Source organism: Styela clava, chromosome 13, assembly GCF_964204865.1.
Source record: "Styela clava chromosome 13, kaStyClav1.hap1.2, whole genome shotgun sequence".
Classification (NCBI taxonomy): Eukaryota; Metazoa; Chordata; class Ascidiacea; order Stolidobranchia; family Styelidae; genus Styela; species Styela clava.
The window spans coordinates 20,186,073-20,258,161 of NC_135262.1; the positions used below are offsets into that span (position 1 = coordinate 20,186,073).

General features: G+C 35.9%; 2 protein-coding genes and 5 long non-coding RNA genes across 9 annotated transcripts; 3 read left to right on the forward strand and 4 right to left on the reverse strand.

Moving 5' to 3' along the window:
* The first annotated feature begins 8,630 nt into the window (after positions 1-8,630).
* Positions 8,631-24,151, forward strand: LOC120336183 (uncharacterized). 3 transcript variants are annotated; one of them, XM_039403816.2, is made up of 14 exons: positions 8,631-8,855; positions 10,724-10,867; positions 11,283-11,384; positions 11,564-11,664; positions 11,917-12,701; positions 12,888-13,050; positions 13,328-13,425; positions 18,571-18,735; positions 19,264-19,449; positions 20,066-20,200; positions 20,996-21,089; positions 21,387-21,466; positions 22,914-22,991; positions 23,573-24,151. In XM_039403816.2, the coding sequence occupies exons 3-14, from the start codon at positions 11,289-11,291 to the stop codon at positions 23,719-23,721; spliced, it is 2,130 nt and encodes a 709-aa protein (XP_039259750.2). In that variant the 5' UTR covers positions 8,631-8,855; positions 10,724-10,867; positions 11,283-11,288; the 3' UTR covers positions 23,722-24,151. The 3 variants fall into 3 exon arrangements, with proteins under 3 accessions (XP_039259750.2, XP_039259733.2, XP_039259742.2); XM_039403799.2 differs by lacking the exon at positions 8,631-8,855 and adding an exon at positions 8,891-9,034; XM_039403808.2 differs by lacking the exon at positions 8,631-8,855 and adding an exon at positions 8,891-9,034 and having other exon boundaries at positions 18,574-18,735.
* Positions 24,152-28,478: 4,327 nt separating this feature from the next.
* On the forward strand, positions 28,479-36,134 carry LOC120336172 (tyrosine-protein kinase TXK-like). Its single transcript, XM_039403789.2, has one exon. It carries the CDS (start codon positions 32,478-32,480, stop codon positions 34,407-34,409), a length of 1,932 nt encoding a protein of 643 aa, XP_039259723.2. The 5' UTR covers positions 28,479-32,477; the 3' UTR covers positions 34,410-36,134.
* A 2,272-nt stretch (positions 36,135-38,406) lies between these two features.
* Positions 38,407-46,773, forward strand: LOC120336212 (uncharacterized). Its single transcript, XR_013479873.1, has 2 exons — positions 38,407-38,741; positions 46,616-46,773. It is a non-coding gene; the product is annotated as an uncharacterized LOC120336212 (long non-coding RNA).
* A 2,105-nt stretch (positions 46,774-48,878) lies between these two features.
* Positions 48,879-50,465, reverse strand: LOC120348669 (uncharacterized). The gene is made up of 3 exons (XR_013479846.1): positions 50,403-50,465; positions 50,023-50,098; positions 48,879-49,397 (listed from the first exon to the last, which is right to left on the reverse strand). It is a non-coding gene; the product is annotated as an uncharacterized LOC120348669 (long non-coding RNA).
* A 3,231-nt stretch (positions 50,466-53,696) lies between these two features.
* Positions 53,697-55,437, reverse strand: LOC144431443 (uncharacterized). Its single transcript, XR_013480010.1, has 3 exons — positions 55,160-55,437; positions 54,233-54,400; positions 53,697-53,836 (listed from the first exon to the last, which is right to left on the reverse strand). It is a non-coding gene; the product is annotated as an uncharacterized LOC144431443 (long non-coding RNA).
* Positions 55,438-61,315: 5,878 nt separating this feature from the next.
* On the reverse strand, positions 61,316-63,023 carry LOC144431442 (uncharacterized). The gene is made up of 3 exons (XR_013480009.1): positions 62,746-63,023; positions 61,819-61,986; positions 61,316-61,455 (listed from the first exon to the last, which is right to left on the reverse strand). It is a non-coding gene; the product is annotated as an uncharacterized LOC144431442 (long non-coding RNA).
* Positions 63,024-68,961: 5,938 nt separating this feature from the next.
* On the reverse strand, positions 68,962-70,669 carry LOC144431440 (uncharacterized). The gene is made up of 3 exons (XR_013480008.1): positions 70,392-70,669; positions 69,465-69,632; positions 68,962-69,101 (listed from the first exon to the last, which is right to left on the reverse strand). It is a non-coding gene; the product is annotated as an uncharacterized LOC144431440 (long non-coding RNA).
* Between the last annotated feature and the right edge of the window lie 1,420 nt (positions 70,670-72,089).

The window sequence follows — 72,089 nt, forward strand, 5'->3', positions numbered from 1 at the left end:
CTAATGCAGTCGGCAGTGGTTCAAGTGGATATACACCCGGTGGAGAACAGTCAATTATTTGTTATCAAGGCTTGTTATGCAGCGGGATGATCACGACGATGAAGTGAAAGATAATGCTATCACGAGAACAAGAATGAAATTTTTTTATAGTATATATATATATCCCTGGGAAAGAATGTAGTTCATTCTTATGTTCTATGCCAATGCTTTTCAAACTACCAAAGACTCTCAACACTTTTGCTTCTTCTATTCTATAAAAATACATTGTTATTATATATTCGCATTTCCATCTTTTTGTTCGTGCCCCCAGATAACTGATCAGTGGCCTCCAAGGAGGCCGGGGTCCCCCTTTAAGAAACCCTGCCATAAACTAAAAGAGGCGACCGTGCTTCTTTTGCCTGTTGTAATGCTGTCCCTCAAATTCAGCTACAACAAAAAATTCACGAAAACGGGTTTTAGATTTTATGATTTCATTAATATTCTCGACAATGAATGATATACGGGTGGTAAAATGCCAAGTTATTCCAACAACATGATCATGTTTTGCAACTTACAACCAATATTTTGTATGTAACTTTGTTTAACAGAGTCCCAAGAGATTTAACTACAAATATCAAAATGTGAGGCCAAAAATGTTACACTACAACATAGTCAAATGTGATGTATTTACGATAGATAACAGGTTTACCAAAAAGCATTACATGAAAAATGATAAAATAAAGATCAATTTAGCAATATCTACTTAGGACTTGGTGATATGCATCTGTTGTTGATTTTATGTGTTTGTTTCGGAAGTTTAATGACAGAATTAATTGTGGTTGTTGCGGATGTTTCAAAAAAGGTTGAATGGAAAAAACTTTTCGCAAAATGTCAAGGTTTGAGAGTAGTAGAGAAGTAGCAAAAACACTTCCACGTTTTCTTCATTTGATAACCACGCCACAGAACTTCTCAGATAAATATACGCAGCAATTGCGAGAGGCAGAAATGCCAAGATGGGATTTCATCGCATTGCAAACCAGTATTATCTTAGTTATATTCGCGCATTCCCATCTGAACAGTAAGTAAGGCGTAACTTTCAGTAATATGCAATCAAATAATTTTATTGTAGAATATATATATATATATTTAAAAACATTTCGTCACGCCAACCGCAGTCCGAAATTTTTTGTCTCTGGTTGAGCTTAGATACCAATTGGCACTCATGTAAACTGGTAAGAGGGACGCGATGGAGCAGATAATATGAGTATTCATCCCCCAGCTGTCATTGGAGTGGGTACGTACTGCTGTTTTTATTGCAGATGATACTGATCTTTCTTTATTAAAGATTTACTGGCATCAACGATTTAAGGATGTCAAGTGATGGATATAAATAAACCAGTTGAAAACCAATACGCAATATTACAAAACATACTTCCAACACGCGGTTTGGATGAATGAAAAAGCTGAAACTAGTATTCTTTAGAGTTTAAAACAGCATACCAATTCTATTCAATGAAATCATACACAAAAGCTCGTATAAAACTTATAGCTCAATGAACAAGTGGAATTGGATGCATGTGCGCAAAAAATGTGCGCGTTACTACGTACAACCGAAGCACGCAGGAGAATTTGTGTGATGTACTATTGATCAAAATGTTTGACTCAACTATGTTGGCATAACAGGTGTACATCTTGGTTTCGCATACCTTCTATCTCCACAAGGATATATTAATTTGGCCAAAGTCAATGCTGCACCTGAAAGGTTCCGGTTCTTCCAAAAGAAACACGTTACACATCGTTAGATACCAGTGGATGGTTTTTCATGGCCTTGTTCGGCGTGAAAGACGAGGTCGAATGTACCCATACATTTCAACTAATAAAATATTCTCCTAAGTAACTCCTTAAGTAACTCTCTAAGCTCAACACAAATGTAGTTTGAAGAGCGCAAAATGCTGTCGATGGATCTTGGCTTATATTAGCGAAATAAACTACCATTTATTCTACTAAATTTGAATTTCTGACATCGTAAGGAGATTCAATGTTACTAGGTATTCAAAACTAACCCATGTAGTTATGAAATAAATGTTTTTAACAAAAAATGTGCTCCCGAAGTATTCGTACCAAGATGGTGCACAACCTGAACATTGTATTTGTACCAGGTTAGGGTTCTGGATGTTCGTCATCTTGGTACGAATACTTAAAATCCACTTTGAAAAAAGTGCTCAACATTATATACTCCACACCCACCTGGGTATCATTATTTATGTCAACGACATTATATCTAAACAATAAAAAAAACTTTATGTCCCAAAACAATGTTAAGGCCCGATTCTGCGGACTATTGTGACAGAACAAGCGCGTTACTGAATATATAATATGAATCGTTAAAAATTCCATTGCTGAAGGCTTGGGTTTTCACGAACGTCGATTCGCCGATAAGGTTTTATAAAAACGGAGATTTGACAAAGTACATAAAAGACTCCATCGGAAGCTTTTTAAATATTGGAAGCAACTGACCACTTGGCTTAAGCATAGCCATCCTGAGTAGACAATAGTATATTATTTCAGTTAGGCACATCCAGAACGTCCGCGGTAAATGCATTTCGACGGAAAATATTGTTCATCGGATTGTAGTCCAATCTTAAACAACTATTATACTTACTGTATAAACGTTATTTCATAAAAACGTATTTGCTCTGAAAATATATAGACCATAGCTGATATATTCAACGCAAATGCAGCACTTAGCTCGACCCAGTTACCCCGAGTATGGTCTATTAAAAACGGGTGTTGGCTGGCGTCACACCGTGTGGGCTAGCGTCACAGGGGTGTCGGCTGGCGTTCTGGCAAAGTTAGACGGTAAGTTAAGGCGTCTCAAACGTCCACGAACTAATAAATTACATAAAAGTATTTAAGGAATAACGTATATACAGTGAGTATAATAGTTGTTTAACCCGTAGACCGCAGTGTGAGTGTGGGCTTAGCTAGTGTTGGCTAGGGTAGCTCTGGTCTAATTTACCAGTCAAATTAATGGGCATAGTAGTGAGAGCAGCCTGGGCGATGCTTTATTTATATGATTTATAAGTTTTTTCAATGATATTTTAAAAATTAGAAATATTCGTTAAATAGAAAGTGGAAACCCATGCATCACACCATTTCAATTTACCGTGGCCATTGTGTTTCCATTCACGCAGTTCGACTTATTAAGAGACGACGTCACTTAGACTTAGAGAATTCATAATATTATGTTATGTTCATCGCAATCCCCCAGGTCGCGTATTATTACAATAAACGTGGGAAAGAACAATTTCTTTGTTACATTTCAGCATATCGAGTTACTTATTGTTCTTCATGAGACCATAACAGTTTTTTCCTATCCGTGGCGACAATATACCGTAGGTTATTTATGTAATTTATAGTGGAAGTACGTGTTGTTAAAATCAAAATTGTTGCGAATTGGTATTGATTTGCTATGGTATTTTTATGTATATATATATAATATGTTTGTTCAAATCTAGGTCACGAGCCCTGGAAGAAGGTTAGCCAAGTAGAAGCTGGAGCTCTAAGAGGTATGCACGTTGCATAAGAAATGAAAAGAGATAATATGGTTGAAGCGAGATTTGGCAACAAGTAATAAAAGCATTTGCTGAGAAACAGTATAATGAAAAAGTACAATTCAAATTGACAGTGTGTTTTCATCTAAAAACGAGCGAATGACCATCGTAATAACGATCTTTTCGCATGATTGGATTTTCCAACACGGTTCTATCCGTTGACAAACTTGATCGAGCAACGCAATTGTAATACATTATCACTTGTAAACATTAATTTGATGTTGCGCTAACCCATAAAAATGAAATTCCATTTAAGGATTTATCAACAACTCCATCGCGGGGTGGGTAGATGTAGATGAAATATCATGGTGCACCGACCCTAATCTTATCATATACTTTCTTCTTGTCTTAGAATTAGATTCGACGTTGAAACGCTTTTAAAAAACAGTGCCAAGAAAACGGATTCTGTTCGTATGGATTGACGCAAGAATCCTTATACTTATACCTGAATATTTGAGAGGCAATGGCTTGCAACTATTTTACACGGCGATATCAACTTTCGTTTGCCCTGCCTAAAATACGATTACATTTTTCTTAACTCCAAAGTTTATGCGGCGTGAATACAGCACACGCGGAAAAGAATATTTTTTAATTGTACCACATCACATAGCAATTAGAAGAGACATTCAAAATATTTATTTATTCAAAGATTTATTTATTCAAAAGATTCATTTATTAATAAATCTTTTTTTAATCCCCTACAACCTATTTTACCTTAGCCCAGGGGTCGGCAACCTACAGCCCGCGGGCCGCATCCGGCCCGCGACGCTTCACTAATCTATAGTAACAAAACGTCCGTTTTGACGAATATATTCTTTAGACTAAATTATATTATAACCTAACAATCATATAATTCCCAATTACTCGTTTAATGAGCATGTAATTTAAGCAAATGACAGCAAAACGCAGAAAAGTTGATGCTAAGTGCAAAGGGTTCAATGGCGCTGAAAATATTCAAATGGAATTTTATGAGATGCAATGCGGAAATAAATCTATATTCTATTCGAGAGATGTATCACTGCTTGATTTTTATTATAAAAAGTACCATCCGTTCGTTTTTTTTAACTTTATTAAAATATGTGCGGCCCGCCAATGACTTGCAACCTTAATTTTGGCCCGCGAGCGACAAAAGGTTGCCGACCCCTGCGGCGTAGCCTATATACATTGCAATTTCTAGATATTATAAATTTTCTGGTTAACAACGCGGCGCAAAAAGTGCATCAACAGGAGCAGTAATGTATATAAGGCACACCTTGTCGCGGTTGACAGATTCAGCTCTTGCAAACCCCGGCCAGAAAATCAGAAATAGGCGTTTTGTTAACTGCAGAACGTTTTGTATGAGTTTGATCGGTAGTAGTATATATTTACGGGTTGATGGGCAGTGAATGCAAAAATGATATTATGCAATACCAACACACTGATGATGTGCTGAATAAATACATCATGATAGAAATTCTATTCCTAACATAGTAAACAACCGATAGATACTGTGCAATCATTGGTCACTCCAAGTTTCATTGTATACCGTAGTTGCTAATTATTTGTAAAATTTCTATTTTTCCACAAAAAAAGGTTTTATATACGGATATTTTAGAGAATACCTAATGACATATAGCCTGAGTGTTTTTCTGATTGTTTGTCTAATTCTTTAGAATTTTCGTTTTCCATATAAAATGATAATGATGGATAAATTGATTATTTTTATTGTATCTTATGACTACTGATAATGGAAAGATGTGTTTCAATAGTCACTGGGTTACATAGATCGCCATTTCACGAACGTGGGCGCAATTTAAGAAAAATATATGGGATAAAATGGGAAAACCTATCTGGATTATTTAATATTTGTCATTATTTATCTTTGTATTGTATACTTATACACTTTATAATATCACCTAGAATCCTAGATCACCTGGGCGTCATGCAACTAAATTGAAATAATTTATTTGAATAAACTAAAACTATCATATTCATGAATCCGAATTGGCAAGCAAAAAAATGTTTTGCGTCGAATAGTTCCGACATATGCTGAGTAGGCCTACTGGCAAACATGCTGACATGACTTCGTTTGGATTGAATTAATGATTAAATATATAGGCTACCCTATTTGTCGACTCACCTGCTTACGAGCTTATGTTGCCAGTCCAGATGTATTTTTGTTTTATGATAGTATTATGGAAGTATTTATGTATTAAATGTGATTAAACCGGTTTGTTGAATACAAAGTTAAAGCGGTCGGTACGGTATGTAATCGAGCTATTATTGTTAATCGGCTTATGTTGTTACGGTCGTAGTGTAATATCGTAATAGTATAGGGTTACCATATTTGAAAAAACAAAATTCCGGACAGTGCATGACTATGTCGCACAACCTTAGTCCTAACCGGTACACAGAAAGTATGTTCAGGTTGTGCGCCATCTTGGTGCGCATACTTGTTTCTGGAGGTCCCTATTTTCATGAGACCATATATATGCGCTACCGAAATGCTAAGGCTGCAAACGTTGTACGATACTCATGCTAAAGCGCCAGCTACCAAAATGAAAAGTATTGTCTTCAGTCACAAGCAGAATCTCACATCAGGCAGGTAAGCACACTCTAAATATAGCTACGGGCCGTCGACTGGAAAAATCTCAACTTCAGAGTGAAAAATAAGAATGAAAATTAGATTGTGCCGAAACGGAAGAACAGCAATTACATGCTTAAAACAAATTAAAGACAATCACTACAAATTTACTCTTCTGGCCATGCATATTTTTCTGGAGATCTAATTCTCTTCTTGTGTGATTTCAAAAATGAAAACAATTCACTACAGTGCATATCATACGGTATGGCAACCCTATAATAGTAGTCATAGTCAAGTTTTAACGGTAATGCATAAGGGTACGGTTTTCCAGATTGATTGGTATCAACCCTGGGCCCGTCGGAGTAAACGCTGTAACTCCTTAAATTAACGCAAAACAAAAATCTGATATAAAATGAGAGCCGAAACTGCTTGGATAACGAGAAACAAAAAATGTGATGTGAGTATAAAAAAAGTCTGCTTGACGCTGAATGAAAATCAGTTTTACCTACTCAATTTTCCATTGAAAGAGAGAGAGTGTGTTTTTGAGAAAGAGTAATCAGGTCTCGTTTTCCTGAGCCACGACTTCCTTAACATCGGCCAATCAGCAAGATGTAAAAAGTGACGTATCAATAGACCTTTATTTATCCGCTCAGACATTTTTTTGTCACTCAGACAGATTTTCATGCGCGATCGTAAACATTGCCTCGTTTTCGCGTTTTTTTATTTCATCAGTTAGTTTTCAGTTGTGTTTCGGAAATTTAAGTATAAATTAATTAAATTCAATGATTACTTTGTCTACTTAGAAGTTTCAGTTTAATTGCAATAATCAAAAATTAGTGTAGAAAAAACTGCGTTAGACAGATTGTTGAGTGCTTAGAATCAGAAGGATGATTTGAAACATATACCGGTACCGGTACCGGTACCGTATCCAGTTTTACAGGCGCCAACTCGCGAAACCACTGTTAAAATGAGCCCTAAAAATATTGCAATGGTAGAATATCGGAAGAATTATCCGAGAGTCAAAGGTCGGCAAGACGTACAGATATTCATTTTTGAAAAAAAATTGGGCATCGGCAACTGAGCATATTTTTCATAGAGGTACGGTATATAGCCTAACTTACATATGAAATATGGAAAATAAATATTGGAAACAAGTATAAAGAGTTATGTTGGAAGTTAATTCATAATGGGTTGCCCACTGGAGACAAAATAAAACACTGGTTCATTGATGAGCCAGGAATGTGTGTCTTATGCGAAAATAATGTTGAAGAAACTGTGTGTCATTTATTTTTAGAATGTGACTGGTCTAGTGATTTTTGGCAATGGTGTTGAATAGGATATAGGATAGGATATACATATTCATCCCGGGGGAAAGGAAAGCCGATAAGACGGCTTATCCATATGGCGAACCACGGCCTCTCGTCCGGTTACCATTCCAAGTCGGATACCGGTATGGGATTAGTTATATTGTTTGTTTTCGGAAGCATGGACTTGGTGGTGGAGGAAGCCGTAACCGACCAGCGGTTACGTGAACCACCCAACGACGGCGAGAAGTCCAGCAGTCCTCTCGCACATAACCATCCCTGCATGGGATGCGAACCCACGCAGAGTAATTAGAGGTGCGGTGGCGAGCGTATTCCTAACGCTCAGCCCGTTGAGCCACACCGCCGCGCCAGATATTAATCAAAATACTATTATAGCAAACGATTCGGAATGCAAATCAAAATTAATCACAATATTATGCGGAAAATCAACAATTTGGGAATATCGAAATTCAGTAAAATATGATGAAATAGATAAAATGAAAAGTAGTATGCATTCAATTTTCAAGTGTAAACTGGTCGGGATTTTAAATTTACTAAAAGCAAGCGAAAGAAAAGAAATGAATTAGGCTATTGTTATATGAGCACATGGATGATCTTTTACATAGGTCAATCATGATGTAAGTTTATATGCAACACCATACTCTGAAAATTATTGAAAGTATGTTATTCGTACATCATTTTCATAAGAGGAAGATGTATCGACTATGAAACATAGATGGCGAATGGGAAAAACCCAATATGAAAGCGTGGATTTTTCCATATTCTCTGTCTAATTTTTGTATTCTTGTATTTTTCATGCTAACTAAAAAATTAAAATAAAAACTGATTACCTGTAAATTAAAATTATATTCAACTATCTGCTGATTGGATTACATGTGGATTAACTCAACTTTTTTGGACATATATTGGATTATATTAAATTAACGACATCATGGTAATGGTATGAATTTTGTCTTTATTTTGATTTTTACTATTCATATGTATTGGGGGGAATGGGATTAAATTTAAAAAACGATAAACAAAAACATGGAAACAAAAAAAATATCTATTTATATATTTATAATAAAATGATTTGATACCAAAATATTAATACGAAAATTCCGTTTGGCATTAGAATTTATTTGGCACAAAAAAAAAAAGGTATATAACTTACACCTCAATGATACTTTCACGTTAATATTACTGCTATACTGAGTTGCCGGTGCGGTACCGGTACGGTACATTTTTTGTTTGGCGTTATTTAATGGGCACCGTACTTCGCTGGACCCGTCTGCCCGTTAACATATCTTATTCTGGCACTGGCAAATTGATTGAATTTCAGGACAATCTGGACAATCTAGTAATGATACGGTGTCGGTACCCGTAACGCCGACGGTAGTGTATTATCTTCATCCTAATTTATTTATCTTTACCTTCATCTCAATCTGGTAGATAATCTAAATTTATAGAAATAGACTAGGTAGACTACCGGTATGGAAAATTATGAGCTTGTAACGAATATTGGTAAAGGATCAAGTGGTTACGTTTTTCTTGCAAAAAGTTTGAAGACGAAGGTAGGTGTTACGTAGGTAAGCTTTCATATGCTGCAATTGCAGCGCACTTTACAGATCGACAGACATTGTCTCGTTTCAGAGAATACCGGTACCATTTTGTAGATGAACAAACCCTCTCCTTTGCTTTGGGGGACGTCTGGAGTGGACATTGTTGTCCCTCAATACAAAACATTTTTATGTTTGTTTGTTATGGAGTTTTCGAAATAAACCATCTATCTAATATCGGTAAAAATACAGTAAAATGAATTTGTGCAAAAAACTACAAAGAAACGCAATCTAAAAACTTAATCATGGAATTCCTTGGGAAATAATAATCCGTTCTGAGCCTACCGAAGGAAAATTTTTTCTACTGTAGCATTCAACTGTTTAGCAAAAAACGGCAATTTTGTTGACATGATGACTGCGATTAATTTTGGTTATTGTTGAAACATGTCGCGATATGACGCATCTGCCGCCATGCCAGATGCCCTTTGTTTGAGATACACATGGCTGCATGGAGTGTTTTATTGAACTAAAATGACGGGACAATCTTGGAATTTGGATAGTGTGCCATACGTACTGTGCTGACATGGGTCTCCCTAAAACCATGACCTGATGACAGTCGCCAAATTTTTTCTCCATATTTTCTATAGATTGGTTTTGTCAGAACTTGCTATACTTTGCATTTCGAATCAAATTGTTTTTACTGAGACAGTTTGAACGTTTTCAATAATCCAAGCATCATTCCTGTTTAACAGAATCTAAGGTCGATCATCTCGCCTTTGTGGTTTATTTAAATTGGAATATCAATTAAATCATGGCAACTCAGAGGACAAAATAAAAAATCAGGCACTTGAGAAATTTCAGGCACTTGATGGTTTGCTACTTTTAGAATGCTAATTGGTAGCACTAACACTGATGTATTTACCGTAATTCACTTTTAACCAAATATTTTTCCAACAACGAGACAAAACAAATAATGTCACGGAATGACAAAAAGTTGAATGCATAAAATGACTGCGAAATATCAACCAAATTTCGTAAAAAGTGTCATGACATATCATGTATAATAAATTGTTTTGGTATTCTAGAGCTATTAGTCTCTACATTTACCAGCAACATTTTTTGTACAACAAACATTTTTCTGGAAGCAGCTAAATATACAGCTTAACTAGTTGCATGTGACTTCGTGACAAACCAAAATATTTATTGTAAACAGAGGTATCATACTTTATTTTAAAATCTGAAGTTTTATAAAAACTTGGTTAAATTTGGTAGTTTAATCAATAGTTGAAGATGTATGGAAACACAGAAGTATGGATACACAACAACCATGATTTAATGGATTTTTCAACTGAATATTCGTTACTATTATTTTCATCGCACAGTAAAAAAAATTTAATATAGTGTAGTAATTCTATCCAATTGAAGAGTCCAGCTGTACACTAACACAAACTGCTTGTCTGAGGAAGTCTGACTCTGGTCAGACGAAACGTTACAGAAATACATTTGTGTTAGTGTGCAGCTGGACTCTTTAATTGGATAGAATGGTCATGTTTATTCCAGCTACAGTATCCTTGCAGTATACGCATACGGATCCACTAGCATAAAGGCATAGAGAAAAGATAGGAAGTTAGTCTCGCGCAACCCAACTCAAATTTAGTGTAGTAATTGTTGTGAATATTTATTTAATATTGCTTTATTTCTTAGAAATTAACTGCAATCAAAAAGATTGAAATTGATGAAAATCGCAGGTCAAGATGCAAAAAATCAGTAGTACTTGAAGCATCGATACTGCGACGCCTCGTCCATCCACATATTGTTGAATGTGAGGAATGGTTTTTGGATAATGAGGTGAAACTATTATCTTTTATTAGATATTTAGGTAAAATCTGTTGAGTTAATTCACCTTGCCATCAATTCATATGGCTTGAAAAAATATACATTTTCACCACAAGTTGTCACCACAAATAACAGAATATAAAGTCAGACTTGAGACGCATGTTGCCTCTGCCTAACCAAAGTACCGAATGACGTCTGGAGACCAGCATGGCAGTATTTATACCCAGGAAGCATGCTTCCGAATTGTCATCATGCCATACCATACCTGGACAAAATGTAAATAAGAACACAAGTTGACACTTGGGGGTTGGTCCGTCTCTGTTCCTGATTATTCTCGATATATAATGGAATTGTGTGTGTCTTAATCTAATGTTTTTTTTATTCATTTGGTTAAGACTTCTTTCCTAATAAATTATCTCAATTACAGAAAAAAATGATGAACATTGTACTTGAATACTGTGATGGAGGAACAATGCAGGATATGGTGAAACAAGCAAACATCAAAAATTCTTATTTTCCAGAAAACAAGGTCATTGTTGTTATCCTAATATGATTTTTTAAGTTTTTTTTTTTCTGTGTTAAAAGTACCATTTTCAAGTCTCATGTGACATATGCCTCTTATGCTGGTATAACCCTATTTTGTCATGTAGGCTATAATATTAGGAGCTTATGGGACAGAACTTGTGAAAATATTAAATATCAACCTAGGTACTAAAGTGGATGGCACAGATAGTATCTGCGGTTTCATACATGCATAGTAAGAAGATTTTGCATAGAGATTTGAAGACTGAGAATGTTTTCATTGTGAAGTAAGATTATTAATTCACATGTGATATATTTTTCACTATTTGGCAATTTTCAGCCTAGACATACTGCTGTTACAAAAAATCTTACATGAAAAATTCGGTAAAATATACTTTTATACATTCATTTATTTAAGCAATACTTATCCATTTGATCTTCAAATCAGAAAAAGATCAGTAGGCCAATATGTTTCGCTTTTTAGTTCAGTCATTGAATGACCAGCAGCAGCAGCAGCAAATATTCTGTATCTGTTTTAGGCCAGATATTGCGAAACTGGGAGATTTTGGAATATCTAAGGAGTTCGACCACACATTGGACTTGGCTCAAACATGTGTTGGAACACCTTGTTACTTGAGTCCAGAACTTTGCCAGGATATCCCATACAATTCAAAGTCTGATGTTTGGGCACTCGGTTGCTTGCTTTTTGAAATGGCTGCTCTCAAACCAGCGTTCGATGCAGCCAATCTTGTCAGCTTATTTTATAAAATTGTAAAAGGAGATTTTACATCACTGCCCAAACATAGCTCACAGGATATGCACGAATTGATTGCACTAATCTTGCAAAAGGACCCTGAAAATAGGCCAACCGCATCAAAACTTTTACAACATAAAGCATTATCATGCTATGCAGAAAAAATTTTGTATTCTACGAAAAAAATAAACAACCGAAGTGTAGAACAATATCCACAAGTAAGGAAGTCAGACATTGACATTGAATTCATTCAAAGCTCAACCTTATTAACAAATGCTGATGTGGAGAGAAGAATGAGCCCTGGGCCTTCTTATGCCTATAATATGTTTCTATCTGGTATAAATTCGAAACCAATGCTTGAGTCCAAAGATAATTCCACACAGTTTTCTGATCTAGTAAATAGGTCAAATTCTGTGTTGGGAACCAATTCAAAGAACAAACAAAACTCAACTGTTCCAAAGATATTTGATTATGAAGCAAACCAGTCCGGATCTCCGATACCTCAAGAAGTTGAAACAGCGCGACCCCAAACATGTCCACACTCAGCCTCAAAAGCAAGACATATCAAAGGTTTGCTATTATTACCATTTTGGGTTTCTGCCCCCAGTAAGCTATAAAAAAAGTGAGTAAAGGTAGTTGTTTATCACTAAATTTGTTGTCCTTTGCTGTTACATATCTTGCAGTAGCTGCCTCTTAATCATTGTTTTCGATTAAATATTTTTTATGTCTCGATTATTATACAAACTTCCATAACAGAAGAATTGGATTTCAATGATACAGTTGTGACGTGGTCCGGATACGGAGATCAAGGAAGTCATAGTGGAAGGAAAAGATGTGATTCTGTATCGTTATCTAGTGGAACAGATGAATCCTCTGATATTGATACACAAGTGAGAGAATCAGGAAAGATTGGTATAAGGTATTATACTATATAGTTGAATTTTATTGGCCAAATAAACTTTTAATATAATTTTATTTATTATTCTATACAACTTTGCTCTAACCAGGGGTCTCAAGCTCTCAACTTGAGTGAAAAAATACGAATAGATTATCTGATGCAGTATGAACACGAGGTTGTGTAAACAAACAGTTTGAAAAGCTATAGTATCTGGTATAGAAATCAGTAATCGATGTCCAAATCTGTTAATGTAATCCAGTTCCGAAGTTCCTTAATGAGATGAGAAGTTTTTTAACAGGTATTGTGATGATGAAGAAAAGTCAGATAGTAACATATCCTTTGATGAAAATTCAGATTATGATGATGATGATGATTTTATACAAGATGAGCAAGTTGGTAAGTAATAAGTTTAGAAATAATTGAAATTGATGATATCACCAAAATAAGATGACCACTTCAGACTTCTCATGCCAAGCTCATTGGACTGCAAAAGTAGGATTATGTGAACTTCTTAAAAAAATGATGTTATTATGTGCAGGGGCGCAGCCGGGATTTTTTCAACGGGGTTTGCGGTGAATTCAAAACAGTGAGCCAAAAGTGCAATTCCAAACCTTTTTTTCTTTTTTTTCAATTGTTAATTAATGTATTTTTCCCGATTACAAAAAGTAAAACATATTATACTGAAACGTTTGCAAATAAAGTTAAGCGATGTTTGCGCTTATTTGCAAGGATCACTCTTGAAGCATTTCCAGATTCTGTGTTACATCTGCACCAGAAATATAATAATACATTTTATTTATTGAGTATAATTCTATGCTCGGTTCAATGACAAATATACCAACTGGATATTCTCGCAGTATGTCAAGTTGCAGCAGTCAAAAATAGATAGTGTAGGCCATCTAGGTGCACCCTGTGGTAGTCTGTTTTACATTTTGGCAATCAAAGGATAGCTTCTATTCATGTTGCTTTTCGCAATGACTATAATCCAAGAATAATATCAGGAGACAGATGCTGAATAGCTTCATATAAAGCTGGTATTCCGGACAAGTCAGTAATTTTTTATAGGTTCAGTTGAGGGTGCTGCTGAAATATTTGCATGGGTTACCACACCAGGTTCATATGTTGATTTTTCAATTGCGGCAATGTGTTTTATATTTTTACATGTTTTGTTTGACTAGTAAATTCCATTAATTTATATCTTTCCTTTTTTTAAAGCATAGTGTCTTTGATTTTTTGGTAGGAATCTCTTCACTTTTTTCAGTTTTATCTGTATCAACTGCATCTTTGGTTAACGTCTTGCTTTTTGCAGGCTTTGTATGATAAAACACTGATCTAAGCTCTTAATCAAATAGCGAATATATTATTATATATCATTTTTCCGACTTGTGACAATTTTTTCGTGATATGAATCAAAAATAACTATATTCGGCACAATACCACGGCAGTCTGTGGACATGAATTGTGTACTACGTGATTATTATTAATTTTTGGTTCCTATTTTCGTATTTGAAAAATAATAAAAGTATTATTACTCTAAAATACAATGGTGATCTGTCGACTTAAAATGTGTGGTGAACTACCCGATTATGATTAATTTTTGATTCATATTTTCATACTCACGAGAAAATTGTCGCAAGTCGGGAAAATAATATATACTTTATCCCGCATTTTGGCAAATGATTTGGATAAGGGTTGATATTTAGGAGTATGGACTTTTTACTGGGATGATTTTGTGTTGCGCAAAATAATCAAACCCATGACCGATGCCACTATTTAAAATGACTTGTCGTATTAATTTAATACTGTTAACGTAACTCATGGTTGCGTCGACTTGGGAAATAATTAGAAGCAGTATTATTCTAAAATATATATCGCAGTAATCTGCAAACATGAAATGCTTGGTAATATAGCCAGGTTGTAGACAGGGATGGCCATTTCCGAATACTAAACTATTCCGAATACATTCTAAAATCGAAAATAACACATTGTTTTAGTTTATTAAAACCCAGTAAAATAGGAAATAAGCTTCAATAGAAATATCTGAATAAAGCCACAAACTAACAGTATATGTACACAAAGTAATTGATAGTTTATAGCTATCAATAAAAATAATAGCAACTTGTGACACAGTCAGTTTATTAAAATTGTACACTTAGTACAAATGATCATATGAAAAGATAGCCAAGGAGTTGTCTGCCGCTTTCTATCATTGGTACCATGATATTACGATAATAGTCAAGTCTATTGACAGAAATACTATTTGTATTCAGATAATTGTGTATATTTTCTGAGAGTAATAAAATTCATTGGCAATACAGGCAACTGAAGCAAGCAACAATGATCGAATATCCATTATGCCTAGAGTATTCTACTACCTACCAGTATATTTGTATATTAATTTTTTTTTTTTATATTAATTTATGCGAACCATATTGTTTATTATGTGTAGCATATTGTTATATCTGAAATTAGCAATCAGTTAGAGCAGCGTTTCCTAACCTTTTTTGGTCGCGGACTATATTCTCACTGGCAAAAACCTTTGCGGACTCGACGTGAGTTTATTGCAACCGTACTCTGTGTGAAGTAATAAAACCAAACACAACAGAATTTTACCGAATCTCAAAATCGGAAATGCTACGCAATTACGCCTTTGTTAAAAGGGCCGACTTCTTTAGTGTATAAATGGCCTTTTCTGTCGCACAATATTCAATCCTTGACAACGACAAGAATGTAAAATGTGTTCTTATTTCAATTTAATTTTGTTCATGGTCACTCGCGGTTGCGTTGACTTATGACAAGATGAAAGCATTACTTCTTTTAAATGCCACGGCAATCTGCGAACATAATAATGTGAGAATATACTGCCCGGTTATATTCAGTTTTTATATAAATTATTTGCGATCTTGCGAATTTGTTATCGCCGTTGTACAACTTGATTTAGTACTTATTAAAAATATAATTAGTATATTAGTAAATAAAAAAAAAAAATATTCATCGCCTTGCTTTAATATTAATTTAGTTGTGATCATTTGTTGATCTGCGGTTGTGTTGACGATATTTTCAGTATTTTGTATTGCCGCTTTTCAATTTAGAAAATTTAGGTTGCACCATTGACACCTACCAGAAAAATTATTCCTCGAACAACAACGACTAAATCCAATCGTTTGATTAATAAACGACGCGCAAGTGACTTGTCGCGTCACCTGTTACCAAATTTTCGAATAATAAATTGCTATTCTAATAGTTGAATATTCGAATATATGCCAAGCCCTACTCATTCAGTATCCAGAAATTATTGACTCGATTAATGTTATATAAATAAACTTGCTTTTTATGTTTTATGTAAATTCTAACGTAAATCGTGGCTGATGGTTAAGTTTTGCAAAAACGTTTGCGGCCCGCAGTGAATTTCTGACTCGTTGCGGACTCATTCAAACGCTCCACAGACTCATTTGAGACCGCGGGCTTGGGTTGGAAAACACTGAGTTAGAGGATAGATGACCACCACTGCCAGGCGCGCAGCCACGATTTTCAAAATCGGAAATTCCCGTTGCCGCCTGTAACGCCCGCCGCGATTTCGTTCCGTCTTTTCAGGGTATAATGATCATCTTGTCACGTAAAATATTCAATCCATGACAACTACAAGATTCTAAAATATCTTTATATATTAATTTTATGAGTCTAACGTAACTCACGGTTGCTTCTTCATACCTCAAAATAAAAACATTACCATTCGGTCCACGGCGATCTGTGGTCTAAAAGTACGAGATAAACTGCCTGATGTATTTAATTTTAATGCGTATTTTTGCAATCTTGCCAACTCGTTATCGCCGTTAGAAAAATCTCAATAACTGATAGAGTACAACTTCATTACATATAAAGTATAGCAGTAGATTAAAAATACTTATTGATCGACGCGATTACTCCAACTGTTAAAATAGCCGAACAACGAATATATATTTTTCTGTTGTGCAAAGTGATGAATTCGTGACCGATATGAGCATATTTAAAATGTCTTGCTTTATTAATTTAATTGTTTTAAATTTAACCTGCGGTTGCGTCGACACAATAAAATCCTCACCACTCTAATATACCATGGCATTCGCTGACATAAAAATAAAAATGTGTGGTAAACTGCCCGATTATATATTGTTTGGATTCGCATTTTGCGAATTCGGTAAATCTGAGATGTGTATCACTGACTCTGCTCAATCGAAATGCCGCCACTCCGATTATTTTTAAGATAAAAAACCGTTCGAAAAATCCATAAATCTGCCGTAAAATCTCAGAGTAAAATTTATTTCAGCACAATAAAAAATGATTGTATATACTTTAGATTAATTATATTATATACATTCTCACAACCCGGGAAAAAGTCGCGTTGTAAAAAACATTGTATAATGTTAACACACAAATTTTCGACGGCAGTTTAATTAAAGTAATGGATAATCACTAATCAGGCAAATCCCGCCCTCAATTAGTGACAATATGTTTCTAAAAGCGGGCGAAACATAATGTGTGCCAGACTCCAAAGGCACACGAAATTTTGCGATTTTCACTGCCGTATTTTAAACTGTCGCGGGCCTCATTAAAAACTATTTTGTTTACGGTTTTATTTTCAGTATTTTAAATTGCCGCTTTTTAATCAAAAAATTTGCGTTTTCTTTAGAAACTCGCCGCCGAAGAACGTATTCATCGGATTCACAATTCTGTGCGAATATAAAAATAAAATATTTGTCATCGTTATCGTGGAACAAATTTGTGGAAAATTTGCGTTTTAGAGAAAATAACACAAACGTAAAGACGTTTACGGCCTAAATAACATGTTCGCAGATGAAAGTAATCGCGCGCAAGTTTCTATCGAGAATGTTTTCATTCAACGGAAACGTCTTGAAAAAATGTGTGACGTCACACAAATATCCGATATTCTTATGAACGCTAATTCCGATATTCGAATACATTCGAATACTTTATTCGAATTGGCCATCCCTGGGTAGATAACAGGTATTCCATTGTTTATTGCATGCAATTCCATTGTTTATTGTATGCAATTCCTTCATACACTATAGATAAGCTTCTTTTACTTGATTTTATTTTTGAGTGTATTCTAAATAGTGAACTATTTGGTATTGGCCATCCCTGAACCCACCCTTAATATTTGGTAAAAAATTAAATAACAACCAGTGGCGCACTTGCGTAGTACCACAGGTATTTGATCTTTCACAAAGGAATATAAATCCTTCTTTGAAATGAACAGGAGTAAACTCTTTGCGAGGCTGTTTTCTAGAACTGACTGCTTTTAGTCAGTAATTACAACTTTGGGCATTTCAAAATTTGCTGACGTGATTCCAAAATTACCAAAATCTTGATGCTTGAAAATGTTATCTTCACAATATTTTCTGTAAATTCATTAGTACCACTAGTGGTCTGAAGTATTATAATATAGAAATTTTCTCCAAGGTTGATGATTAATCACAGATTTAGAATTTGGCTGGTAAGGACATCTCATTTACTTTTATTTATTTTCTATTTCACCATCAGAAGATGACATTCCAGAATGTATTGATGATCATGATGATGAGTTGAGTGGAGACTCAACACATATCTGTGATGAAAGGAAAGCAGCAGGTGACAGTCATGTATTGCCTGGTAGTGCATGGCTAAGAACAAAACGTATGAGGGTTCTGCAACAGAATAAACCTGGAGGTACTTGTTTCCTTACTTCTTCAAACCTCCTAGGAATAATTATGTATGAGAATACTTCAAAATGACATTGTTTGTCATATTGTCAAGCTTTCTTATCAATCTTTACTCTTTCTTGAGATGAATATAAGAAATCAACTTATCTGTACTCTATTTTAAGTTGTGTATCAAAATTATTAACAACATGTTTAATCTATATTGTGGTATTATTGTGCAATATTGCCCGGCCAGTATCATTCATAGGGCTATATGTCCACTCTTGCTGATTATTAAAATTGCTGTTTATGAAATATCCATCATTTTCTTGATGCCACCATTTAATGGTTGATTGGTTGTCATGGGTGTCCTTGTATAGAGAGAGTTATGACCTCATTTTGCTTCAAATTCCCCCAAACATCTCGATTTTTGAGTAAGTTACCTCTTTGTACAAATAAATGCGAGAAGTTGGTAACAACTACTGAGATTTGTCTCTGTCTTATTCTGAACAAGGTATAAAATAAAATATAAATGTATATATTCGATTTTGGTCAGATCTCACAAATATTTCTGAAAGAAATCAAAACAACAATAATATCAAGAATTTCAAGAAAATGAAGGCTCGACTCCCTGGTAGTTCATGGTTGTCTCAGAAACAACGTTCTGATCATCATATGGAAAGCAGCTCGGATGATGCAATTGTTCTTGGTGGAAATAATGAGAGCAAAGATGTTGTTAAACGTGGGTTTCTTTCAATTAACACAAGATCCACATTAAAATAAACTTCTTCCATTTATAGTAAACAGTTTCTGCTTTGGCCTGAGTTTTCGCCTTTTTCAGTATCTCACACTGTTTACCATACTTTCTTGTAAGTGGTTCTTTTGTTTTCCAACAAATCATTATTACTTGCTATGATAAACTTAAAATGAAAATATCTGATTCAATGCTTTCAATAAGTTGGGTCTAATTGTTTTTCTTGTAAAATATATTGGGTTGACATTTATTTTTAAAACAATGTCTTGTTTGGAGTCAACTTGGAATAATGCATTGTAGTTAGATATGACTAGTGTTATGATTATCACAGAATTGTGAATTGTCTTCTTTTCATGATGGAATCAGAATCAGCTAAAATCTGTTGAGCATGCGATAAATTGACTATTGAGAGTATTGTCTTCAATCCTTTCATTGTCTCACTGAGATTCACAACGACATCGACCTCAAACTTCGATCTGAATTCATGAATTTCATTCGTTATCTTGAGGTATATAGTTGCAGATAAGCTGCACTTGTCGATGTCTAAGCTGTCGATATTTTGAGGAGTTTTATTGTATCTAACATTGTACTCTGCTAAATGTAGGAAAAGAATCCAAGTGTCGTCATCAGAAGAGGAGTGGAAAATTTCGAAATCTGCCTGGCAGTGCGTGGTTGAAAAAAATTGATTCAGGAAATCGATCTGAAAATAGTGATAACACTGGCATTTCATTACCAATAGGTATCATCATACATATATATCTACATTCTATATTTTTAATTAATGACTCAAATAGATCATTTGTATTCAATTGAAATCTCATTATGGCGTCATTCAATTTCTGAAAAAAACACTGAAAAAAAAATCATTGTTCATCTTGACTTTGCAGCATTTCTAAAACCAAACTCATTGAATATGCATTGATTTCTAATTTCTATGTGTTCGATGTTGAACATGATTTAATTTAGAATAAATTTTGTAACCCATATTCTTAAATGGCAGTGGTATGAATCAATATATGTCTCATTGCCATTTTTATCACAGCTTTTCATATCAAGTTGTAAATTGTACTGGATAAGCTTTTAGTACTTGTGGACCACTCCCTGTTCACCATTCTAAAAATATGAACGTACTAGAGTCTATTGTGTATTTACCTTTTTATGGTAGATAAAAATAAATTAAATGCTAGCAAGGTCGAAGGTAATGTGATAGTGGGTTTGAAAAAGAAGCTATAACATCCCTATTCATGACTAGTCTACTTTTGTCACAAAAAGAAAATGTTTAATTATAGATCCAACAAAGTTTTGTTATAAGAAAACTCATTAAGCAGATGTTAACTGTTACAGAATGCCTTGCAGCACATTTGTTTGCATGTTTCGAAAAAAATGTACAGTTCAGCCACGCTTAACAAAAAAATCAATCGCTGCTGTATTACTGTATATATATTATATTACATTTTTATATTTATACTGGTGAGAGACAATACCTCAAATTAAAAAGACTGTTTGCATAGTGTTTACTTCCATAATTTGACAGAACCAACGTCATATTTTCGAAAACAAGATCATGCAATCGCATTGAAAAGCTGTTCAAGCTGCAGTGCAAATAATTTCAGTATTCCAGAAAAGAAGTGAGTATGCTCATCACATTGACATGACACTAATCAAAACTGGCCGCCTTTTGAATGTTTTCTTCATTCTTCAAAAATTGATACGATAGCCTGTCCATTAATCATGTGAAAATGATAGTGATTAAAAGGGTATCCTATTGCTGTTGATTGTCATATTATTGTTCACAACCAAGAAACTGTGTATTTGAAGCTTTTTAGATATGTTGTTTTTATTGAAGCATTAGTATTTGGATCCAAAAGCTATCAGTAGAATTCTTCTTGTCGACTGCTGAATTTCTTTATGTATTCCACATTTAGGCTTTCAAGTCATGATCCAGGAAACGATAGTGATGAATATACATACTCTGATGATTTTGAAGATGATTTTGAATTTTCAGGTACAATCTTGTTTACAGCCAAAGACATAACATACTTGTATTAAACTAGTGATTTCGCTGTTTGGAAACGCCATTTAGTTACCAGCCCGAGACAGCTATAGGTATAGTAGTTACGCTTTTGATTGTCCAGATGCATGGGCATGCATTTTCATGGAAAGGAGAAAGTAACACGTCCTAATCATGTGAAATACTCTTGTCAGGGAGGGCGAACATTTTTTAATAAATGGGTCAAAAATTATATTTTTATCACGAAACAGAAGAGTGCGGGTCACAGATATTCAATTAATGTCCACATCAATAAAAAACTTGCTGTTGTATTATAATCAATTGTTGTTATTGTATAGTTTTGAGTTTATACATGCTGCACTTTGAAGTAACAGGACTGAGGCTATTTCTGGTACCCGATTTTATAAAATTGTGAAACCTTGTTTTTCGCACACATATGAATGACCGAAAACATTCATGAATATCATTACTATGCTTATGTTATTTATGATTTATTTCTGTTCGTCTGTTTCACTGATAATAACAACTTACACTCGAATTTGATCTCACTTTGTGGCAATTAGTTTTCGCAACAATTCATTCTGTTTCGATTAGACAAGAAGGATTAGTTAAGGGCTAAGGGCATGCCTCCAATCTCACTATTAGTTGGGCTTACGAGAGACTAGCTACATTTCCTTGATCTGTCTTTGCGCCAATGCATTCTTTATTTTATCTTTATTGTAAAACTTTGTTGTAGGCAGGAAATAAAAATACTAACAATTAGTTCTCCTATACCCCTCAAAACAGTATGTGGTCCCCTTTAGTTCATGTACTCCCGAAAGGTAAACCTAGAAAGAGACGCTGCGAGAAATGACGAGATCAATTGTTTTATTATGTCATATGTATTGTGACAACCAGTATGTGCCTCATGAAATATGTGGGCCAGACACGTAGTCCAAGTTTAGGGGGATTTAAAATTGCCATGCCGGCTCAGAAATTTGAATTTGGGAGGTCCAGCCCTGGCTGTGCCACTGACGCCACATTATGATAGTTTCCGTAACTTATTGTTAGATGAAATTTTTATCACTGTTTCATAGTTTTTTTTGCATTAATTCAAGATATAACTGATCACGAAAAAAACGTGGTGGCTGGTAGGGCCTGGAGTTTCGAAACAGTGGTATGTCGAAATAGTGACCTATTTTTCTGATTGTTAACTAGATTTCTTTCACTTACATGTACAAGCATGTGAAATTTCACTTGTACAATCTGTTTTTGTATTAATCGCATGCTATTTGGTCACTGATTCAATTTCGTCTCCAGAAACTTAATCATGTGAAACCATTCAGGCTTTTTAATGTTGTGACTACAAGAGGGCGGGTTCCAAACGATTCGTGCCTCCAATGATACATTATTTTAAAATGACTTACAAGCGAAAAGTTTCAAGCAAGATTAATTCATTTAGATGATGACTTGCAGCAGACTATTACTGAAACAGAAGACTCCAAATCATCACTGAATATTGTACAACTAGGGTGTATTGGTGAGTCAGCCTGTCCAAAAAATGTTAGATTTGAAAATGTGGAGACCCACGGTCATGGATAAATGGGTACTCCTATAGTATGGGAACCAAGGTTGCGGACACCGGAACGTAGTATGTGTACGAGGTTAGAGTTGGGCCATAATTTTCGGTGTCCGTCATCTTGGTTCACGTACTGCGGGAGTACCGATATATGACACTGTTATGTCGCTGCTATCTGTGTTGGGATTCAATGTTTCAGTAAAATACTCCGATTACATATATATACGTAACAAATGAATATATCCATTTTATTACTTCGACTTGTTTGTTATCGCATCTTAGAGATGAAAATACTATTTGGAGGATGTGTAAACAAATATCAAGTACACACTTGAATTGAAATATACTTTTGAATTCCACTTGTTGTTGGAAAACAGTGGCTGATACAACAGAGCTATGATGTGAAATACATGGTGGACACTTTGTCATCTTGCATCTGGAGCATTCTTATGAATTGTACTCGATTTGACCAATTTTTGAATCAATAGACCTCGACTGCATGACATATTACATTTTTTTTTATTCTGGTCTTTTTTCTTCAGATATCCTCGGTGAAAAGGTTTTCAATGATCTTTCGTCACTTTTCAAAAAAGGATTGACATTTAGCGAAGCTCTAAACAACCTTGATACATACAAGGTAGACAAAGAAGCTCTACAAGCATGCTATATCCTGCTTGAAAAGCAATCATAATTTTTCTTGGATATGCCCACAAATTGGATTCTGAAACATAACAGTGACAGCGAACTGGGTAGTTCTAAATAAAAAGTACCGTTAATACTTATCCAATCTGAAATATTCAACTATACCCGGCCGGTTTTGCTATTTTAAAATGCCATGGCTGTTTTTTTCACAGCCTTCACCCAACCGACCGTATGTGTTTGTATATTCTTAAATGATAACTTTTATCATCAGACTGTGAAATCAAACATGTTTATTTTTATCTTTAATTAAATTAAATTCAAGATTTTTATTTTTAAGTATAATGTCTATCTAATATAATATTGATTTATTGAGTGATGAAATACTGTGAATTGGTTACTTTTTGTAAAAGCAGAATGTTTGAATACAACACTGTTTAAAATATTAATACTCAAGTGGGTTAACAACCAATTTTGTAAAATTTGTTTTCATTTACAGTCAGTGTACAGTGTTCGATGTTCACAGACATGGCAGATGGTGGTAGTTGTTACCAGTGTTGTTGAGGCTCTGGTAGAATGGGCAATGAATAATTATTTACTATTCTAGAATAGTTAAATCGGATCCTATTCTATTTTCATACTTATTCAAATAGTGGGAGTTTTCCACATTGCTAGATTTAAATGTTAAAAAATTGTAAATGTATTACTATAGTATAAATGTATTATTTATTTGGAAATAACTTTAACATTGGATTTTATTTGATACTCAACAGGCATTTCCCATGACAATAAAATCTAAGAATATTACAATATTTTTGCTTTCAATTGTCCCAAATATATGTAATCCCTAAATACTGATATGCTAAATTAAGATGCGCTTTACACCCTTTAATAGTAAGCGGTTAAATACAAAAATATATATGAAACGACATTAAATCATTAGGAAAGTTGCCGAGTGTACTAAAAAAAACACACGCGCTGAGAATTAATTAGATGCAGGACCAGCGTATGACCACTGCAACCTATGCGGCGGTTGTAAAATATTAAATTTAATCACTATCAATTAAAATCAACTTTTTATTCTATTTCATTTTCTATTAATATCGTTAAATATCATATCTAGCCAGACTTGGCCCTACCTAAACTTAATACGTAACTATCTACGCCAGATGCGGCATCATTTTTTTTAGTTTATCGGCGACTGAAATATACATACACTCGATCAAACGTGCGTCTATCTTGAACGATAGAAACGGAACGAAAAATATGTAATCTTTTGAAAGTGAAATTTGAATGTGACAGATTGTTGCGTTTTGCGATATAACTTTGTATTTCGGAAAGGGGGGTAATAAAATTATTCGTAAATAATATTTGATTCAAATTAATCGCAAGTAATGTCATAACATTTTTTTATATGGGTATTATGGATACACGTACATTGATATATACTGAAATAAGTGAAATTTAAAAATTTAATCGGACAGAGAAGAGAAATGAAGAACAGGTAAATAGAAAAGTGGAAAGAAGCTTTCAGATTTCAATTTAACATATTTCATCACACCTTAACCTTACAACTCGCAAGTAATGGCTTAGTTAACCTTGATATCGGATATCATCAGTAGCCTAATTAGTAGCACATTTTTAGGCCACTAATTATGGTTATTGTTTACCATTTGAGATTCCAGCCTACATATACGAATGCCGTCAATCATGTTTTGTCGACGTACGATTGAATCATCTCATTGGCATACGCAACCAGTATAACCCATAGAAGTTGGTCGCAAGATAGTAAAGTTCAGTGTGGCGATCGGGTCGTGAATAGAGCGCCGTTAGGTCAGGTACTGAATAGTATAGCACCGTCGGTCAAAGATAGGTAAGTTGTGGCAGATAGGGCGGTGGATCGAGGATACGTAGGTTGAGGGAGATAGGGCAGTTGGTCGAGAAGGAAAGGTTGAGGGAGATAGAACGGTGGTTCGGGGATGCGAAAGTTGGGGAGATAGGGCAGTGGGTCGAGGATAGGCAGATAGCGTAGTGGGTCAAGGATAGGAAGGTTGAGGGAGATAGGGCAGTGAGTCGAGGATAGGCAGATAGCGTAGTGGGTCAAGGATAGGAAGGTTGAGGGAGATAGGGCAGTGAGTCGAGGATAGGAAAGTCGAGAGAGGTCGGGCAGTGGGTCGAGGATAGGTAAGTAGATGGAGATAGGGCATTGGGCCGCGGACAGTTTTCAAGTAGACGAATTGCTCGCGGAGGCCCTAAGTATCTTTAACGGAGTTCTGAGGCTCCGTACGGAGCGCTTTGAGAACCTAAAGTCTACGTAGTAGGATATAACAATGCAAACAACTAAGTAACGAATGTTTCCCCGACTTTTGATCTCTTGAATTCTTCCTCTTTACACTCTACCATTGCAAAATTATTGTTACTTATTTTATGAACGGTTTTGCGAGTTCAGGACTTATATTTACCAAAACACAACTAAAATCTAACAAATAACACACAACCATGAAAATCTGTCTGAATGACTAAATCAGTGGTCGGCAACCACCGGCCGTCGCCGGTCCGCGGAAAGGTTATTACCGGTCCGCAGAAACGTGACGCAAAAGACGGACAACGTCCTAATAACAACCTCTTTAGTTGATTGAAATTTCAAACAATATTGAGTTGAAAAGAGTCTTTGCGATTTATAGGGTAGCTACTTTGAGGGTTTTATTTGTATAGTCAATTTCTTGTCTGTTGTCCTAGTATAACGCAGCAGCCCTAAACTGCTGTTATAATTGTTAGGGGTACATGTCGCACATATGTGTCTTAGGACAGTAAGTCCTGGAAAATGTATCCCGTCTCTGTTTTACTGTTTTTTTATTATGCAGATACTGTTACATTTTTGAGGCAAATAAACATACATACATACGTACGTACATACATACATACATACATACATACATACATACATACGTACGTACGTACGTACGTACGTACATACATACATACGTCATACATACATACATACATACATACATACATACATACATACATAAGGACCATGCCGTCGGTGGCCAGACATCGTAATTCATCATTTACTCATTTAGGCCTGCTTAACAAACATTGGCGCGGCGGTGTGGCTCAACGGGCTAAGCGTTAGGAATACGCTCGCCACCGCACCTCTAACTACTCTGCGTGGGTTCGCAGGTTCGAATCCCATGCGGGGATGGTTATGTGCGAGAGGATTGCTGGACTCCTCGCCGTCGTTGGGTGGTTCACGTAACCGCTGGTCGGTTACGGCTTCCTCCACCACCAAGTCCGTGCTTCCGAAAACAAACAATACAGTAAGTCGAAGGATCGTTTCAGCCTTAAAATTATGTTTGAATCCATGCAAACTTCTACCCACAGCCCGAAACAACAATACTTCACGCAGTTATTCAAATCAGTTTTTATTTATTTTTGACATTTTATTACAAGTTTTCATCATATGTAATTCATTCATGCCAATAAATGTGTTGTCACAAATCTCCATTAGTTGATCGATACGAGCTTGACTGTGTTGTTAATAGCAGAGTGCACTGGAAAACGAAGTATTCTGAAACAAATTAAATTGATAGAACTGACATGAAAAAAAAGATCAGGATATTATCACCAGACAGTTTAGTAGGGTTCAACATACAACAGTGTTTTGTTGCATAATAATGTGAAATAAATATAAAAAAAATGAGCCATTATTGGGATTCTACGTTTATCTGGTACCGGTAGTAGACTATCACCCTTTTGGTAAATGTACAAATTGGCGATTTGTATTTGGTTCATACAAAAGTGTGACTGGGTATCATCATGCTTTGACTAAATATTTTATCAAACAGTCGATAAACGAAATAAAGTGGTAAATACTTACTCTAGAATCAGTTCTTCAAAGCCTCCTGGCGTACCGGTACGATCATTCCATAAAACGCCGTGGCTTGATCCCCTCACATTCAGAACTTCTTATGCATTAGCATTTATGCTTAACAATACATTATTGTTTCAATCTTTATTAAACTAAGCGATGAGAAACTAAATTTAAACGCCAAAAACAGAGGTTGAACACCTTACTCGCCAATGGCGAGGGAGCTAATTTCTGGAATGAGTTCTCACTACTACGTCATCAAAGGCCGTTTCCGAACCTGGGTCGATTTTCGTTGAAGCGGTTTTTAAAAATTCATAAGTAGAAAACTAAGTCCATTTTATGCAAGCGGTAAACGGTAAAAATCTTAAAAAAATATATAGAATGAAATTTTCCACAAAATTGTTTGCGTGATAACCCACCTTTAACCAGGAAATGTATTTCCCACTAGAGGGGGTAAAATCTCTTATTTCTATTATTATATCATTTGAAGATTTTATGTGTGTATGTATGGTATGTACCCACCGTATGTGTATTTTCCCCTAATGTAACAGTATCTGCATAATAGTTGAACAGTGTAAAATAGACGGGATACGGTACATGTTCAAGAACTTACTGGCCTAAGACACAGATGTGCGACATGCACCCCTAACGAGTATAACAGCAGTTTAGACTGCTGCGTTAGGCTAGCTCATATTCAGATATACCGGTAACGTTACCGCTGTACCGGTACCGTACCGGTACTGTATTACAGTATTAGGACAATACAGCAATGTACCGGTACTGGTACATGAAATATGCTATACAAATAAAACTCAAGATGTCTACAAGACAGAAGGTACGGCACAACGACGATATGTCTGTATGTACAATACTGGGGTCTCGTGTAGTTCCATACCGGTACCTAACATACTTCTAGTGGTAGTAGCATAACAATTTTTCGATATGTCAATCCTAACTGCCATCTGACTACATCATCCAAAAATTACGCCACTACGACATCACAATCACGTCACAGAGCTTGCCAAACATATTTAATATCGCCCGAAATGGCATTGGCACCTATGCTAAAAAACTGACTGACATTATCGATCTCTCTCCTATTGGAATCGTTGCGACCAGAAAACTAGTGAAATACCTGTTCAATTTCGGGTCCTCGTTTGCGCGTCTTGGATGGCAGTTCGTATAATTTGAAGGGCTCTATTACGTCACTGTGACGTCGTGTTGACATAATTTTTGGATGGTGTAATCAGGTGGGGTTAGGATTGATACGTGAAAAAATTGTCATGCTACGCCCACTAGAAGGTACGAAACTACATGAGACCCCAATACCGGTGGTCAGTTTATGGCACGTACATGTCCCAGGTCAGCAGGTTCCGGTGTGAAAGGGTGGTGAGTGGGTAACATATACCTGTCTGCCTCAATACAGTACAGACTTAGTATAAGTCAGTATCGGTATCGGTAAGTCGCTAATTTTTACAATAAATCTGATAAACCAATATTTTAAACTAATTGATTTGCCAGTTCAGTTTTACGAGTACCGGTACCCATTGGCCATTAATTAGGAGAATTGTGAAAAATATAGCATCTTGCCATCATTTGGTCATTTATATTACACACTTAGGGTGGTGTAGCCAGTCTGCGGACGATTTCATTCAAACCGCTATAAAACAAAAACCAATATTTCTAACCCAATAATTTTTTCACTGTACAGCACACTATCCAAATTCCAAGAATTTTCCTCCATTTGGCTCAATAAAACAAACACTCTATGTGTCTCACAAACGAGGGGCGTCTGGGACCATGTCAGATGCTTCATATCGCGCCTTGCTTTTCTTAATAATAATCTAAAATAATCGCAGCTGTCGCGTGACCAAAATTGCCGTTTTTTGCTAAGAACTCTCGAATGCTGCGGTAAAAATTTTTTTCCTTCGGTAAATCGTATAATTTTTTCCCAAGGAATTCAATGATGTTATTAGATTGCGCCATTCTGTAGTATTTTGCGCAACTCCATAACACTGTATTATTACCGATATTGAGTGACAACAGTGTCCAGACGTCTCCCAAAGGAGGGGTGACTGATCATCTGTAAAATGGGTTTCTTTAAAACGGGACAATGTCAACCGTTCTGTGTAGTGTGCGGTACTGCCGTAGGTGCATTGGCAATTATTCTACACGCTAAACCTTGAATTAACTCTCTACAACCAGGGGTTAAAGCTATACAAACCACCAAAGTAAGACACTCGGAAGACGAGTTTGCGATCGAACGACCAGTTTGCGACCACGAATTTCAAGCCTTGAACATTGTTTCTGCTGCGTCGAGACTAGAGCATACGCAGCCATGCGTGAAAAAATTGGGCTTCTAATTGCATTTCTGACCGTCATATATTTTAAGAACACGGTTATATAGAACAAAACTCGTCAAATTATAAACAAAGCACCGCATCACAGCAATCAAACAGACAAAAACAGGGTGGTCGCAAATTGGTCGACAAAGATACTATCGACGTATTGGAAATGCGCACCCCCCTTTATATACTCCTTTATATGTAGAAACGCGAAATTTTAAAGATGGTTAAAAGAAACATATCTACCCTCCTGCCAAGATTCATCTTTTTATCTCTTAAATTTGTATAGATTTTCAAGCATTTTTAAAGAGACAATGGGTAGTGATAAGTGGACGTTAACACCTGAGAAATATTGTCGCGGTTGTTAATTTTTTCGGCATTAATTTAATCGATGGAGTTGATGGCCGCAAAGTGGCTGAGCCACCCTCATTGTGCAATAGTAACTAGTGCAGTCTATATCTTTACTTAAAATGTGATTTCACGCAAGTAATGAAGGATTTGTGAGGCTTTCTCTCGTCTCCAAAGTGAGCAATCAGTCCCTGACAGATAAGGGACCTGTAATTCTGAAATTGAAAAGAACATGAAGCAGAAATTAAACCTTACTGGCCCACACTTATCGAGTTACTTATTGGTGATGTATACATTCTGACATTAGCACCAGGTAAGTGGTTTCCAGTTGCTAGAAATTGTTTTTCCTAGGAGAGGAGATAAAAATCTTGATACAGAGATGGGCCATTCCAAGCAAAAGTTGAATTCCATGAATTTTTTTAAAAGTGTAGTGAAAGTAATTTTTTTGTATTTTTTATATTAAAAGACATTGGATTTTTTTGGACTGCTTCATTTCACCGAAAAAGTTAAAATTTCACCCAGGTTTTTGATGGTTTATAAAAAATGGCCTGAGATGTAGAAATTTTGGTATAATTGAGATATTTTGTGATGATTCGTGACACAAAGTGTTTGATTGTGTAATACAGTTATTTCATATGAAATAGACGCACTGGACTTAAGTTAATAAAGTTTAAATGCTGTAGAACATTTCTTCACCCATTTAACGATTTATTACCAGAAGTGGAAAAATTTCCTGTAGTGTCACATACAATATGCACACTATTGGCATGGATTTACAGTGTTACATTAAGTAACTTGAGCAACACATAGAGTGGTCCTTCAGCTACTGCACCAGAAAATATTATGCGCTCCTGCTGTATCATCACAAAAATTTACAGCACAACACAATGTACTGTTAATGCATGGTGGATTTGCCGTCCTGTAGTGTCACACTATATTTCACTTTATTTTTTATAACCACTAAGTAAGTCTTGGGTGTAACTTTTGTGCAATTTTTTCCATATGCAATAAAGCAATTGATTGGACAATGAAACAAAACATGTAGCTGAAAATGTAAAAATATATTTCATCTAACAAAATGCAAAATTTCTGGAATTGTCCTGTAGTGTCACTTGGAATATCCCTTACAAACACCATTGATCATATACAATACTATTGTTATACTATGGTTACTATATCCATAATATGTATTATATATTCGCAAAAGTCAGCAGTTGAGTCATTTTTGTTTATTTTCTTGAGTTATGCCAATGCTGTTTTTAAAGCCCTCTTGCTTACGACTTTGGTGTAATTTTGTCATGATTCAATCGAAATTTGTTATGCTAGTGTTATTATCTGTTCAAGAACATGCCGACTTCTCTTCATTTTGATTATCTTCGTCTATTGATTGTTGTAGCAGAAAATGTGTATGTAGTAGTCATTGTTCAACACCGAAAATTTATCGTATACATTCATATTTGTGCTAACTGTTAGAGTTGGGCCGAAATTTGGATCCGGACTCGGATTCGAATCCACGCATTTTTTGGACTCGGATTCGATTTCGAGTCCATGTCATTTTCACCGAGTCTATAATCAATTCTGTTTTCACTAATTTATGCCTATGTTTTGTACTTTTACCTCTATAAATCTCAGTACATACCCTAACTAACTAAAATTTAAGGTTAGATCTGTAACAATATCCCTCGTGTGTCGCTTTCAAACTATCTATCCTTTTTGGTACACATACGAACAATAAAATATGTGTTAGCGGCTTAGAGCAATATTTTTGAGTTTTCGATTCGCGTAAAAATGAAACATGCTCTGGATCAACCCAAGGGGGAATTCATATCCATATTGTATTGATGAGTGGCATCTACCATTTGTGAACGCGACATAGTAAGTTTACGGCTAGAAGTATCTGGAATTATGGGGAAGCATTGTAGTCAAAAGCTTTCATCCCTACTTACTGTTCAAAGATATTGCACAAGCTAAGTTCAAATGCAAACTTTTTCATGTATATCTTTGGCAACATTTTTCGTTTTTGAGGTGTCCTAAGTATTTTATATGAAAAGAGCATCCCAATTTGTTAAATTCATGATGTTGAAGTTGTCTGGTTTCTTGGTGTCAGCAATACGACCTTATCAATCAAATGATTCTTTTCTTTGACAATTCTCAATAGCATTTTAGAAAAAAGTTATTTTATTCAGATGTATCTGATTTCCTATTTAGTCATGTAAGCATTAGACTAATATAGACTAAATAAAAATGGGTGAAGAGGAACTCAAAGTTGGAATGATGACGAAAAGAGCTCAACAGAAGAAGAGCATTGGTCCAACAAATTATAAAGAACGAGTGTTTGTTCTAACTCGTTCCAAATTGTCCTATTATGACGGAACAATAAGCCAGCGTGGGAAAATGAAGGGGTCTATTCCAATCGATAATATCAAGTTTGTAGGTGTCATTGAAGATGAGGCATTAAACAGGACAAGTGCATTTCAAATTATGCACAAGGATCTTTATTTGTATTGTTGTGCTAAGAGTGCAGATGACAGGAACAGTTGGATAAATGCAATTAAGAATGTATGTCATGAACGAATGTGCAATATCTTGACATATTATCATCCAAGCATTTTTTCTAACAGTAAATGGCAATGCTGTGGAAAATCAGAAAAAGATGCTAAAGGATGCAAACAGGAGGTGCCCGTGTCTACCAATGATATGGCTCAAAGTAAGGGATCAGGCAGACCTACTGGAAGAAAGGAGGTAGCGAGGAATGACTCGCCTCCAAAACCACCTCCTAGGCCACAGCAAGTCCCCAGAGTTGAAATAGAAGTTGTCGCACTTTATGACTTTGCTCCTCAAGAAGCAGGTGATATTAAACTCATTCAAGGGGAATACTATACTATAGTAGAAAACTTTAGAATGTATTGGTGGAAAGCCAGAGACCGATATGGTCACGAAGGCTATGTTCCCGCGAACTATGTTCAAGACAAGCAAAAGGATGGTTTGGAAACGAAAGACTGGTTTCAAACAGATATATCTCGGCAGCGTGCTGAGATGCTCCTTCTAGAGGATGGTTGTGAAGGATCATTCGTTATTCGAAGTTCATCGCATAAAGATGTTCCTTATACATTGTCAGTGGTGTCAAAATGTGGTAAAGTGAATGGAAATGCTATTGTGAAGCATTATCACATTAAGCAAAATATAAATAATGAATTTTATTTCACAGAGAAACATGCACATCTCACTGTAATCGAACTTATCAATTACCATCAATTCAATGCAGGAGGTCTTGTAACCAGATTAAAGCAAGCTCCTGCTTGTTTTCGCACAGAGCCACCAATGACGCACATGTTTAGCAACTCACAATGGGAAATAGACATGAGGGAATTACAGATGGAACGAGAACTTGGAAATGGCCAGTTTGGTGTTGTGAAGCTTGCATTATATCGAAACAAACAATATGTTGCTGTAAAAATGATGCGAGAGGGTACCATGGAAGAAGATAGTTTTATAGAAGAAGCAGAAGTGATGACTAGACTGCATCACAAACACTTAGTGCAGTTGTACGGTGTTGTCACCCGGCAAAGGCCAATTTGCATAATTACAGAGTACATGGAAAATGGTTGCTTGCTTGACTACATTCGTAATCACAAGGGTTTACAAGATCAGCCAGCTCAACTTTTAGATATGTGCTATCAAGTTTGTGACGCCATGCACTATTTGGAAGAAAACAATCTTATACACCGTGACCTTGCTGCAAGAAATTGTCTGGTAGGCAAACAACTTATCATCAAAGTATCGGATTTTGGTTTGACAAGATTTGTTCTTGATGACGAATATACCAGCTCACTCGGAAGTAAATTTCCAATCAAGTGGGCAGCACCTGAAGTTTTAAACTATACTAAATTTAGCTCAAAATCTGATGTGTGGGCTTTTGGAATATTAATGTGGGAAATATTCAGCGGTGGTAAGATGCCATATCTTGGAATGGGAAATGGCGATGTTGTTGAACAGGTTGGTCAAGGGTATAGACTCGAAAGACCAGGACATTGCCCCCATGACATATATAGTATCATGAAAAAGTGCTGGGAATTGGAGCCGGAGAAACGTCCTTCATTTGATAATCTTATCAGTATTCTGATAGAACTATTAGAAAAAATACAAACAATAGATTATCGACGTGGTGGGTATTAAAATTGTTCCATTGTATTGTAGCTCGAGCTTTTATGCAAAATCACTTTGTTCATTTTCCAATCAAGTGCAAACAAACACTTTTGTTATTTGAGACCTTTCATACTCAGCGAGGACATTTGTTCAGTTTTACGAGTTAATCTCAACAATGTCCTATTCCATTCTTTACAATATGACTGTCAAAGAAGTACCCATGGATAACAACAATTATACTTTATAGTAGCCGTTCCCAAAGGAGGCAATTTGCTAAGTGCGGCCAGAAAATTAGCAGAATTGTGGTGAACATAACTATTATATTATTGAATATTTTATATATTGTATTTATTGTTCCTTATTTTAAATGCTTTGTAGATGAATCGATAAATTCATTTTACCGTCCGTTCTATGTCGTCTACCTTTCTGTTATGTAGTGTCTGCCTTTATTGTTACGCGACAATAGAGGTAGACACACTTGCTGCAATTTCGCAGTTTAATTAATTATCTGCTGAACAGAGTTTAGCAAACAAGAGTGATTTTTTAGTATTTTAAAGGAAAATCAGGCATTGTTGACATCACCTTTATTTTTTACTCCCACATGTTTTCAAGCTTTAAAGGCCATAAAATACACATCAACTATCACAAAATTGAGTTTTATTCAAAGGTGGACATTTTTTTTCCAACAAGTGTGCGCGCTGTTAGTGTTTTCCCGTGATAATTCGGCATCACATGAACAAACATTTTGGGAACCGCTAATGAAGCTAAATAACTGCGACCCGAAAATCAGCAGAATTGTGATATGATTGAATATTTTATATATTGTATATTTATTGTTGCTTATTTTAAATGCTTTGTGGATGAACGATAAATTCATTTTACCTTTCTATGTCGTCTACTTAATGTTACATAGTGTCTGCCTTCATTGTTACACGACGATAGAGGTAGACACTACTTGCTACAATTTCGCAGTTTAATTATCTGCTCAACCAAGTGATTTTTAAGTATTTTAAAGGAAAATCAGGCAGGGTTTAGTTTAAAATGTTTCTACTCCCAATTCAATTAATTATCTACTTTTCAAAACATTTTTTCATTATTGAAACCCACAAAAGGTTATTTCCTGTATTTGTGTATGATTGCTAATTTTGACAGCCGATGGCAGTTAACTCCATTGTGTAATTTTCCATTGAAAACTATGTCATGTCATGAGAGCAAATATTGGATTATGCATTGTAATTTTTGTAGCTGTGTATTGATTGAATCATGCTTGTATTAATGGGTTCAATGTGTTTATATTTTTTAACTTTTAGAAATTGAGCAGACGAGTTCCCCATATTAATTATGAATAAGAACTATTTTTTGGGCTGTGAATATTGTCTGAATTTATTTAATGATGTGTCCTGGGAAATGGGAATTCTTACAATTATGAGTATTTTGAAATGACTTGAATTTAACATAAATCAGTATTTTATTGTACATACATTCAAGCGCAATCCTCAATTTAAAGTTTTTCTTTTATCAAGAATCGATTTTTTACATATATTATTTAATTGTCCTTGCTATGCATCAGCCAGTGATTGGTTATAGGTAAACTGTCCAAGAAATACAATATGAGATACCTGCTCTTTCAAATTTGAATGCTAATATTTTTTGTGTAAGTCGCTCTTTCAAATTTGAATGCTAATATTTTTTGTGTAAGTCACAATTTTTTCTGAATTTCAGCAAATAAACCACCTGTGATGGTAAATAAGACAATGGTTTGTGTCTTATCCAATGCATGACTTGTGTTAAGTTTTCGAAGATTAAAAATGCGAAATTTATTGAAATCTCTAGTAATTTTTTTCATCTTCTAACATTAAAATTCAGTCTGTCTAATAAAGTGGTTCTCAAACCTTTTACCTGTTAAGTACCCACGAGTCATGAAATATTCGACACGAATCCCCAGTAATCAGACATCAAACAAAGTTGTAATATATTGACAAACAAGCAGTGGTTCCCAACAGCTGGTCCGCGGACCGGCACCGAACGCTTTTTTGTCGGTGTGCCAGAAGTTGTTTTTCTGCAGTCTCAATTGCTTTAACGAACCCGAAATAACGACTGTTACGCAATTTCTCTTCCGCCGACATATTGCTGTTTGCGGTATTAATGGCTCGACGACGTCTTGGCGCCGAGTAATCATACTTTTCGCTTCCGATTTATCGCCAAAGCGTCTGTCAAATCTCGCAAGATTCAGAAATTCAAAGATCGGCACAGTGTTTTTTCTTTTCTGCTTAATATGAACATCAAATTAAAAGGTTATGAATACTTTGTTCAAACCAGAAAACAGTCATGGGCAGTATAATATTCCAGGGCTTCACCTTGACATCCAGTAGAATATGAGCTGGTCACAAGACCCGCAGCAAAAGCATGGGCAGCTGAAATCTTTTCTAGGTGATGGACAGCAGGGCAGTGAACCTGGTGAAGTTACCGACGACGTTGTCATTTTAATGTAAATTCGTTTTGTTTGAGGCGTTGAATAACTGCAGAGGGGTTAATATGAGATCAGTTGACCAACAAAGCATTTTGATATTTTGTAACAAGAGCGATGACAATAGGTCTTCTTCTGGAAAAAGTTTGATCCACTCATTTCAATTTTTGGCCAGCACATTATTTGTTTTTTTTCATGTGAAATGTTTTCAAGTGTGCCTTTTATTACCTAGAAGCATAATGAGTGCCCGACATTGCATTACGTTTCGCAAATATATGTTATTATTTTCTATTACACTCATTTCAATTTTTTGCTGATCCGCGAGTACATTTTATTTAATTTTACCGGTCCGTCAGAAAGTTTGGGAACCACTGTTTTAAATGATATTGAACAAAGGTATTTATTTCATTTATACAGAACATTGGTGTGAAGGCTGTCCCTGTTTATTGCGAGTAAGTTTCTCAATTCGAGGAGCAAACAGCACATTTTCTTTTAATATTTCACAGTTTGGCTACAAAGCTGTGGATTTCACATTGTTGAGTAACAACAACACAAGATCAGGGAAAATCCACGCGAGTTTCAATCGGCACGCATTTTCCTTTGATTAGTAAAGGACATAAAAAAATAGCAACACATGAAAACTCAACTGCCATTCAAGTACCCCTCAACCCCAGGTTGAGAATCCTTGGTCTAATAGAACAAACTTGATGTAGTTAACAGCGCGAAATATAAAGCCTATAACATTTCTGTTATCTTACTATTCCAACTCTCATAATGATCTTTAATATTTTTATCTTAAATTGCTATGGTGTTTTATTTCTTTGTTTTTTTTTCACAAGTTTTAATGAATTGAGTTGATTTGATGCCACCAGTTGACTTTTCTTTGGGTATTTTCTATACATCATCAAATAAGTTTTCCATTATTGTTGTTAGGAGTTTGAATATCATACTGTTCTACCCCAATCTTCAATTTCTTTTTACCCTTGCTAAAATTTAAAAATTTCATCATGCAATCGTTGACGTGCCGTTTTGACCGCAAGTAAATGTTGGGTAATAATTAGAGGAGTGAAAACTTAAATTATCTGTCATGTACATGTATATAGTGGATTTTCTACCATATTATGCACATTGTTATTGCTGTCATTCCCATTCCACTTTAATCTCACATTTGAATACAATATATCAAATTATACATAGTGGGATTTCAAAGTGATTGTCATTAACATTTATGGTATAGTTACTATAGTAGACGGGGACTTATGTCCGGCAATATCTTCTCAGTAAATATAAGTCTCAGTGGCACAAGGAAAATTTCAGCTCATAAAGAAACTACACAAATATATAACAAAACTAACCCATTATTTCAAAATTTCTCAGAAAAATCTCAGTAACCAGTCGGCTCAGAATTTATGACTGAGATTAGGATGGATCGGTATGTTAGTCGTTGGGATGGATACATCACGCTGATTCAGATATTTAAGTTATATGTTAAGCATAACAAACATAAAATAAAAAATGATCTAGCAATTGAGGAGGGTCCGCGAAAGACCGCGAAAAAGAATGAAAATTAGTCATCCAGTCAGCGACACCTTATTAGGCCTGATTACATGTCCGCTGGAACCGGTCTTATAGGCCTGATTACATGTCCGCTGGAACCGGTCTTATAGGCCTGATTACATGTCCGCTGGAACCGGTCTAGCAGACCACATATTCACGCTTCAGTGGTTCGCCTGCGATTCAAATCCGTGCTATCGGTCCAGAACATCAGACCTCCTATTTAGGAGGTCTGAAAGTGAGCTAACCGGTCTTGCTCAGTTGCTTCGCCGTGCCACTCGAGAAATCGTGAATCACCGTGATCGAAGGAAGTATGGAAGTTGTTTTCTTTTTCATCTCTGGTAAGTGAGTTGCTTTTTTGAACTAATAAAAATTCAGCTAGATAGGGCAAGTTTAATTTAAACATCTTCCGCATCTATTGTGTCGCTGCTGTACACAAATTTGAAACACTGGTACTGGTGGGATCCCGGCATATTGGCATGATAGGTTGTTGTTTTGAAACAGAGAATTAAATCTTGATGTCTAAAGATTTATTTGTATAAACTGAGCGCAGTACGACTTCAGTTTGCATTGAGAATTCTTTTGGACTTGCATTATACAGCCATACCGCATCCTAGCTGATATAGGGAGAAAGAGATGAGATGCTGATGATCGGATAGAGACTATCACCCTATATGTTTAAGTTCGATTCCCGCGTTATTGTTTTGACACGCGTTATCGAATGTGACTCCAATCTGGACTCCTTCAGACGATAATAAGCACACAGTGTTGATGCTAATCGTTGTTGTATATTATAGGAAGATGCACAATCCAAATTCCGAAAACAGATAAAATTGAGACACACTTAACTCTTAACACAGTAAATCAGGAGTGAATCAAAACACATCACACTTAACGCAGTAAAAACAGAAGTGGATCTAAACACAATATTATGCAGCCCTCTCGGCAAGCCGGGACGATACGTCATCAAATTGGTCGATACGAGAAAGGCAGTACATGTAATCAGTAATCAGTGTTGCTACAATAAAATGACCTATTGTGGGAAATGGAACACACTATTAAAATGAAAGGGTTAAATACATTATAATTCATAGTTACACAATGCACATTCGCTACACAATTCCCCCTCGACAGTAAAAAAAATTAACTTGATAATTTTTTAAATTTTGGAGTCCGGCTGCCGAGAGATGAAGTGAAAGAAAACATAATAACACGAATTAATAAAAGATATTGGTACGATATGATGAGTAATCGTTAAGGTATACAAGAGAGTATACGCCGTTTACGAGAGAAAACAAAATACGAGAAAAAAATTCAAAGGGTCTCTCTCTATGTTGCTTAGAAATGCTTAACATTTTAAAATGGAATTGTAACGAAATAGTAAACAAAATGGCGACAATACTTGAAAGAAAGGACCTAAAAGAATGTAAAACACTTTGATGTTTAAAGGAAGGACCTGAGAAGAAAAAAATGGCGGATTTAGTACTTGAGAATTACACCGAAATTGGTTTGGTGTTTAAGATTGTAAAATTGGCGTTAGAGGTTATTTGAAATAAAATAATAAGTAAGAAAAAATCCTGTAAATTGAATAATGAGTAATTTGACAGATAATTGAACCATTGAATCCCTGAAATTGAACCTGAATCAAATTCTGTATGAAGTAAAAGAACTCGTGATATCTAAAAAACAAGACATTGATTAATAACAAGTAATTACAGAATAGAAAACTGACACTACACAGTTATTTTATTTGTATGTTTTTTTTTCTGTTATATTTAAATTCTTATACTAAGGTGTTTTGATGTTTTATAGTGGATAATAATAAGAGAAAAGTAATAAAATACAAAACGATTAAAGTGATAAAATACAAGATGATTAATAACGAGGCGACACATTGCGAGATACACTCCATATACAATTCGCAACGACCGCCGGAATCGAGTTGACTTAATAGGGTGGGGATAAATTAAAAGGTTGTTACAGTCAAACTTTTGACTCCATTTGAGCTTGGGGGCTCGCATCTGAGAAGTTGCTAGCATTTTCAATCAATTCATCGTCAATTTCGACATCGGATAACTGGTGTATTTCTTGTTGTTCGTTGAATTGTACTACGGTTTGTCGTGGTATGCTGAGAAGTCGTTGTATTGGTTGCAGCAATCCATTTGTTAATGTACGGCGAACGGACATTAAGCTTCGATAGATGAAATAACCTATGTAAAGCAGGGGTACAACGAATAAAGCGTAAATGAGGCCAAATAGCGGCCACGCCTTTATGACGTAATCTGACAATGTCTTGGCAGTTGTCATTTACGTTTAAACAAAGCCATTGTATGCACAATAGACTTCGTTTGATTCAATGTCAATGCAAGATTTCGTTAGTTCGTTAGTTGAGAACAAGTTTCGAAGGTTTGCAATGATCGGTATTTCCAATCGGTAAGATTGCCCGATGCATTGTAATATAACAAGAATTCGGTAGTGTTGAATTTCGGAAAGTTGCGAGCTCTACAAGCTTTCGTATCTTCAACATTCCAAACAAATGTAAACTCACCGTTCAGGCAAAAACCAGAATTGGGTGCGCATTGGCTGAGGTATTTGAACGTGTTTTTGGTTGCGCTCGACGAAGAACAGCCATGAAATGGTTCGCCAGTAGGTCGTACGTTTACAAATCTTGGTATAAACATTTGTAAGAAGGGTAGATAGATGTCTCGTAGATGTTTGCTGAACAATTCTTCATTGTATGAAGTTTTGTCGATTACAAATAGCTAGTTTGCGTATGTCGTAAGTCTTTCCATGTAACGATTTGTGACATAATTTCAGTGGTCCCTCAACGGCTTGCGTACTCATACAAAGCATGACAAAGCAAAGTATTGTGTAGTAAAATATGGTCATCAGATATCCATCTGAAATTCGCCTGATAGAATAAAGTCTTTGCTTAAATGGCGTGGGAGTTTTCTCAGCCTTCGCGGCCGATTTGATTGTTGCTGATTTGACATTTCCGGAGACGGCCCCAGTCGATGTGCTGAATCTGTAAAATGAATTTCTGCATCGCAATTTGATCGTTTTGTGCTTGTATCGGATATCGTATCATTATTATTTGAAATATTGAAATTGAAAGTCCGTGGGCGCGAAACAGTGACATCGCTCGCCGGTCGTTCATTTGATTTGGCGCCAAGATTCCTATCCTCAATATCTGCATGCCATAGGTCAGAAGTTGGTAGGTGTGCAACTTTTAAGTTGTCAATTGAACATTCATACGGCTTTGAGTTCCGGTCGACGATAAAATGCTTACTTCCACGTTTTAAGACCTGGAAGGGTCCTTCATAGAAGTTTTCCAGTCCTTTTCTTGATCGACTGATTTTGATAAAAACATGGCTACAATTTCTCAAGTCCTTTGGTATATAAGTTTTCCTTGAAGGCTGTTCGCGTGTTGGATTTGAACAGAGATTTCTGAAAAATCTCTTAAGTTTATTTACATATGTATGAGGGTCAGTATTTGTCGCGTCTGGTTGCGGTTCCACAAACTGTCCTGGAAGGCGTAATGTTGATCCGTAAACTAACTCGGCAGGACTGAAACCCAAATCTTCTTTAACAACTGATCGAATACCAAGTAATACAAAACCCAAATTCGGAAACCAGTCAGATGGATGTTCACAAGCTCTAAGAGAAGCTTTAACAGTTCGATTGAGACGCTCAACTAAAGAATTTTCTTGAGGACGATATGGCGCTGTCAATATATGTTTTGAACCAAGGAATGTCATGAAATCTTTCCAAGTTGTTGATGTAAATTGCGGTCCATTATCTGTAATAACGGTACTAGGAGCACCAAAATGGCTTATATAATTATTAGTGAAAGCGTGTACGATTGTATTAGTCAAACTGTCCTTCAATGGAACACAAATTGGATATCTTGTATATCTGTCAATTATCATAAGCAAATAAACATAACCATGAGATTGGGGGAGTGGTCCAAGTAAATCTACGTTAATCGTGCTAAAACGTTCATCTGGAACTTTGATGTTTTTCAATTCTGTGCGTATGTGTCGTTGAACTTTTGCTTTCTGGCATCGTATGCACTCACGAACAAACTTACGGATGTCTTTACTCATATTCGGCCAGACATAACTGTCTTTTATAAGTTGTTGAGTTCCTGATATTCCTGGATGACACAAATTATGAGTTAAGTTGATAATGCGATATCGTAATGAAGTTGGAATATATGTTCGAGGTTTGCCAGCAAGGCTGACGTCACAAATAATGTTTCCCGCCAATCCTGGGACTGGAAATTGTACTAACTGTAGAGAATGCTTGCTTGCGTTCGTTAAAAGTTGCTTCAGCTCGTGGTCGTTTTGCTGTGCGTTATAGATGTCAGTTAACGGGATAATTTCCTGTTGAGGTACAATGGCATTTATTCCACCATGCTCTGCGGGGTGAATTTCTATTCGGCTCAATGTGTCCGCTGCGATATTCAATGCACCGGCAATGTGTTTTACTGTGAAATCGAAAGTTGATATGTATTCAAGCTGACGGGCCTCCCGTTGGATTAATCGCTCTTTCGGACTTTGAATAGCCTGTACCAGGCTTTTCGAGTCTGAGATTAATTGAAATTTTCTTCCTGTCAATTCATGCCGAAAATATTTGATAGATTCAAAAATAGCCAAAAGTTCCTTGCCAAAAGTAGAATAAGTTTTCTGGGGGCCACGAAGAGCTCTCGAAAACATGCCCAGAGGTCTCCATTGATTATTTTCAAACATTTGCAAAACACCTGATATTCCAATGTCAGATGCATCAGTAATTAAAGAAATGGGTGCTTGATGATGTGGATGAACCAACAGCGTAGCATTGGCTAAAGCATGTTTAATGTCATCAAAAGCTTTCAAAGATTCATCATTCCATTTGATTCGAGAACGTTTACTAGGCTTCCCAACTGTCATCTCATTTAAAGGTCGTATAATGGTAGCTAAGTTCTTTACAAAACGATTATAATATGTACAAAGACCAATAAAAGATCTTAATTCTCTCAATGTGTTCGGTTGAGGATATTTTTGCAATACTTCCACCTTGTCGGCTAAGGGTTGTATTCCTTCGGGCGTAACATGATGGCCTAAGAATTTAATTTCTTATTTGTTGAAATGGCATTTATCTGGATTTATAGTAAGTCCATAAATGTGTAAGCGTTCTAGAACTTGATCTAGTGTTCTGAAATGTTCTTCCTCTCTTTTGGTTGCAATGAGAATATCGTCGAAGAATACAAATATATTGTCGATGTTCGCTAAAACTTCGGTCATGAAATAATTGAACGTCGCTGGGGCAGATGCTAGCCCGAAACAAAGAGTTTTAAACATGTACATTTTATTGTTGCAGGAAAAGGCTGTTTTTGGTTGATCCGATTCCAAGATAGGAATATGATTATAAGCTTTTGTGAGATCAAGTGTAGTGAAATGTCGACAGCCATGCAATTTATTGACAAAATCGTACAAGTGTGGCACGGGGTGTTTTTCCTTGATCGTGATTGAATTCAAAAGTCGAAAATCGAGACACAGCCTGATAGCATTAGAACCCCGCTTTGGAACGATGGTAACTGGAGAATTATAAACTGAATTACATGGAATTATATCTCCTAAGGCTAATAAAGTTTTAATTTCTTGTTCCACAGAAGCTTGTAAGTGAAAGGGTACTCTTCTTGGTTTGGCTGAAATAATTTGTCCATTTGTTTGTATTCGATGTACTGTATTGTGTTTAAAGCGAACAGATGTATGTTTAGGATTAGTAATATCTTCATATTTCCGTAGTAAGTTTGTAACTCGACTATCGTGGCTAGGTGAAATGAATGAAGCAGCAATTGTCGGCATAAAGGTTCTCCTGCCTTTAATGTAGTGTTGAGAGCGTGGATTTTTCAATGTAGCTGAACCCACATCGAGTAATAAGTTGTATTTGGTCAGGAAATCAATGCCAATGATAGGGGTTCGCACTTTCGCGATTTGAAATTCAAAGTTGTAGGTAAGACCATCTCCAAGATCAAGGGTTAACGAACGAGTCCCATACCATGGTATCTTCGTACCATTGATGGCATAAAGGGAATGACTAAGTGGTTTCTTTATAGGTATAAAATCAGCTGGAATAATTGAAAGAAATGACCCAGAATCGACAAGAAATCGACGTCGACTCGATTCATCAATTATGTACATAAGAGAAGTTGGTTGTTGCCATGCTGAGTTTGATGTTGCACAGATTCTTTCGGGTTTTCGACAACTTTGACCCGATCTTAGTGAAAATTTTGAGGAGCCATGGCACATCCTACACCTTTGCATTTGTAAGCTTTGTCGCCAAAAGTCGCGTGATAGTAACAGAGATTGGGGTCCGTGTTTTGTTGAGAAATGTTCATTGGCGGTCCATTATTGTGTCGAAAAGGCGGACCGTGAAGTTCCGGGGGTGGACCACGATATTGGCGATCGCGTCTAGGCGGTCTTCTCAAATTGTTGTATTTCTGAGGTGGTCTGTCCTGGTAATCATTGCCTCTCTGCTGACGGTTGTAATTTGAGCGGTAGGTTTGCTGTTTTTCCTGTGTAACCTTGTCTAACTGAGTTTTAAGCTGTTTCATCTCTGCCAACAACTCTGAATAAGCTCTTGTGTCAGATTGTGGTGTTGTTTTAGAATTAGTAGCAACGCCTGATGCGGAATTTGTATCCCAGAATGTTTCTGCCATGTCTACAATTTGACTCATGGAGCGTTTTGTTCCACTTTTTGCAAAAAGTCGCCTTACGAAAATCGCCACTGGCTCTGGTACAAGTTGAACAAAATAAAACCGTAATATTTGCTCCGGAATCGGGTTTTTTGAAGCGTGAAAATCTAGTGTACGACAAATTAAGCTGTATATTTGGGTAGGTGTCATATTCTTGCATTTAGGGCCCAACGCCTCGATTTGGTCGATGAAATTCAACTCGAAAATTTGTTTGATAGCGTCAATAAAGTTATCATAATCATCCTTCGTTATTTTAGTGTCTCGATCTGGCATAAACTCCTCTATTCTAGCATACTGGTCTGGCGTGAAACTCTGAATTACATATTTGAGTTTAAAATCAGGATCAATGATTCCGAAATATGTGAATGAAGCAGTAATATTATCAATCCATTGCCTGACAGCGTGCTCCCAAATAGGCTCGCGTTTGTTCGAGGTCAAAAATTTTATATAGTTATCAGGCAACATAACCGTCTCCGTATTCGAAGAGGTGGAAGAACTGGATGAGCGCGGTGTAGGGTTCTCAGAACTGACATTCTCTGTAGTTATTGAAGATGTAGAAGAGCTTGATGATCCTGGTGTAGTGTTCTCAGAAGAGATATGTTCTGTAGTTGTAGGCGAAGATGTCATTGTGCACTGTGTGGTTTTGCGTGGACGAATTTTAGTAGTTTGTATTGCTACACTTATCCTTTGTGGTTGAGTTTTAAGTGAGGTTGAATCAGAGCGTCTGCTTTCTGAATCTTGCTTTTGTTTAAGGCGTTGCGACTGTCTGGTACTTGACATGCGTAACACTAAAATCTAGCGGCGACGGAACGCAACGAACGCATAAAGTGTCTATCTGGCATTCCTATATAAAAATTACACATTACAGTAAAAAAACAATATATAATGTTCGTTTGAATCCTTTATCCGTGAAAACGTCTCGAGAATAAATATGAAAAGGTATTTACTTGGAAAGGCTGCTGTCTTCATTGTTGAATTCCTGAATTGCCATCATGAAGTTGATTTTCCAGTTGTTGAATTGATTTTTCCAACTTGTTGAATTGAATTTCCAAGCGGTTGCGTGTCTTTACACGTCGGAGGTCATCAAAATATAGGGAGAAAGAGATGAGATGCTGATGATCGGATAGAGACTATCGGTACCGATACCCTTACTGTACATACCAGTACCAGTATAAATACAAAGCTTCAGTGTCGGTAAAGTTGCAGTAGTAGGGCGATATTGAATAATGAAAGTGCTTCTGTTTACATATGATGAGCCCACTTCACACAAGTGTTTGGTTGATAAAATGTATTGTTTTAATTTGGTTGCCAGTCTATGAGTAGACTACTGGTAACTGTAGGCCTACTGTGATTTTTGAATGGATCGTGTGGCGTAAGGTGCCAGTAGTCTGCACCGTTGAACGCTGGATGGTCGGCCAAAATTATCTAAATCGTCTATCTTTTATGCCCCCAATAAATTTGTCGTTTTGTTCTTAGATTGTGGGCAAATTTCAACGGGAAAGCGACCCCTCCCTCATATTCTGCAAATAACTTCAAAGAATTTCAAGAACGTGCATTTAATTTTGATGCTTTAATTAACATTTGTATTGAATTTATGAATTTATTGAAAATAAAATATATGCAGTGTTTGCAAATCATGACTTATTTGATTTAATCCGGCAACTCCAAAACTGTTTTCAGCTTGTTGGTTTGGACGAGGCCACTAAGTAGTCTCCGAGACCACTTTGACCGAACCGGTTCGCTGGACTGGTTTTGATGAAACTTAGAATACACAATCATGAAGAACTAATTATGTTTTATTCATATAGAAAATTTATAGTAACGGTAGTCTGACCAGATCACTGAGATGCGATCACAGAACCCCGCAAGGCCCGCAAATTTTCATTTTGATGACGTCATCATGTCATCACAAGAAACCTCAAAGTGAAAAACGAATCCCATGGAGCGCAGGAAATTTTTTGAAATAAATAAAGGTAGTAGTCTACTCGCGACATTAACAATCTTTAATAGCTGTTAATGTGAATGCACTTGGTCCAGTAGTTGAAGAAAAAAGACAACAACATAATAATATCCAAACAACAACATAATAATAACCAAACGTAACTACATGGCCATTTCGTGCCCAAGAAGCATTACGACGCAGCGACGGACAAATATCCGCGGGCATGGTAAAGATATTCAACTTTTATTTACGCATTTCGTACTGTCGTTATATATTCATTTCAACTCAAAATCCTTGGAGATGGTTAGTACAACAAGACGGAATTTGGATGTATTTTCTTCGAAATTAAAATTGGAACTGAATAATATAACCATCAATCGACAAGATTCATTTGTTCAGAGAGACCTGTCACTGATCACACCAGTCGGGAACTCGTATCAAATTTGTTTCCAAAAAGTTTGACAAGTGCGTAAGCCCATTACGTATTCCTGTGCCGTAGGGTTTCCCAAACTGGAGTCCGCAGACCCCTGGGGTTCCAGGGGTGACTGCACAAGGGAGCCACAACTATATGAAAAGAGTGCAATCGATCTTTAATGATTGACATCAACTAAAAAAAACATTGTATCTTTTTGGTTGAGCGTCGCGAAAGAATATCCATTGTTGTCAGGAAAAGCAATTGAAATTTTATTGCCTTGGCAGCATTTTAGGGTGGAGTTTAAAAACCGCACTTAACTTAAACCTGGATTAGGACTAATCTCGGGTTAGTTAAACTCGGTTTAACTTCGATAGTTAACCGAAGATCAAAAACCTAGTTTAGCGGTTACTTAACTAATCCTGGTTTAAGTCCGACGCCACGAGGCATTTCATCAAAACGTCGTGGCATGTTGCTCTTTGACCCCGTATTTCCATGGCGATGACAACGCGAACACAATTTTGTTGTAATTTGCTGTCTTTGCAAAGTCGGTTTTTGATGTATTTCGTTGATTTTGCCGAAGCAAAACAAGCTGGGCGGTAGAACTACGAAGAGCTGACGCGCTTACACGAAATATCGAAATAATAACAACTTATCATAAATAGAATTCTTCCCACTACTGGTACAGTCTACAACTACAACAGGGTCGGCCAGCCTTTTTGGTTGAAGGGCCACATGTAATTCATTAATAATTGCGCGGGCCAATTGACATGGTAGTTATGATCTAGTTTTGCTACAATACTACAGGTTAATAATAAAAAAATACCCTCACATCAAACTTTCACAATTATCAAAACAATAAAACTGTTGTTTTCCAACCATTGACGGGTCGCCATCAGTGGTTATTCCCGAAAGTTTAGCCAAAGACAAGACGCTTAATCATTTTTATCACAGCTCTCGAAAAATCAATGCTTCTAGTCGTACCCTTAACAATGGCTGCGGTCTCCACGGTAATTTTATATCATCATTAACTACCCGCAAAAAGATAGCAAGTCACCAACTGAGCAGTAAACTTAATGTCAGCGCTTCCTCAAGCGCCAAGGAATACAATAAAAAATTTCCCTCTTTTGCAATTAAAATTCTCGCAATAGAATTCCCAAGCTCTTCAACAAGACGAGTTATGGTCTGTCTCGACAGGCTATTTTTGCAAAACACCTAGGAATGCTTCTACATATGGCCCGCGGGCCACGAGTTGGACGACCCTGGTCTACAACACCAATTGAATCTAATATTTTTCTTCCAAAACCTCAGCGTAACAACAAACAGACTTAAATTATAGAACCCACATCCTACTTAGAGTGAAAACAGACAAATGAACACACTTCAGCTGAAAACCTATCCCTGGCAAGTTCTGGGCCACAGGCTTTTACATATTTAACATTTTATTATTTTGAAAATTTGTATTGCAAAAATAACTAATATTCATTCGTTCAAATGAATGCTAAAATGTACTGGCATTCAAGAAATGGAAAAAGTATAGAATCAATTCGGAAGAGGTGCTAAATTTTATCCTGGCTCTACAGCTTTGAGACAGATGCACACAGACACAGGTGCAATCATAGTTGTTGCTTTCGTTGCTATTTAAAGTTTCATTTATTTATTCTGCGGAAGACTCGCCAAGTGACGAAAAATTGACATAACTACGTTTGCTTCAAATGTTTTAGCACGCAAGAATTATTTGTTTGTTAAGCTTAAGTTAACCGGGTTCCACATATTTGTTGGACACAAAGGCGGGTTCCACATATTTGTTGGACACGAAGTCGTAAAATAAAACACTGCTGCAACCTTGACTTGACAACACTTTTACTATAATCCTATCCATAACAGTTGTTTGTCTTCATGACCTGAACAATATAAATGAAAGTACAGGGTTAAGATAGTATATTGATGAAGTGCGCTAGATATTAAAGAAGCAAATTCGACCTAGACAATGACTAAAACCGAATAATTTGTATTCGAATTTGTACAGATTTTTTTGTATTCTGAAATGATATTTTTGAATTACGGTACATAAAATCCAATGTATATTTAATTATATGAATTTGGAAAAGTAAAACAGTAGAGTATTTTTAGTTTTCAGATATTAAATGAAGGCTCTTTTGTCTTCGATTGTGATTGCATGTCGAACAACTTTGCTCTACTCTAAAATCATGTGACACTAGTTTTGCCTGCATGTAACAAGAAATGACTAATGGGAATGATTTTGAAAAGTTTGTCACATCTCGGTTACTTGAACAGATCTGGGACAATACCAATAAGAAATTTACCTTAAGCATTTGGTTGATAAAAGTATCCTTACATAATGTGAGTCACATTATACGAATAATACAGATTATACACACAAACTAAAAATAATTCTCATTTAACAGCTGATACTAAAGAAGCTCCTATTTTTACTGAAAATTGCGAACATAAATTTAGGACAGTTTACATACAAATAATATGACATTTAAATAGTGACAAGCTCACAAATTTGCTCTTCCAATGGAGCTGATGGGAATGATCATCATCATGGCACTCAGACAGTTTACTTGATTTGAAACAGCTGTAGAAATAAATGAAAAATCAGAAAATAATGTTACATTAAAGAAATAGTTATGATAGCATGAACCATTGCATTCATGATCATTCGTGATAAGTTGATGGCAATATATAGTTATCAATATACTCATTCCTGCATTCTAGCATGTGGTGAAATTCATGGGCATGGTACTACAATATTCTAGTTTCATTTTATATAGCAAGAGTCAGAATTACTAATACCATAAATATCGTACATCTGTGCATACAGCATACGAATAACATGCAATATGATTTTACATTGGTGTATATCAAAATATCCAGCCAACCTTCTACTATCTATTCGCTTCTTGCCTATTTTTTTGATCCAACTTCGGGAACTTGCAGACTTGCAGACATTGTTTGCTGTCCAAGTTTGCAGATATAAGCTAAAGTAACTACTGAACTAATATATTAGTCTTTAATGGATTTTCTGTCACTGAAATGTTAAACTTCTGGAATAGAACTTGAGCCTGCAGCAATATTGAAACATAACATCTTTTTTGATCTGTGAAATCAGCGACGGACATGTCATCCTCAAGATCCTGTGACACTCCTCCTGAACCACCAAAGTGAAGAAGTCCCACAGATCGCGTTGCTGCCAATTCTTCCACAGTTACCAATATAACAGAATCTAATGTCTCTAACTTAGTCTCTGTACTTGAAAGCACTTTGCTTAAAACATTAAGGCTCGCAATACCTACAATCATACAGCAACACTTGGAAAAACTAGCTATGGATGTATCTTCCACCACTCCAACTAGCATCGGCATCCAGGAATCTTTATTGTCGCTTGATGAGTCGCTTAAGCAAGTTAAATCTCAGCTATCTTCCATAAGCATAATAAAAGATGAAGTTAGTGATATAAAAAGAAGCCAAGACTTCATCTTCATCAATGCCAACTATAAGGAACTAAACAACGTTACTGCTAAGAATAACAAAAAAATTCGGGAACTTGAAAATATTGTTGGAAATCTTGAAGAAGAAATTGATATTCTAACAGAACGCCAACAAGACCAAGACCGCAGATCCAGACTCAACAATCTTGAATTTCATAACATTCCATATGCAGCTGATGAAAATTGTGAAAATCTGGTCATTAAAGTGGCAGCCCGAATTACTGTTCCGCTGCGTTCATTCGACATCTCGAACTGCCACAGGATGTCCAAATATAACAACAAAAAACCATCGCCAATCATTGTTGGACGTTGCAAAGAATAAAAACATTTACTCCAATTTCTACGAATTCGAACCAAATCAACGCCCGAAACTAGTTTTCGTGTTTTTATGTTTGTTGTTTACTTTTTAGTTTTGTTTGTTTACAAAAAACAGCAGCTAATCAATTAATTGGTATTCGCATTTCGGCACAGGCACCGTCACATAACTTCTAAATGTTTTTGTATTCTTCACGACTTTCACTCATCAAAATTATTTACAACATTACAAGTAAGCTTTGCCCGGGAAATTTATTTTCTCGTGATCATGTACTCTGTTCATTAATTTATTCTAGTATGATTGTCTTGGTGTGTTTCACGTGTGTGAATGTAAGTGAATGGGCACAATCGCTGGTTACAGCGTTCGTTATAAACCTATATATAGGTTTTGCCCGTTTTCCCGATCTTTCAGTTGACCTTGTCTGTGTTTTTTTTATTTGTGTTGTAGACGAAAGATCGAAATAAAATTGTATTGTATTGTATTGTAAACTTCATAAACAGAAAAACAAGACACCAAATTTTGAAAAATCGTCGCCAGCTCAGATCATCGAACATTCAAGAAGATTTTCCACATCTTGCAAGATCTACCAAAATATTTGTAATTGAAAACCTCACTGATACCAATAAAAAATTATTCTTCAGAGCCAGAAACTTGAAGAATGAATGTGGTTATAAGTACTTATGGACTCACAATGGAAGAGTACTTATAAAAAAGAATCAAATGACTAACACCATCCCCATTATAACTGACGATGACCTTTCTTTAATCAAGTAAGGTTATTTGTTTATTTAATTTTGTTCATGTATTTTTATTTCTATACATGGCTTGGTCAAATAATATGTTTTCTATCTGTTTATTATTACTTTCATATAATCTTAGTCATCTAAATGGCTGGTCACTGTAGTTATTCTCAATCAGGTTTCTCCTGTGATAATCTTCTGTGCAACAATTTAGAGGTTGTAAATTTGGACTCTATTCAAACATCATCTGATTTGGTGATCTTTCATATGAACATTCGCTCCCTTCAAAAGAATTTAGATCATTTGACTACACTATTATCAAATTTGCCATCACCTCCTCATATAATTGCTATAAGCGAATCTAAATTACCCCAAAATCATGTCTTCAATACCATCGATGGCTATAATTTCCTTCATGCCCCATCTGCCACTAAAGCAGGTGGTGTTGCTGCTTTTATCAGGGATGACGTTACGTTTAATGAAATTACAGATTATAATATCGTCTATTCCAACTGCGAAAATTTGTGGATTGAGATCAGTTTGGCAAATACTGTCAGCAGATTGGTTATTGGCATTATTTATAAACATCCTCGTAATGACATAACTTATTTCACTGATATTTTTGAAATATCTTTAGCTAAATTGGCTAAGAAACACTTTTTGATAGTCGGTGACTTTAACATTAACTTGCTTTCAACATCCAGTAATGTCCAAATTACCAATTATGTTAATATGCTCATTTCTCATAATGCCTTCTCCTTGATAACCAAACCCACTAGAGTAGGTCAAACTTCTGCAACATTGATCGACCACATGTACACCAATTTGACAAATTTGAAAATTAATTCCTATGTTGTTCTATCAGATATAACAGACCATTTCCCAATAATGTGTTCTCTTAGTGGTGTAACACCTATTCATAAAAATGATTGCATAATTTCTAGGGACATGTCAAACTTCTCGATTGACTCTTTTCGCACAGATGCACAGAGCATTTTTGATAACTTGTTTGATACATTTCAATTGAATGCCCTGAACTACAATAGTGCTTTTGAAGAATTTATACTATCAATCAATACTCTAATTGATCGCCATGCTCCCCTTCGGCCACTTTCACGACGACAGAAAAGGTTAAAACTAAAGCCCTGGTTGAGTAAAGGGTTAAATAGCTGTATTCGACACAAAAATAAGATTTTCAAATCCCATTTTCTGAAAGGTAACAGCTCTCAACGCTCCTACTTTAAAAATTATAGAAATGTTTTGTCAAAAACATTGTATAAAGCAAAACAAATTTATTACCAAAATCTTATTGCCCAAAACCAGGTAATCCAAGGACAACATGGCAAATAGTTAACCAAATTACACATACAAATAATAAATCCAAATCAAATGTTGATGAAATCTTCCGAGAGAATGGCTGTATCAAGATGGTAATTCAATCGCTACCGAATTCAATAAGTACTTTTCAACAATTGGGTCCAGTCTCTCAGACAAGTTTTCTAATGATATGACTAGCTTCAAACATTTTCTTCGCAATCGTGTAAGCCAGTCCATTTTCATGAGTTTGACTGATTCAAACGAAGTGATAATAGAAATACAAAATCTGAAAGATAGGAAGGCAGTAGGTCCAGACAATATTCCAGCACGGTTCCTTAAACTTGTTGCTGACCTCATTTCGCCATGTTTAGCTGAACTTTTTAATTGTTCTCTCTCGTTAGGAATCTTTCCTTCGTGTCTCAAAATTGCTCGAGTAATCCCCCTCTTCAAATCTGGAAATAAGAAATGTGTTCCAAATTATAGACCGATAGCAATCCTTTCATCGATTGATAAGATATTTGAGCGCTTGATCCATAAGCGACTTATTAGTTTTTTTACTAAATATAATGTTATAAACAGATCTCAGTTTGGTTTTCAGAATAATCATTCGACATGCCACGCCATTTTAGATACAATATCTTATGTTTATGATAAATTAGAGAAAAAAGAGTTCGTTAGCGCAACATTTTTAGATTTAAAAAAGGCTTTTGATACTGTGGATCATGACATTTTAATTTACAAGCTGAATCATTATGGCATCAGGGGACAAGCAAATAAACTAATTACTAGGTATCTAAGCGATAGATCACAATATGTCAAAGTGGGAACTTATTGTTCCTCTCTCTTACCAGTGACTCACGGAGTTCCACAAGGTAGTATATTGGGGCCATTACTTTTTCTAGTAGATGTCAATGACATAGTTCACTGTTCTTCGCTTTTAACCAAATTGTTTGCTGACGACACTAGCCTCCTCGACAGCGACAAATCCCATGCAGCTCTTCAATCAAGAGCAAACGCTGAAATTGCAAAGGTGGCTAATTGAATGAGATCTAACAAACTAACAATAAATATAGAAAAGTCTAAAACATTGTTAATATCACCATATAGGCGTAAATCTCAAAATGGTCTGTCAATCCAAATTGATGGTACAAAACTTGAAAACGTTATTTCTTATAAATACCTTGGCATATATATTGATAACAAATTGAAATGGGATACACAAATTTCAAACCTGGCCGTTAAATTATCCAAGTCGGTTGGGATATTATATAAACTTAAAAGATTTACATCGCTACCTACATTACGCATGGTTTACTACTCCCTTTCCAGTCCCATATTCAATATGGCGTAGTTGCGTGGGCCTCTGCTGATAAATCTTTATTGCACCGATTAGAAATTATGCAGAATCGGGCCATTCGCGCTATTTCTGATGTTGCTTATTGCACACATCTACGGTAAGTCCTATTTATAATAAACTAAGAATTATTAAACTTGTATATATACATAGAATTGAAGTGTTGAAGTTAATGCATCAACACCATAACAATAAACTCCCTGCAGCTTTCACTAACTACTTTTCAAAGCAGAGCAGTATTCACTCCTATGGGACACGGTCATCTGCTAAAGGCTCTTACTTTGTGGATCACTTTTCCACCAAGCTTACTCAAAACTACATCAAATTCGTTGGTGTCAAGTTATGGAACACGCTCACTGACAGTATTTGATCAATGAACTAGGCCTACATCTCCTTCAAACATGCATTAAAAAATCATTACCTTGATGTTTATATTTGCCAGTAGTCTGAAAACATTGCCTTTTCATGTGTCTGATCTTCTTCTAGTCGTATATTCCCTGAACCGTTACCGGTACCATACCGGGATCCAATCGTGTTCTTCCACTGTATTCTAAATTCGCATCGTCATTTACTCTGTAGGCTATGTGCCAAGTTCTGTTTTTCACTTTCGCCAACTTTATCATATAACCTAAATGTGAAAGAAATGCATGCTTCAGCATGCATCAGTTCATTAAGCCAGTAAAGTTCTGTCAAATTGAAATTAACGTTGCTGGGCACGCCGATCCAGTTTTCAAAGTGCTTAGTCATGTTAAAAAAGCGTTATTCTCGTTTATTTGTGTACATTGAGGTATATCGCATTCGCTTGATGGCGCCCTTGCGCTCGTCAATTGCGATACATTGTGTGTTTTTGATTTATTTCAATTTATTATTATTTGTTGACAATGTTTCATGCACGACGAAATAAAATATCTGAATCTGAAAACTTGTGAATTAGCCGATGACAAGATACATACACCGGGGCACAGTGCAGAAGTGATACATGGATATCGTAGGTAAATCTCAGTTCTGCTCACACACAAAATATAACCAAAAGGAATCTTTTGGGCACTGGTAGATCTAAATATCTGAAATTATATCATTTTTGTTAAAACATTTTGAAGTTTATATTACTGTATTAGGACTAGGAGTATCTGTTCGACGGTACCGGTACCACTGCGCAACTGCTTACCATCGAAACTATACTAAAATACTGGGCCCTATGTCTGTTTATGACAACAACCCATATAGCAATAGACTACTGGTACAACTGTAGTCTACGATCTAAGCTAGAATAAATCGTCACAAAAACTGCTAAGAAATTTAAAAAAACGCAAATACAGAAATATATCAATACGCCAGGTATGTACTAGATTTATTATAGTATAGCCCAATTCCACGTTGTAAATAATTTTGTTTTGGGCGTAGTACGGTAGGTACCGGTACAGCACAGGTACGGTACCGTACCCCCGCAAATGCTACATATCGCAGCCTCGTGGTACAGGTATTTATTCGTCGTGACGCTTGTACAGAGCTCCCTGCTACTCCTTTTGTCGCCCCAGAATACAATATAGATCAGGGCTCTCAACAACCTTTCCTGCGGCTCTCGTTAATGCTTTAATTATTTTCAAAAAAAATTTAAAAAAATTTATTTAAAATTAATTATTTTCAAAAAAAAATGTTCATTGAAATAAAATGCTGAGGTCTATTAGTCGAATGGATTCTCCCGTGTTTATTTGCGTAGCGTTGACTAACCTACAAGATGCAATAGTGACGCAACAGTGAGCGTTTTCACGGCCACTCGGACCCTTTTCACTTGGAAAGATTTTAGACATGGCTGTAATCATTGGCTTGCTTCCGTGGATTTTCAGTTTTTGTCGCATTCCCGGATATTATGCATAAATCAAATAACTCAATGATTATTTTAATTCTAGAGCATTTTAATTTTGTTCCAGTAATCGAAATAGTCCCGGAATATCTGGCGATCATCTCAAGCAGCTACTGCACTTTGCATCCTCCACGATTACGACCCGCTTTGACAAACTTATTAGAAATCAAAGCTGAATTAGATGGCTGTTAGTCTAGGGCGGGCAAAATCGAATCTTTTTTCGAATCGAATAATTTGAATATTTTTTATACATAACAGGGATCCAGAACGTCGGAGGTCGATTCGATACACCATTTAGAAATTGATAGAAACATTGAAAAGTCGACAAAAAAGCGTTTTTTTTACTGGTTAATGGCGGCTGATTGTCACTACGATCGTTTTGGCGACGATATCCTAAAGTTGGTATTCTATATTCCCGCCCTTTCTCGTTTTTTGCAAGAATAAGCGGTCGGCGAATTTCGAAGTTTCATATTTCTAATATCCCCTTGCGTTCACATCAGCGACAGCTGTTGAATACATTAAGGGCTGATTTCAAAACCAAATTAATTTTATTCTGAGTTTTATCCTCTGCCTTGGATTTGGACGCTAATTATACCTAATTCCTTCAAGTTTTAACGTATTTTTTTTCAACAAAACAACACCATGTATGTGCCTGGTACAATGGAACTTAAGCTAAAACGGCTAAGGATAGCAACAGCAACCCCAAAGCTACAAGTCTACATACTAGAAAACGAAGAGACGATGAATAAGTATAGCATCAGTGTCAAGAACAATTCATCACGACAGACGAAAATTGGCAAATAATGAAAGAGAGCATACTAAAAGCAGCAAAAGAACACATTCCTGTTACAAAACGAAAGAAAGACAAAAAATAGATGACCCCAGAAATTTTAGACCTAATGAAGGAAAGAAGAAAAGCAAAAGCAGACAAACATAAGTACAGAAAACTAGACAAACAAGTGAAAAATAGGTGCAATGGAGCAAAAGAACATTGAATCAACACACAGTGCAAAGAAATTGAGGCCAACATCGGAATAAATAGCAAAACTATGCATTAAAATATAAAAGAGTTCGCAGGAGAAAAAGTGTCATCAAAAACAGGGTGCCTAAGATCAAAAGATGGAGATATTCTTATGGAAAAGGAAGACATCCTCAACAGGTGATCAGAATACATCACAGAGTTGTATTACAATGATAGAGGGCCACCACTCACCATCAGTAATGAAGATGAACGCCAACATATTCTTGAAGAGGAAGTCCACAAAGCCCTTAAAGATGAAAAAGGGCAAGGCCACAGGACCCAAGGGTGCATTCCGCACATTTGTGTTTTAGGCCAGTACGGTCTTGTGCATGCATCCAGTCTTAAATAATAATAATTGTTCATTTATTTATTTATCACTATTACGAGACGAATAAACATACATACATACATACATACATACACACATACATACATACATACATACATACATACATACATACATACATACATACATACATACATACATACATACATGCAAGACTGAAATCCAGAAGAGAACCGCTATGTTAGAAGACACATTTAACAAGATGAAACCCATCTTCACCAACAGAAATATAAAACTCAGTACCAAAATCAAGACTCTAAAAGCCTACATATGGTCCATCCTTCTGTACGGATGTGAATGCTGGACGCTGACAAAAGACCTCGAGAGAAGACTTGAAGCAGCAGAAATGTGGTATATCAGACGAATTATGAGAATATCATGGATGGAAAAAAAGTCAAACGAAGAAGTAATGAAAAAGCCATATTGATATAATCTGCGTCATTCGTTTCTCGATATTAAAACTGCATTGAAATGCGGGTAGAAGCGTTTATCCACCAGGGCGAATGTAGATTATTTTAAACAGATATGCGCAACAAAATATTCTTTGCCACAAATTTATCACTTTTTTATATTTATTTTTATATTGATGTAACCCTGCTAAACGCTTAAAAACAGTCAAAAACCGTCTAAAAACACCAAGAACCCTGGTAAAACGCTTAAAAACAGTGAAAAACCGTCTAAAAAAACGAAAACCCTGCTAAAACGCTTAAAAACAGTGGAAAAACGCCTAAAAACACCAATAACCCTGCTAAAACAGTGAAAAACCGTCTAAAAACACCAAGAACCCTGCTAAAACGCCTAAAAACAGTGAAAAACCGTATATAAACCCCAAGATCCCTCATAAACGCTTAAAGACAGTGAAAACCCGTCTAAAAACACCAAGAACCCTGCTAAAACGCTTAAAAACAGTGAAAACCCGTCTAAAAACACCAAGAACCCTGCTAAAACGCTTAAAAACAGTGAAAAACCGTCTAAAATCACCAATAAGCCTGCTAAAACAGTGGAAAACCGTCTAAAAACACCAAGAACCCTGCTAAAACGCCTAAAAACCGTCTAAAAACAACAAGAACCCTGCTAAAACGCTTAAAAACAGTGAAAAACTGTCTAAAAACACCAAGAACCTTAGTAAAACGCTTAAAAACAGTGAAAAACCGTCAAAAAACACCAATAACCCTGCTAAAACGCTTAAAAACAGTGAAAAACCGTCAAAAAACACCAATAACCCTGCTAAAACGCTTAAAAACAGTGAAAAACCGTCAAAAAACACCAATAACCCTGCTAAAACGCTTAAAAACAGTGAAAAACCGTCAAAAAACACCAATAACCCTGCCAAAACGCTTAAAAACAGTGAAAAACCGTCAAAAAACACCAATAACCCTGCTAAAACGCTTAAAAACAGTGAAAAACCGTCAAAAAACACCAATAACCCTGCTAAAACGCTTAAAATCAGTGAAAAACCGTCAAAAAACACCAATAACCCTGCTAAAACGCTTAAAAACAGTGAAAAACCGTCAAAAAACACCAATAACCCTGCTAAAACGCTTAAAAACAGTGAAAAACCGTCAAAAAACACCAATAACCCTGCTAAAACGCTTAAAAACAGTGAAAAACCGTCAAAAAACACCAATAACCCTGCTAAAACGCTTAAAAACAGTGAAAAACCGTCAAAAAACACCAATAACCCTTCTAAAACGCTTAAAAACAGTGAAAAACCGTCAAAAAACACCAATAACCCTGCTAAAACGCTTAAAAACAGTGAAAACCGTCAAAAAACACCAATAACCCTGCTAAAACGCTTAAAAAACAGTGAAAAACCGTCAAAAAACACCAATAACCCTGCTAAAACGCTTTAAAACAGTGAAAAGCCGTCAAAAAACACCAATAACCCTGCTAAAACGCTTAAAAACAGTGAAAAACCGTCAAAAAACACCAATAACCCTGCTAAAACGATTAAAAACAGTGAAAAACCGCCAAAAAACACCAATAACCCTGCTAAAACGCTTAAAAACAGTGAAAAACCGTCAAAAAACACCAATAACCCTGCTAAAACGCTTAAAAACAGTGGAAAACCGTCAAAAAACACCGATAACCCTGCTAAAGCGCTTAAAAACAGTGAAAAACCGTCAGAAAACACCAATAACCCTGCTAAAACGCTTAAAAACAGTGAAAAACCGTCAAAAAACACCAATAACCCTGCTAAAACGCTTAAAAACAGTGAAAAACCGTCAAAAAACACCAATAACCCTGCTAAAACGCTTAAAAACAGTGAAAAACCGTCAAAAAACACCAATAACCCTGCTAAAACGCTTAAAAACAGTGAAAAACAGTCACTGATATTTTTGAAATATCTTTAGCTAAATTGGCTAAGAAACACTTTTTGATAGTCGGTGACTTTAACATTAACTTGCTTTCAACATCCAGTAATGTCCAAATTACCAATTATGTTAATATGCTCATTTCTCATAATGCCTTCTCCTTGATAACCAAACCCACTAGAGTAGGTCAAACTTCTGCAACATTGATCGACCACATGTACACCAATTTGACAAATTTGAAAATTAATTCCTATGTTGTTCTATCAGATATAACAGACCATTTCCCAATAATGTGTTCTCTTAGTGGTGTAACACCGATTCATAAAAATGATTGCATAATTTCTAGGGACATGTCAAACTTCTCGATTGACTCTTTTCGCACAGATGCACAGAGCATTTTTGATAACTTGTTTGATACATTTCAATTGAATGCCCTGAACTACAATAGTGCTTTTGAAGAATTTATACTATCAATCAATACTCTAATTGATCGCCATGCTCCCCTTCGGCCACTTTCACGACGACAGAAAAGGTTAAAACTAAAGCCCTGGTTGAGTAAAGGGTTAAATAGCTGTATTCGACACAAAAATAAGATTTTCAAATCCCATTTTCTGAAAGGTAACAGCTCTCAACGCTCCTACTTTAAAAATTATAGAAATGTTTTGTCAAAAACATTGTATAAAGCAAAACAAATTTATTACCAAAATCTTATTGCCCAAAACCAGGTAATCCAAGGACAACATGGCAAATAGTTAACCAAATTACACATACAAATAATAAATCCAAATCAAATGTTGATGAAATCTTCCGAGAGAATGGCTGTATCAAGATGGTAATTCAATCGCTACCGAATTCAATAAGTACTTTTCAACAATTGGGTCCAGTCTCTCAGACAAGTTTTCTAATGATATGACTAGCTTCAAACATTTTCTTCGCAATCGTGTAAGCCAGTCCATTTTCATGAGTTTGACTGATTCAAACGAAGTGATAATAGAAATACAAAATCTGAAAGATAGGAAGGCAGTAGGTCCAGACAATATTCCAGCACGGTTCCTTAAACTTGTTGCTGACCTCATTTCGCCATGTTTAGCTGAACTTTTTAATTGTTCTCTCTCGTTAGGAATCTTTCCTTCGTGTCTCAAAATTGCTCGAGTAATCCCCCTCTTCAAATCTGGAAATAAGAAATGTGTTCCAAATTATAGACCGATAGCAATCCTTTCATCGATTGATAAGATATTTGAGCGCTTGATCCATAAGCGACTTATTAGTTTTTTTACTAAATATAATGTTATAAACAGATCTCAGTTTGGTTTTCAGAATAATCATTCGACATGCCACGCCATTTTAGATACAATATCTTATGTTTATGATAAATTAGAGAAAAAAGAGTTCGTTAGCGCAACATTTTTAGATTTAAAAAAGGCTTTTGATACTGTGGATCATGACATTTTAATTTACAAGCTGAATCATACTAGGTATCTAAGCGATAGATCACAATATGTCAAAGTGGGAACTTATTGTTCCTCTCTCTTACCAGTGACTCACGGAGTTCCACAAGGTAGTATATTGGGGCCATTACTTTTTCTAGTAGATGTCAATGACATAGTTCACTGTTCTTCGCTTTTAACCAAATTGTTTGCTGACGACACTAGCCTCCTCGACAGCGACAAATCCCATGCAGCTCTTCAATCAAGAGCAAACGCTGAAATTGCAAAGGTGGCTAATTGAATGAGATCTAACAAACTAACAATAAATATAGAAAAGTCTAAAACATTGTTAATATCACCATATAGGCGTAAATCTCAAAATGGTCTGTCAATCCAAATTGATGGTACAAAACTTGAAAACGTTATTTCTTATAAATACCTTGGCATATATATTGATAACAAATTGAAATGGGATACACAAATTTCAAACCTGGCCGTTAAATTATCCAAGTCGGTTGGGATATTATATAAACTTAAAAGATTTACATCGCTACCTACATTACGCATGGTTTACTACTCCCTTTCCAGTCCCATATTCAATATGGCGTAGTTGCGTGGGCCTCTGCTGATAAATCTTTATTGCACCGATTAGAAATTATGCAGAATCGGGCCATTCGCGCTATTTCTGATGTTGCTTATTGCACACATCTACGGTAAGTCCTATTTATAATAAACTAAGAATTATTAAACTTGTATATATACATAGAATTGAAGTGTTGAAGTTAATGCATCAACACCATAACAATAAACTCCCTGCAGCTTTCACTAACTACTTTTCAAAGCAGAGCAGTATTCACTCCTATGGGACACGGTCATCTGCTAAAGGCTCTTACTTTGTGGATCACTTTTCCACCAAGCTTACTCAAAACTACATCAAATTCGTTGGTGTCAAGTTATGGAACACGCTCACTGACAGTATTCGATCAATGAACTAGGCCTACATCTCCTTCAAACATGCATTAAAAAATCATTACCTTGATGTTTATATTTGCCAGTAGTCTGAAAACATTGCCTTTTCATGTGTCTGATCTTCTTCTAGTCGTATATTCCCTGAACCGTTACCGGTACCATACCGGGATCCAATCGTGTTCTTCCACTGTATTCTAAATTCGCATCGTCATTTACTCTGTAGGCTATGTGCCAAGTTCTGTTTTTCACTTTCGCCAACTTTATCATATAACCTAAATGTGAAAGAAATGCATGCTTCAGCATGCATCAGTTCATTAAGCCAGTAAAGTTCTGTCAAATTGAAATTAACGTTGCTGGGCACGCCGATCCAGTTTTCAAAGTGCTTAGTCATGTTAAAAAAGCGTTATTCTCGTTTATTTGTGTACATTGAGGTATATCGCATTCGCTTGATGGCGCCCTTGCGCTCGTCAATTGCGATACATTGTGTGTTTTTGATTTATTCCAATTTATTATTATTTGTTGACAATGTTTCATGCACGACGAAATAAAATATCTGAATCTGAAAACTTGTGAATTAGCCGATGACAAGATACATACACCGGGGCACAGTGCAGAAGTGATACATGGATATCGTAGGTAAATCTCAGTTCTGCTCACACACAAAATATAACCAAAAGGAATCTTTTGGGCACTGGTAGATCTAAATATCTGAAATTATATCATTTTTGTTAAAACATTTTGAAGTTTATATTACTGTATTAGGACTAGGAGTATCTGTTCGACGGTACCGGTACCACTGCGCAACTGCTTACCATCGAAACTATACTAAAATACTGGGCCCTATGTCTGTTTATGACAACAACCCATATAGCAATAGACTACTGGTACAACTGTAGTCTACGATCTAAGCTAGAATAAATCGTCACAAAAACTGCTAAGAAATTTAAAAAAACGCAAATACAGAAATATATCAATACGCCAGGTATGTACTAGATTTATTATAGTATAGCCCAATTCCACGTTGTAAATAATTTTGTTTTGGGCGTAGTACGGTAGGTACCGGTACAGCACAGGTACGGTACCGTACCACCGCAAATGCTACATATCGCAGCCTCGTGGTACAGGTATTTATTCGTCGTGACGCTTGTACAGAGCTCCCTGCTACTCCTTTTGTCGCCCCAGAATACAATATAGATCAGGGCTCTCAACAACCTTTCCTGCGGCTCTCGTTAATGCTTTAATTATTTTCAAAAAAAATTTAAAAAAATTTATTTAAAATTAATTATTTTCAAAAAAAAATGTTCATTGAAATAAAATGCTGAGGTCTATTAGTCGAATGGATTCTCCCGTGTTTATTTGCGTAGCGTTGACTAACCTACAAGATGCAATAGTGACGCAACAGTGAGCGTTTTCACGGCCACTCGGACCCTTTTCACTTGGAAAGATTTTAGACATGGCTGTAATCATTGGCTTGCTTCCGTGGATTTTCAGTTTTTGTCGCATTCCCGGATATTATGCATAAATCAAATAACTCAATGATTATTTTAATTCTAGAGCATTTTAATTTTGTTCCAGTAATCGAAATAGTCCCGGAATATCTGGCGATCATCTCAAGCAGCTACTGCACTTTGCATCCTCCACGATTACGACCCGCTTTGACAAACTTATTAGAAATCAAAGCTGAATTAGATGGCTGTTAGTCTAGGGCGGGCAAAATCGAATCTTTTTTCGAATCGAATAATTTGAATATTTTTTATACATAACAGGGATCCAGAACGTCGGAGGTCGATTCGATACACCATTTAGAAATTGATAGAAACATTGAAAAGTCGACAAAAAAGCGTTTTTTTTACTGGTTAATGGCGGCTGATTGTCACTACGATCGTTTTGGCGACGATATCCTAAAGTTGGTATTCTATATTCCCGCCCTTTCTCGTTTTTTGCAAGAATAAGCGGTCGGCGAATTTCGAAGTTTCATATTTCTAATATCCCCTTGCGTTCACATCAGCGACAGCTGTTGAATACATTAAGGGCTGATTTCAAAACCAAATTAATTTTATTCTGAGTTTTATCCTCTGCCTTGGATTTGGACGCTAATTATACCTAATTCCTTCAAGTTTTAACGTATTTTTTTTCAACAAAACAACACCATGTATGTGCCTGGTACAATGGAACTTAAGCTAAAACGGCTAAGGATAGCAACAGCAACCCCAAAGCTACAAGTCTACATACTAGAAAACGAAGAGACGATGAATAAGTATAGCATCAGTGTCAAGAACAATTCATCACGACAGACGAAAATTGGCAAATAATGAAAGAGAGCATACTAAAAGCAGCAAAAGAACACATTCCTGTTACAAAACGAAAGAAAGACAAAAAATAGATGACCCCAGAAATTTTAGACCTAATGAAGGAAAGAAGAAAAGCAAAAGCAGACAAACATAAGTACAGAAAACTAGACAAACAAGTGAAAAATAGGTGCAATGGAGCAAAAGAACATTGAATCAACACACAGTGCAAAGAAATTGAGGCCAACATCGGAATAAATAGCAAAACTATGCATTAAAATATAAAAGAGTTCGCAGGAGAAAAAGTGTCATCAAAAACAGGGTGCCTAAGATCAAAAGATGGAGATATTCTTATGGAAAAGGAAGACATCCTCAACAGGTGATCAGAATACATCACAGAGTTGTATTACAATGATAGAGGGCCACCACTCACCATCAGTAATGAAGATGAACGCCAACATATTCTTGAAGAGGAAGTCCACAAAGCCCTTAAAGATGAAAAAGGGCAAGGCCACAGGACCCAAGGGTGCATTCCGCACATTTGTGTTTTAGGCCAGTACGGTCTTGTGCATGCATCCAGTCTTAAATAATAATAATTGTTCATTTATTTATTTATCACTATTACGAGACGAATAAACATACATACATACATACATACATACATACACACATACATACATACATACATACATACATACATACATACATACATACATACATACATACATACATACATACATACATACATACATACATACATACATACATACATACATACATACATACATACATACATGCAAGACTGAAATCCAGAAGAGAACCGCTATGTTAAAAGACACATTTAACAAGATGAAACCCATCTTCACCAACAGAAATATAAAACTCAGTACCAAAATCAAGACTCTAAAAGCCTACATATGGTCCATCCTTCTGTACGGATGTGAATGCTGGACGCTGACAAAAGACCTCGAGAGAAGACTTGAAGCAGCAGAAATGTGGTATATCAGACGAATTATGAGAATATCATGGATGGAAAAAAAGTCAAACGAAGAAGTAATGAAAAAGCCATATTGATATAATCTGCGTCATTCGTTTCTCGATATTAAAACTGCATTGAAATGCGGGTAGAAGCGTTTATCCACCAGGGCGAATGTAGATTATTTTAAACAGATATGCGCAACAAAATATTCTTTGCCACAAATTTATCACTTTTTTATATTTATTTTTATATTGATGTAACCCTGCTAAACGCTTAAAAACAGTCAAAAACCGTCTAAAAACACCAAGAACCCTGGTAAAACGCTTAAAAACAGTGAAAAACCGTCTAAAAAAACGAAAACCCTGCTAAAACGCTTAAAAACAGTGGAAAAACGCCTAAAAACACCAATAACCCTGCTAAAACAGTGAAAAACCGTCTAAAAACACCAAGAACCCTGCTAAAACGCCTAAAAACAGTGAAAAACCGTATATAAACCCCAAGATCCCTCATAAACGCTTAAAGACAGTGAAAACCCGTCTAAAAACACCAAGAACCCTGCTAAAACGCTTAAAAACAGTGAAAACCCGTCTAAAAACACCAAGAACCCTGCTAAAACGCTTAAAAACAGTGAAAAACCGTCTAAAATCACCAATAAGCCTGCTAAAACAGTGGAAAACCGTCTAAAAACACCAAGAACCCTGCTAAAACGCCTAAAAACCGTCTAAAAACAACAAGAACCCTGCTAAAACGCTTAAAAACAGTGAAAAACTGTCTAAAAACACCAAGAACCTTAGTAAAACGCTTAAAAACAGTGAAAAACCGTCAAAAAACACCAATAACCCTGCTAAAACGCTTAAAAACAGTGAAAAACCGTCAAAAAACACCAATAACCCTGCTAAAACGCTTAAAAACAGTGAAAAACCGTCAAAAAACACCAATAACCCTGCTAAAACGCTTAAAAACAGTGAAAAACCGTCAAAAAACACCAATAACCCTGCCAAAACGCTTAAAAACAGTGAAAAACCGTCAAAAAACACCAATAACCCTGCTAAAACGCTTAAAAACAGTGAAAAACCGTCAAAAAACACCAATAACCCTGCTAAAACGCTTAAAATCAGTGAAAAACCGTCAAAAAACACCAATAACCCTGCTAAAACGCTTAAAAACAGTGAAAAACCGTCAAAAAACACCAATAACCCTGCTAAAACGCTTAAAAACAGTGAAAAACCGTCAAAAAACACCAATAACCCTGCTAAAACGCTTAAAAACAGTGAAAAACCGTCAAAAAACACCAATAACCCTGCTAAAACGCTTAAAAACAGTGAAAAACCGTCAAAAAACACCAATAACCCTTCTAAAACGCTTAAAAACAGTGAAAAACCGTCAAAAAACACCAATAACCCTGCTAAAACGCTTAAAAACAGTGAAAACCGTCAAAAAACACCAATAACCCTGCTAAAACGCTTAAAAAACAGTGAAAAACCGTCAAAAAACACCAATAACCCTGCTAAAACGCTTTAAAACAGTGAAAAGCCGTCAAAAAACACCAATAACCCTGCTAAAACGCTTAAAAACAGTGAAAAACCGTCAAAAAACACCAATAACCCTGCTAAAACGATTAAAAACAGTGAAAAACCGCCAAAAAACACCAATAACCCTGCTAAAACGCTTAAAAACAGTGAAAAACCGTCAAAAAACACCAATAACCCTGCTAAAACGCTTAAAAACAGTGGAAAACCGTCAAAAAACACCGATAACCCTGCTAAAGCGCTTAAAAACAGTGAAAAACCGTCAGAAAACACCAATAACCCTGCTAAAACGCTTAAAAACAGTGAAAAACCGTCAAAAAACACCAATAACCCTGCTAAAACGCTTAAAAACAGTGAAAAACCGTCAAAAAACACCAATAACCCTGCTAAAACGCTTAAAAACAGTGAAAAACCGTCAAAAAACACCAATAACCCTGCTAAAACGCTTAAAAACAGTGAAAAACAGTCACTGATATTTTTGAAATATCTTTAGCTAAATTGGCTAAGAAACACTTTTTGATAGTCGGTGACTTTAACATTAACTTGCTTTCAACATCCAGTAATGTCCAAATTACCAATTATGTTAATATGCTCATTTCTCATAATGCCTTCTCCTTGATAACCAAACCCACTAGAGTAGGTCAAACTTCTGCAACATTGATCGACCACATGTACACCAATTTGACAAATTTGAAAATTAATTCCTATGTTGTTCTATCAGATATAACAGACCATTTCCCAATAATGTGTTCTCTTAGTGGTGTAACACCGATTCATAAAAATGATTGCATAATTTCTAGGGACATGTCAAACTTCTCGATTGACTCTTTTCGCACAGATGCACAGAGCATTTTTGATAACTTGTTTGATACATTTCAATTGAATGCCCTGAACTACAATAGTGCTTTTGAAGAATTTATACTATCAATCAATACTCTAATTGATCGCCATGCTCCCCTTCGGCCACTTTCACGACGACAGAAAAGGTTAAAACTAAAGCCCTGGTTGAGTAAAGGGTTAAATAGCTGTATTCGACACAAAAATAAGATTTTCAAATCCCATTTTCTGAAAGGTAACAGCTCTCAACGCTCCTACTTTAAAAATTATAGAAATGTTTTGTCAAAAACATTGTATAAAGCAAAACAAATTTATTACCAAAATCTTATTGCCCAAAACCAGGTAATCCAAGGACAACATGGCAAATAGTTAACCAAATTACACATACAAATAATAAATCCAAATCAAATGTTGATGAAATCTTCCGAGAGAATGGCTGTATCAAGATGGTAATTCAATCGCTACCGAATTCAATAAGTACTTTTCAACAATTGGGTCCAGTCTCTCAGACAAGTTTTCTAATGATATGACTAGCTTCAAACATTTTCTTCGCAATCGTGTAAGCCAGTCCATTTTCATGAGTTTGACTGATTCAAACGAAGTGATAATAGAAATACAAAATCTGAAAGATAGGAAGGCAGTAGGTCCAGACAATATTCCAGCACGGTTCCTTAAACTTGTTGCTGACCTCATTTCGCCATGTTTAGCTGAACTTTTTAATTGTTCTCTCTCGTTAGGAATCTTTCCTTCGTGTCTCAAAATTGCTCGAGTAATCCCCCTCTTCAAATCTGGAAATAAGAAATGTGTTCCAAATTATAGACCGATAGCAATCCTTTCATCGATTGATAAGATATTTGAGCGCTTGATCCATAAGCGACTTATTAGTTTTTTTACTAAATATAATGTTATAAACAGATCTCAGTTTGGTTTTCAGAATAATCATTCGACATGCCACGCCATTTTAGATACAATATCTTATGTTTATGATAAATTAGAGAAAAAAGAGTTCGTTAGCGCAACATTTTTAGATTTAAAAAAGGCTTTTGATACTGTGGATCATGACATTTTAATTTACAAGCTGAATCATACTAGGTATCTAAGCGATAGATCACAATATGTCAAAGTGGGAACTTATTGTTCCTCTCTCTTACCAGTGACTCACGGAGTTCCACAAGGTAGTATATTGGGGCCATTACTTTTTCTAGTAGATGTCAATGACATAGTTCACTGTTCTTCGCTTTTAACCAAATTGTTTGCTGACGACACTAGCCTCCTCGACAGCGACAAATCCCATGCAGCTCTTCAATCAAGAGCAAACGCTGAAATTGCAAAGGTGGCTAATTGAATGAGATCTAACAAACTAACAATAAATATAGAAAAGTCTAAAACATTGTTAATATCACCATATAGGCGTAAATCTCAAAATGGTCTGTCAATCCAAATTGATGGTACAAAACTTGAAAACGTTATTTCTTATAAATACCTTGGCATATATATTGATAACAAATTGAAATGGGATACACAAATTTCAAACCTGGCCGTTAAATTATCCAAGTCGGTTGGGATATTATATAAACTTAAAAGATTTACATCGCTACCTACATTACGCATGGTTTACTACTCCCTTTCCAGTCCCATATTCAATATGGCGTAGTTGCGTGGGCCTCTGCTGATAAATCTTTATTGCACCGATTAGAAATTATGCAGAATCGGGCCATTCGCGCTATTTCTGATGTTGCTTATTGCACACATCTACGGTAAGTCCTATTTATAATAAACTAAGAATTATTAAACTTGTATATATACATAGAATTGAAGTGTTGAAGTTAATGCATCAACACCATAACAATAAACTCCCTGCAGCTTTCACTAACTACTTTTCAAAGCAGAGCAGTATTCACTCCTATGGGACACGGTCATCTGCTAAAGGCTCTTACTTTGTGGATCACTTTTCCACCAAGCTTACTCAAAACTACATCAAATTCGTTGGTGTCAAGTTATGGAACACGCTCACTGACAGTATTCGATCAATGAACTAGGCCTACATCTCCTTCAAACATGCATTAAAAAATCATTACCTTGATGTTTATATTTGCCAGTAGTCTGAAAACATTGCCTTTTCATGTGTCTGATCTTCTTCTAGTCGTATATTCCCTGAACCGTTACCGGTACCATACCGGGATCCAATCGTGTTCTTCCACTGTATTCTAAATTCGCATCGTCATTTACTCTGTAGGCTATGTGCCAAGTTCTGTTTTTCACTTTCGCCAACTTTATCATATAACCTAAATGTGAAAGAAATGCATGCTTCAGCATGCATCAGTTCATTAAGCCAGTAAAGTTCTGTCAAATTGAAATTAACGTTGCTGGGCACGCCGATCCAGTTTTCAAAGTGCTTAGTCATGTTAAAAAAGCGTTATTCTCGTTTATTTGTGTACATTGAGGTATATCGCATTCGCTTGATGGCGCCCTTGCGCTCGTCAATTGCGATACATTGTGTGTTTTTGATTTATTCCAATTTATTATTATTTGTTGACAATGTTTCATGCACGACGAAATAAAATATCTGAATCTGAAAACTTGTGAATTAGCCGATGACAAGATACATACACCGGGGCACAGTGCAGAAGTGATACATGGATATCGTAGGTAAATCTCAGTTCTGCTCACACACAAAATATAACCAAAAGGAATCTTTTGGGCACTGGTAGATCTAAATATCTGAAATTATATCATTTTTGTTAAAACATTTTGAAGTTTATATTACTGTATTAGGACTAGGAGTATCTGTTCGACGGTACCGGTACCACTGCGCAACTGCTTACCATCGAAACTATACTAAAATACTGGGCCCTATGTCTGTTTATGACAACAACCCATATAGCAATAGACTACTGGTACAACTGTAGTCTACGATCTAAGCTAGAATAAATCGTCACAAAAACTGCTAAGAAATTTAAAAAAACGCAAATACAGAAATATATCAATACGCCAGGTATGTACTAGATTTATTATAGTATAGCCCAATTCCACGTTGTAAATAATTTTGTTTTGGGCGTAGTACGGTAGGTACCGGTACAGCACAGGTACGGTACCGTACCACCGCAAATGCTACATATCGCAGCCTCGTGGTACAGGTATTTATTCGTCGTGACGCTTGTACAGAGCTCCCTGCTACTCCTTTTGTCGCCCCAGAATACAATATAGATCAGGGCTCTCAACAACCTTTCCTGCGGCTCTCGTTAATGCTTTAATTATTTTCAAAAAAAATTTAAAAAAATTTATTTAAAATTAATTATTTTCAAAAAAAAATGTTCATTGAAATAAAATGCTGAGGTCTATTAGTCGAATGGATTCTCCCGTGTTTATTTGCGTAGCGTTGACTAACCTACAAGATGCAATAGTGACGCAACAGTGAGCGTTTTCACGGCCACTCGGACCCTTTTCACTTGGAAAGATTTTAGACATGGCTGTAATCATTGGCTTGCTTCCGTGGATTTTCAGTTTTTGTCGCATTCCCGGATATTATGCATAAATCAAATAACTCAATGATTATTTTAATTCTAGAGCATTTTAATTTTGTTCCAGTAATCGAAATAGTCCCGGAATATCTGGCGATCATCTCAAGCAGCTACTGCACTTTGCATCCTCCACGATTACGACCCGCTTTGACAAACTTATTAGAAATCAAAGCTGAATTAGATGGCTGTTAGTCTAGGGCGGGCAAAATCGAATCTTTTTTCGAATCGAATAATTTGAATATTTTTTATACATAA

Bases quoted from the DNA above. Each gene is read 5' to 3' on its own strand.
- LOC120336183 (XM_039403799.2), top strand. From the start codon at position 8,954: ATGGAAAATTATGAGCTTGTAACGAATATTGGTAAAGGATCAAGTGGT. The intron at 13,426-18,570 runs GTAAGTAATAAG...TTTCACCATCAG, and splicing joins TATACAAGATGAGCAAGTTG to AAGATGACATTCCAGAATGT. The intron at 21,467-22,913 runs GTACAATCTTGT...TAATTCATTTAG, and splicing joins AGATGATTTTGAATTTTCAG to ATGATGACTTGCAGCAGACT.
- LOC120336172 (XM_039403789.2), top strand. From the start codon at position 32,478: ATGGGTGAAGAGGAACTCAAAGTTGGAATGATGACGAAAAGAGCTCAA.